The sequence below is a fragment of the Arachis stenosperma genome, chromosome 6 (assembly GCF_014773155.1).
Source record: "Arachis stenosperma cultivar V10309 chromosome 6, arast.V10309.gnm1.PFL2, whole genome shotgun sequence".
Classification (NCBI taxonomy): domain Eukaryota; kingdom Viridiplantae; phylum Streptophyta; class Magnoliopsida; order Fabales; family Fabaceae; genus Arachis; species Arachis stenosperma.
In genome coordinates this window covers 5,433,923-5,506,011 of record NC_080382.1, presented here as the reverse complement: position 1 = coordinate 5,506,011, position 72,089 = coordinate 5,433,923, and the positions used below count along the sequence as shown (strand labels likewise).

Here is a 72,089-nt window from a genome sequence, read left to right as displayed (position 1 = left end):
CAATCTTGTTTAAGATTTTTAATACCTCTTATCAAATTTTAATCTATCGTAACTTTTTATAAAGTATATACTTTATACATTCAAATTGCTTCATTTTTACGTATCATAATATTTCACATCTCATAATCGATTAATGAACCAATCCGAGAATAAACTCGACTTTCAATCAACCCGAAACGAACTCGGTTTTCAATCAATCCAAGCACAAATTCACTTATCAAATTTGCTTATTTTTTTTTTCAAAGTTCTCTATTTACACAAGTAAAATTATATATTTTATTCAACATACTTTTACATTTATATTTTGAGTAACTAATACTTACTGATTTATTAATTATATTCAAAACTCAATATATGTTTGATACAATAATGACATATAACAACTATGTCAATTGCATTTTTATTTCTTATGTATTATATTCTTACTGCTTAATGATTTCATTTATACAATTAAATGACAGTAATGATGAGTTTAAATATTAAAATTGGATTCCATCAAAAATTAATTATATATCAATTGTATATAATTGTTACACTATTCATTTTATACTATTAAATTTTATGTTACTATTTGTTTAATGTAGAAAATTAAACAGGCAATTTACTATTATTACACGAGGAATATCCCTCGTCATACTGTAACTGCTAGAAACATTATACTAAATGTATAATTCATCAATAACTGTTATCTTACTGCTTTATTATCAAATTAAAGCATGTCCTACAAAACAAAATTCAGATATTCACATTTGGCATGTATCACATTCATATATGTCGTCTTCTTCTCTATAATTATCAACTTTAAGGTATATTTTTTTTTACTTTGAACTATTTTACTTTTACAATATATATTACTCAATATATGTTACGACTTTATACCTATTCATTTTCTCAATTTATGTTATTCATGTCAGACCTTCACTGTAAATTATAAATATTCAATAACTAATTGCTTTGAGAGAGAAATTTATCAATAAGTTGTTGTGGGTCGGAAAAATTCCCAAGGCAATTAACCATTATATCCTCGGATCATACAATTGATTCCGTCAATGGATATCTATCTCTGAACTTTTCAGTTCATATACAATCAAATGCTAAAATTGTTCTTAAGCGGAAAAGTATCCCCCACACAACTATCTTGATTGAATGACTCTTATCACTCAATTATTTTTTGAATAAGTGCCGACATAATAACCCGACTAAGCTTGGGGGCTCACCATATCATTATTCACTCATCTTTTAATCGAGTTATAACTCATTTTATTTTCTAAGCTTAGCCTGGATCATATGATCGGCAGACAAAGCTTGGGGGCTGTGATCTGTCACCTTATAACTCAGTCTTTATTATGCATTATGAGTTATAACTCGGCGTTAACTATCATTCATTCTTTTGCTTGTAACTGATACCTTAATTACCGACTTAATGACCATCATTTCTATCTTAATGACCAAACGGTCATAACATCAATTCTATTCATCAATTTTATGCCTATAAAAAGAACCTTCTATATCTAATCTCAATAATACATTCTATATTCATAGAATTATTATAAACACAACATAACACATGATAACTTTCATTTCATGTCTTACATTCTATATTCATAGAATTATTATATACCTCTTAAACACTTACTGACTTGAGCGTCGGAGTGTCTTTTGCAGGTACCCACCCCCTTGTTCTCTCCTTGCCGACGCATAACTCATCCCGACGAGAAGCTTGAAGACATTCATCGACGGACGAGCTATACACCGGCCAAACTCAGCAAGAACAATATGTATTTTAAACCAAGAACACATAATGAATCTACATAATAAATAGAAATATGACTAACTAGTGTTTCGCGATCAAAATGAGAAAGAGAAAAGTGAAAAAACTGGACGATTAGTAAAACAGTATTTTGAATAATCTTTCGCCTTTTGTTTCTGTGTTTTTTGATGGAGATTTTGAACTTTTTTTGTAGATTTCCTTGAGCTTTTGCAACGATTTTGACTGTTTCTTTAGAGATTTCGAGCGTCGTTTGAATCTTCAGAGTTGGGGTTTTGATCGAAGAAGAAAAAGAAGCGTCTTTCATAATCTGAGCGCACTATTGAAACAATTGAGTAAGTAGGTGTTTACACGCACGTTAATGTGAGGGTTGTTTTTATTGTATTTGGACCAATTTATATAAACTTATAAGCCAAAAAAACCTTGTTCTGCAAAAAAAATTGAGACAGTTCAAGCATTCGCAGTTTTAACATACTATTAAATAAACTTGTATGATCTTTTACCAATCTAATTATTGAATTGAGATACTCCAAAATCCATCATATAAATAGATCAATTTATAAAATAAATCAGGGTGGGAATTATATATTAAAGCTTGAAAGTTGAATATAACAACTAGAAGAGGTTGTTAAGCAAATGATTGATAGATAGGATGGGTGTCTTATTTCTAATTGTTTATACAATTGACTGTATCTTACTTCACATAGGTATATACAGAAAGCTTTTATTTTATTTTGTTTCTTTACTTGAAACACACGAATCTCCAAACGATGGAAAGCTCATTTTAGGTTTTTTTTTTTTTTTAATTATTTAACGATTCCCACAAGTTATGTCTTCTTTGAGATCCGAATCTACAAGTTATCCCACGAATCATTTCCGCATATACTAAAGGTTGGTTCAGTCAAATGGGAAATCCAACAACATATGTAATTAATTATCTCATCATTATTATGTTTATTCTAATAATTACTACGATATAATATATCCCAGTAAAAAAATCTTACTAATATGTGTTTTTAAAATACTTTTTGAAGACATTACAAATAAATAAAATTGAATAAAAGATAATTTTTTTTAAGTTGTTAATGAATTCAAAATACATTACACAAGTCAACACTTTTTTATTTAATTAACCAGTGTTAAGACATTTTTGAGGTGCTAACAAACATATAAGACAAAATAACACAAATATATATAAATGACATGATCTTGTAGAATGTAAACAATGTCATCCTCCACTCCCACTCTTCCTTTTATCTCTCCCCCTCTATGACTTTCACCATTTAATTTGAATTCCATAAGAGACCAAATTAATACAATCTATTCTCAATTCGTTTGTTCTTATATCCCTCAAAATCAATCTAATTTAATTTGTTTTCTAATTCCTTATATATATATATATATATATATAAACATGATTCGATTTAAAAATTATCACATATTAGTGCATATAACTTAAATAAAATTCAAACACTAATTTTTCTAAATAAATATTTACTTCTGTCTAGATCGTTAATTTTGGTTGCAACTAATATAACTTTTTGTAGATTAAAAAAGATATATTATACATACTTCTAATTGCTTAATTAAAGTGAGGGATAATTGATAATTAAATACTTTTAGCTAAAGCTAGAAGAAGTGAGTCAAACTGAATCCAAATTAGATAACTCAAACTTGCTACTCTCATATCATTTAAATATAAGCTAAACATTTTATCTTCAATCTATAACAAATTTAACACCAAATATATTTGGAGAAGAAATATAGTGATAAAACTACACAAATTTGGACGTCCTACATCATTTATTCTTAATCAAACATCATTTACAAGCCTAATACTTATACCATGCCAATCCATATAAATCGCCAAAATAAACATTCAAGAATCCATTGAACATTGTAATGAGACAGGATCGTCTTAAAGCTTTGAAATAACATATGGAGGCAAATTGTTGAGCCTCTCGGGAAGCTCCAAATCCTTCCATCCTTCGTCGTCAAGCTTCGAGAAGTAACCGTCAACATCACTATCACTTACAAGCTCCAATCTTGAAGGCTCCCACTGAAAAGCATCATTGTCATCAACAAGAAGAACAAAGAATCACCATTTCAAAGGTCAATTACATTTGCCTCCTCTAAAGTTAGATGATGTTACTTCTGTATTCATAAATTATGTGATACTTGGTACCTATGTATTTCATAAAATAAAATCTGATACCGACTTTGGCTTTCCTTTTCTTGAAACTAAATAGTGTTTTAATATCTCTCTATGATAAATACAGAGACAGCAAGTACGATAACTTGTTTGGTAGGTGAGATAGATATAGTCATATATTCTGAATTTCACACTTCTGTCTCCATCTCTACTGTCTCACCATCTCCATATTTGTGTGCCAAAGATAATTTTCATAGACTAATGGAGGCCAATGGCCATTGTAGAGAAATTAGTGCAATTTTAATCATGCTATGTGAAGACAAAAGATCAGCTACCAAATCAGCTACTCGTATAGAATACATGTTAAATACAAAATGCACATTAAAAATGAGTTAAACAATACATATATTTATATACAAATAAATGGTGGCTGATTTGGTGACAGATTTTTTTGTGTGAACACATCATTTTTTGTGCAGCTTATCCAGACATGAAGAAAGTTATTATTTATTAATATATCAGAAAATGTGATAAGAAATCAACAAGGTTACTCACCTTTGGCTTTCTGTCTTTATCTATTAGTATAGCTCTGCAACCCTGCACCAAGGCATAACAACTATTGAGTAATGCATGGGAAAACAATAACTAAAGCTCAAAATAAAAAAAAAAATGTATAGGAATCAACACAAAACCTCAAAGAAATCTTTGCTGTAGCGTCCTTGCAGAACATGACATACAACTCTATAGTCGGTAACAAGGCATTGACCAACACCTTGGAGTCTGGCTTTTCTAATCTGAAAAGGCCAACAGAAATACAAAGAAGCAGCTGTAAAATAAAAATGAATATAACATGAGAAGATAACAATGGAAAGAGATATCTTGATATGTGTTGTTCTCTAATCAGGCAAATATTCTTTTTTTCGGTCCCCCTCGCAAAAAAAGGTTAGATGGAGCTCTTACTCTTGTGACTTTATGTAAGCATCTTATGTGACATATTGAGCTTCTTTAGATGACATAAAATAGAAGTATTTAATGCTTTCTGGAGATATACCAATTTAAGAAATACTTTCAGGCTTGTTGGAGAAGCTTTCTTCAAGGTTTGAATAGTGGCAGAAGCCCAATTATCAGCCTTATTATTCATAGCTTCCATCTCCTATAAAAAAAAAAGACAAAATTATTGTTGCTAATCAAGAAAGTTTGTTCTTGATAATGCTAAAAGTTATTTATCAAACAAGTATTTTTAACAGCAGAACTTAAAACATGACTTACAAGATAATATAATATTTCTTCAACTGTTTTTCTAGAGAAACACCTATTGATGGCATCCATCCTACCATAAAGTGACCATAATAAGCATTAAGCAAGGATAGATGAGAAACACTGAAATGCTTTATCATTAAATAACAATAAAGAAAATAAATAAGCACCGTACTAACAGATGTATTTTATAAGGCAAACCTTATTTAGCATATTCAGCAAATAGAGTGAGCTCTGTGTGTGTGTTTCTTGTGTTTTGGTTTTTTTTTTTTTGGGGGGGGGGGGGGGGGGGTATAAGTGGTTTTTATTATTGGATTAACAAAATTAAAGTTGGAAATATTTTTTGTTTTTCAATCCAACGGTTAAATCCTTCACATTACCTTCATTAATATATAGAAAATATTCCCATTTATATATTGGGAGGGTAGGTAGTAAGATGTTGAATGTTCAAATCTCTGCTGCTTGTAAGCAGAGAATAAATTACAAACGTCACGAAAAATAAAACAAAACATACCAAATATATCATCAAACATACTCACATTTTAACATATAATTATAGTAATGAGATATTTTTTATATTCCAACTGAACGGAATTCCCACAAATGCACTTCACCGCAAATTTGTTGCAATAGAATCAATTTCATGTTTTCTCTATGGAGTTCAGCAAACTCTAATATAGTGTCAGTATTTATCATTTCCTTTCTCGGTTATCTTTTCTCAAGGTTGTTTCCTCTTATGATACAAAAGGGCAATAAGGGAAACAACCAGCAAAATACTGAGGAACATGTGGCTGCGGATCCACAAGTAGTAGAAATGGGCAAGGGTCACAGAGCCAAAATAAACAACTCCAAGCTCAGAGACTATGTGGTGACCAAAACGGAAGAATAAGGCTATAGTGGCTTCAAGAAATTAGTATGCCTCTCGTTAGTCTTCCATCTCTGGAATTCTATTTCTCTTCCCCATTCCTGGCTTCATACATCGCATTTGTTCATTTTGCAGACAAATTGCTCATGACTCGAGTAGTAATGTAGTATAAATCAGTTTTGTTCCTGAAGATACCCTTCTTCAACTTCAATCCTATCACCTGTTAGTTCAAATCTTCTTCTCTACAGTTTCTTGAACTTCCTTATCAATCTTGTAATTACTAAATATTGGTATTGGATTTATACCTGACTTGATTTTTGGTTTGAGTGAAACTTTTGAGGAATATATTTTACTGAAATCACTGGGTGAATAGTTATCAACCGTGACATTTCCATTCTTCTATTTCTTTCACTTTCTATCTCAAATAAAATTAATTCATTCTTGAACGGATATTACATACAGACCTGTGGTAAACACTGTCCTCTTTCAGGGAAGGTTGCTCTGAGTACTTATCAATGATTGCAGACACTTCAGTTGCGTCATTGCTTTCTACCTTGTACAATGATTCTTCCAGTAACGGCAATTTCTGTTCATTGATTATAAAAAGCAACAAATCAGGAAAAGTCAGAAAACATAGGATTAAATCAGCAAAGAAAGAACTACTTATAGACATGACATCACAATAATGTAAGATTTGCTTTGTTTAAAATAAATCTTCCTGTAGCTAGCTTGGATAAGTTTTAGGAACAAATTTTTAACAAGGATTCTACCATGGATGAGTTATACAAAACCATAAAATGGCTTATCAAATTTAAAATCGAACACAAAGCAATGGATTGATAAGCAAACTCCTATGCATCAAAAGCATTTAAAAGGTGCCTTTAATAGCAAGAATAGGATTCGCAAATTACTCTGCTCTTATTGGTTACGATAGCTGATAGAAACTTAATTTAAACACTTCATCCTCCATGTATAAAGAAGGATTTCCTTGGTGTTGTATTGTAGCCATGTTGCTTAGCAGGAACACACACTGCTCAAGTATTTGTTTGAAGGTACATAATACTATACACAGGAATTATATCCCCAAGAATATTATACCCAGGAATAATAGTCCTGAATAGTGGGGGAAAAAAGCCCCTCTTTTATGAGTATTGCTTATATTATTCCCAAGTCACTATTCCCATTCCAATTTTACATACCTTGATAAATATACTATTAGGTAATAGAGAATGTCTTGACTCTAAGAAACAAATGACAAGCATCTCTGATTTCCTAAGGTTAACATCCCATGGGTGTGAAACCATTTTGTATAACCATTTTATTTCAAAGCTACAATAAATTTTCAGCAGATTAACATTCTTATAACTTAAGGTTAGATATCTAGTTAACAAATGCACAGATCATCAGAATAAGCACAAAATTACAGTGAAAAATAGCATACTGATGAAGGGACAAAATGTGTTGCAAGACCACAAGTAAGCATTTCTGCGCCATCCAACCTAGCTCCTACGAGACCAACATATTCTCCTGCAAATCGTTTTCAATAGAAAGGAAAAAAGGAAATGAAATGTTATTACAATTTCTCTGTTAGTCATAAAGAATGCTGAAAGCATTAACAATTCCAGCCTCCTCTCTCTCTCCCTGTACCACCAACAAAAGAAAGAGTAATGACACATGAACCTTATCTATGAGTTTGCCACCACCTCTTGATCTTTATAATGCAAAAACATAAAAGGAAATAAGAAGTGGAAAAGAAGAGAGAGAAAGTAAAAAAAAGGATGATGGTAGTTAAACCCATAAATATGGATTCATGCTCATTATCACAAAAGAGAAGGTAACTCTAAGCATTGATGACATTAACTGGACAATAAAAAAAATTTGATATTAATTGGCTGATAAAAAGTGTCACCGACGTATGCAGCAGAATTCATAAGTGTCAAACAATCAAAAGATTAAAAATAAGTAAATATAAATAAAATATAGTAAGAACCAATCGAATTGATAGAGGATATAAGGTGTAACATGCATACCGAAAAATCCAGGCAGTCTAGACAAGAAATATGAGGAACCTACATCAGGAAATAGACCCAACTCTGTTTCTGGCATTGCAAAAACCTGCAAATAGTCCACCAATATAAGTCTATCATGAAGTTAAAACAAAAATTCATATTAGAGAGAAGAGGAAATAGTAAAGAAATGATGAAACTAAAATATCCACAAATATTCCTAATGATACTGAGCAATGATATCAGACATTTCAACATAAATGATATCAAAATCTCATTAAAAAATCACTCGATTTGGGTGATAAAATCAGAGGCAATATAAGGTTTTGAGGAGTTTATTAAACCCTCGAATGTCTTCCTGACCTGAATATTGCAGAATACAAGTGGGGTATGGATGAGTCCCAATTTGAGCTTTGAAATTGAACAGTGAGGTAACACTAGATGCTGGAGAGACCCAGCCCTCCTAATTCTATTCCAAATTCTCTCTTTTTGGATGCCCCCACATCAACCACCCACCCATATTTTCCCTCATCCTAATAGAAATAATAAATCCTCACCTCTTCCCATTAACCTGCCAGCCAGCAGATTTAGTTATTAGTCCCTCATGGGTCACACGCCCCTCCTCTCACCCTCCCAGCCTTCCTACTTTTCCTATTATACACCACACTAATAGGCCTTCCCAATTTATCAGTAGCAAGATTACAAGGGATAGTTAACGTTATTACCCAAATCCCCATCACCGTATACATTACGATTGCTAACATAGTCCAAAGTTCAACCCTTTTTCCTCTCATCTTCCTTTTCAAATTTTAAATTCAACATATGGCTGAATGGATATGTGCATTGTCCACCATCCAGACTCAAGGACTATTGCATGAAGGGGAATTTTGGGATACAAACTAGTCATGAACTACCTCATAGCTTAAATTTGTGGAAAAGATGGTTGATCGCATTCAAAATATAAAATATTCCAAAGTTTTTAGTTTATCATAACATACTTGTCATTTAACATACCCTGCAAAGATAGGATAAGATTCATCATACCAATCAAATTAACAGCTCAACTAGAATTTGAAACCACATATAGAATTCAGTATTTAATAGCTTATTTGAAACTTACTGTTTTCTCAGTAGCTACACGAAATCTACCATGTATAGAAGCACCAGCACCACCTCCCATGACAATTCCATTAAGAATTGAAACCTTCAAAAGTTTTTTTTCCCAAAACAAAAATGTACTTTAATGGTACGTATGTTAGATTAATGAAAGTAAAATGTTGCTAAATAAGAAAAACTTACCTGTGGCTTACTATATGTTGCCATCAAGTAATTCAATTTAAATTCATTCTCAAAAAATTTTGCACCCAACCTCCAGTCACCTATTTCATAATTGCAATATGAATACTATTAGTTTTGCAATGAAATTGGACCCTATATTTTAAAACACATGCAAAACAAATTGATTGAATACTCTCTCTCTATTGAACAAATGCAAATATGCAATGATTCAATACAGTGAATAGTTTTCATATCTAATCAGCTTCCTATATCATACTTTCTCTAATAAAACTCCTCCTTTATCAGTAACAATTAGAAAATAAGAAGAGAACATACCTCCTTTCACATCACGAACAACAGCTGAAACATCACCACCAGCACAGAATGCTCTGCCATTTCCCTGATGCAAGTATCCACAAGACATGCCAAATTCTCTTAGACAATGAGAAGATCATGATACATATTCAACTATGACTATATTTTCATCCGTGACTCTTCTCTCTAATTGTAAATTTGGAACACACATTTACATATATTATTTGAAAAGTATAGGTAGCTTCTCTTATGAACAGATTCAGTAGTGTAATCATCATTATTCCATTCATATTTGTATTTTTAGATGAGCTCATTAAAAAAGAAATTCAAATTACCTTCATGATAACCAACTTAATATCAGGATTTCCCTCATCTTCTAAAAAAATTTCCAGTAGCCGAGATACCTGCATGAAGAAGACAGAAAAATAACACAGACAAAAATAAGAACAATGAAATGTAAGCAGAACTTCATAACTTTTAAACATACAAACAAAAGTTTTTCCAAAGAATTCAAATAGATGTTTATGGAAGAAGTCAGAAGTCGGAAACGATTTTCAGTTTCCTAATATCTTTCCTTGGGAAGTATACTTGTATTTCATGACAAGCCAACCTCATGAAGATAACAGAAAATGCAAGGAAACAATTAGAAAACATTATGACTTACAAGTCTATACAAAAATTTAACAATCAAAGAAGATAATTTTAAAAAGAAAGCTCAGCTCAAAAGTTCAAGTGTTTCTAGTAACATTCAAGCAAAAACAATTTATCAGAAAAAGCATTCAGCAAGTTAATTGCCCTATAAATAAGTGTTTAATTTCAGATGATAATGCATTGTGCAACATCATAGTGGATTACTGTACCATATAAAAAGAGAGGGCATTCAATTGTCTTGTCCTGTTCAGTATGATAATCATTGTAGACGACTTTTGCTCTACCAAAACCTGTCAAATTAAAATGAAGTATTAAGAGACAAACTAACATTTTGAAAAAGAAAAAAATAATGAAAGGAAAATATTAAGAACAATAGTTGAAACATCCCAAAAATGAGAATTAATCAGTAAAGTATCACACTTTGACACAAAATAACAGAAACATCAAAGCAATTAATAACTATGCAGAACAAGACCTATTCAAGTTAGCACCAGAACCTCTGTGAAGCTTCACACCTCAGATTGTGTAACTGTTGTCTTGAAACGGTGTGTGAGTGAGTTAAAAACTAATAAAACTAATTGAAAGCCCACATTTCAAGTGGCCGGTGTTGAGGCATGGAAGATAAGCAAAATTGAGAGTAGGTAAAGTGAAAAAAAGCTGAAAATGAGTGAAGAAAACAAAGAACTTTTAAGAGAAGATTATGAACCTGATCGTCGTCGGGTTTGGTGTAAGAAGCCATAATAACGATGTGTTTTTTTCTTTATTTCTGGAACCGTGGAATCGAATTGCAGAGGATATTGCACCTTGTAAAGTGAAGTGTCACGTGATTGTTCTTGTCATCAACAAGAAAGCAGTGAGAATCGCGGGTTAACTCGCGGAATCGGACGAGTTTGGGATTTAAGCTTCCCCTTGGGTCGCGATTCTGCTCTTGAGTTTGAGGGTGCCGGAGAGCCACGGAGAAGAAGATTGAGCCAGAAGCTTTGTTTGCTGGCCCGACTCCAAAATCCATGTTTATATTCGGTTTTACAGTTTTGAACTTTTGCTAATTACGATTTTGCACTAACTTTTCAATCAACTTAAAAATTACCAGTTTAACTTAATTGAAGAGCAAGTTGGTTAGTGTTCCTGCATAGGTCTGTAACTGTAAGCTAAGGCCCAAACTCATAAGGAGCCCAAAGCCGCACTATAAGAGGGAAAGACCAATCTGGGCCGTTACTCCCAACTGGCCCAAAACACAACAAGGGGGCAGATTTAGGACTGGCAACATATACTCTGCACACGGGTACCCAACCCAATTTAAGCTAAGGTAGAAACTCAAGTGCAGCCGACTTCACGTGAAATTGATAACAGAGAGCCGTTAGATGATTTGACTGATTTGACTAAATTTTCATCTAACAGCTCTCAACTATCAATTTCACGTGAAGTTGACTGCACCTGAGTTTCCACCTTAATCTAATCGAATAGGGTTGTCTATCGCATCACGAATAGAAGAGGATGCGGTACAAGTTTACTTGTGAATAGGGTCCGATGCGGGTTTATGTATACCTTATCCTATCCACATCCCTAATATATTATATAATATATATTTAAAATTTATGTGTAGTGAAGAAAATGAGCATTAAACCCACAATCTCCATGTAAAATTTTAAAGTAATCACTAAACTAATCATTTAAATTACTAATTTATTACGTTTGTTATTTAAAGAGTAATGTTGCAAGAATTTGAAGTTAAAAGAAAAGTGACAAGATATTTATTTTGTTTATATTATTTTAATTTGAGGGGTACTAGGGGCCAGCAGAAATTATGATATATAGCCACCAATTAGCCATCATAAGTGTATTTAATGGTGAAAGATTACATCCAAGGGTACCGAATTACTCATTTTATTTTTGATGGTTAAGTACTGGCCAAATTTTAACAAAATTGCTGGCCTTCTAAACTTTCTCTTTTAATTTTATTAAAAACTTGAAGATCATGCTATTTGTAATTTTATGTTATACTTTTTTAAAGATTTTTATTATTTTTAATTTTAATTTGAATTTATTTTTTTATTTTTTATTTTATTAATTTGTATGAAATGTGGAATGATTTAATTTTATATTTAGCTGAAAATTTTAATTTTTCTGCGAGTAAGATCAAGTAGAATAAAGTTGAGAATTTTACGGTGCGAATAATATTAGGGTTAAGAGATTATTAACAAATTATTAACTCACAGGTAGGAGAAGATTGAATTTTAAAAAAGTTTTTAACTCGCATATAGAATCTAAATCTTATCATATCCTATTCATTGTCGGTTATAAGCAAATTAGCTAGATTGCCGCATACGAAAAGATTCAAAATCGGGTTTCATGGCCCAAGTCCTAACCCGACTTGGGGAGTAGACAAGAAGTTCCTCTACTAGGGGTATTCACGGGTCAATTTGATTCAGATTTTGGGTGAAATTAGAAGTAAACCAATTAAATTGTAATTGGTTTGAATTTATGTTTTTTTTGTGTCTATCCAAAACAAACCAATTTAATTAAAAATGAATTAATTCGATTCGGGTAATTGGATATCCGATAAAATAGAAATTAATAAAAAAATTTTAAAAAACAAAAAAAGTATTTTAAAAATTATGAAAATATAATAATTAATAAACATGTAAAATTAATAAATAAATTAATAATATATTTACAATAATAAAATATCTATAATAATTCACAACTATAATTTAATTCATTGTCGTAAATAATATATATATATATATATATTTTAATTTAATTAATAAAATATTTAGGTCTATGAATTGGTTCTGCTATAGTAAAGTGAAATAATATTGAGAGAACCGAATGAAGAGGATAATTGACATTATTATGACTCTATTAAATAGAGAATTAAGAGTAGATTATGAACCTGATCATCATCGGCTTTGGAAGAAAGTTTTTGAAATGGAATTTCCTCAAAAAATGGGGATATTGGAAGGTGCAGTCTGAAACCAAAGGATGTATCTAATCAGAGATTCTTGATGTACACCTTTTTTTTTACTTTATTTATATTCCTCTTATTAGTAAAATATATTTTATATAAAAAATGTTGATTCGTTGGCTGTAATCGACTCGGAACTATAAATTGGAATATGTTTAAAAAACTAAATAACCACGTGTTACGTTAGGAGTACGTATTTCATTTTTTTAATTAAATAATTACATGTCAACCCAAATTGACGTAGGAACAAATTTCTCTGAACAAGATTACTAAACATAGTTACGAGATAATTAGCTAAAATTCCACAAAACAGTTTAAAAAATATTTATAATCGTCCCAAATACAAGAATTTTATAAATACAAGTGACTCACTAGGAAGTCACAGGAACGTTCTAAATAACTCATATTTATCTTCTACTCTTGCTAACTTGAACGTTGGAGTGTCTTTGCAGGTGTCCACCGCTACCGTTCTTGGAGGAAACCAATGTATCATCCTTCTTGTCTAAAGAAAAGCGGAGTCCGAACATCAGAAAAGTGATTTTTATCTTTTTACAGGATGTAATTAACGGCGGAAGAACAAAATCCTGTAACGCACTATAAATTTCAAATTTTCTGGTAACATTATTTAGCAATGCAATTTTAGTTACATACTACAAATTTACATAAAAAATATTGGTTTCGTAAGATTATAAAACTATTTGACCTAATAGCAAAATTAATTTCATTATCTTTGATCAAGAATAAAATTCCATAGGATCTAAACAATTTGAACATGAATAATTTCATACTTTTAATATGTTAGTTCAAAAAAAATTTATCATCTATTCTATTCCTTTAGTAATAGAAAATCTTTCAAACTCATTTGGAATTCATATATTATTTGTAAATACAAGTTCTGTCTTATTTTTTATTTCGCATTACTTTACAACCTTTACTCTATTCACAATATTTATTTTTATACTACTTATTATTTTCCTTCTTATAACAATTTTTAATTAGTTTTCAATAAAGTAGCATAAATACAAAATTACTAATTTTTATTGACAATTTTTATTGATACAATGAGATACATTTATTCTCAATTATTTTTTCTATCGCAAATTTCTATTGTTAGTAAGTACTATTCTATTTTTCAATTGCATTTTGATTGCTCGATACTATTATATGGTCCTATTTGTGTTGTTCCTTCGTTAATTTCAATTATTTGTTTCTTCGACTTTAGCCAATAAAATATGTATTTGCATTGTCACATTTAACTTCTTTTCTAAATTAAAACTATCTATATATTACCATATCATGAAATGCTGAGGTCAATATAAAAAGACAAATTTGAAGTCAACTCAAAGACTATAAACCGGAATATGTTTAAAAACTAAATAATTGGCGCAGGAATCTCTCCACAAATCTCTCTGAACAAGGTCACTAAACACAGTTACACTAAATCACAGGGACATTATTTATTCTGAATAACTCATATTTATCTTCTACTCTTACTAACTTGAACGTTGGAGCCCACCGTCGCTGTTTTCGGATAAAACCAATGTATCATCCTTCTTGTCCAAAAAAAAGCGAGTCGAACATAAAAAAAACGAATTATACCTTAGAATCGGTTATTCACGCAAAAACAAATGTAAATAGTATTATAAAGAGAAGTAAACATATTAGATTAATAAAAATAAATAAAATTTAAGTTTCATTAGAAAATAAAAAATAGATATTTATTACTATTTAGGAAATAAATATGTAAGACTATTATATAATTATAAAAAATATAAGGTATTATATATTTTCTATTTTCTATGAAATTAAATGTATTAAATATATTATGCATCAATCATTTATGTTCTACAAATTAGGGTATACATATTTATCTTGACGACGTGACACCACATTGGAAGGATTTTGTAGCCCTTACAAGTTTTTTTCCTTTAGCTTTTTATTGTACTGTGAAATACTAATTTATTGCGAATCAAAGATTTATTTAAATGTTTGTGATTGGTCAATAAATTATTATAAAATAACATTTAAACATCTAATATTTATTTAAACAGATTAATAAATTAATTACACTACAATAAATAAGTTTTTTACCATGTTTTAAAAGCGTGCTAAAAAGTGTAAAAAAGTGTGCTGATAGCTTTTTGGCATGCTTTTTGAGCTATCGGCACGTTTTTAAAAGGGTCACATCCGCAGCGTGCCGATTGCTCTATTGTCACGCTTTTGTGGATCTATCGGCATGCTTTTTTTGTTGGCATGCTTTCATCTCTTGCCACGCTTAAAAGGCGTGACCATAGGTCTTAACCTATAGGTACGCTTAAAAAGCGTACCGAAAAGTGTACATATCGCTACACTTTTAAAACGTCCCAGAATGTTTACTTTGGGTACTCTTTAAAAGCGTCCCGATAGGGAAAGATATGGCTACACTTTTTAAACATGCCAATAGAGTCTCCAAAAGCATGACTATTTATAAATACGAAAAGATATGGCTATGCTTAAAAAACGTGCCAATAGATGAGGATATGGGTACGCTTTTAAAGCGTGCCGTTGCCAAGTTATGGCCATGCTTATTGAGCATGCTTGTTGAGCCCAAAACTATATTGAAGAATATGATGTCGAAGAATAATCTTCTCATGATGTCCTAATGTCCAACAATCTATATTGCTTGTCGAAGAGTGGAGAAAGGTGTGCTCTTTGGGTAGTTGTGAAACTTGGTCTTGAGGATGTCGTAGACGTTATCGGGGTTGGAGATGATGTTATGAGGACGTGGAAGTGGATGCTTATGGTGGGTGAATAAGTGCAGACGAGGTGGATGTACCAGTCAAATAGATTTAGGAAGTGTGTGGTCCATGACATGTTGAGGTAGGTTCGACACATGTAGCCATTACACCATCGCTTAATCTTGGAGCTAAAGATGAGGAAGAAAAAGATGGAAAAGAAGACTGTGAAGGTAAAGAAGGATAGTATGAATGTTAGGGTTATGCGAGATATGACAAAAATTGGGGAAGAACAGTGTCGTTTTCGAATAAAGGGGTCAGGGATCATTTTGTCCCTTGTTAGAGTTGTCAGGGATCATTTTGTCTCCTATTAGAGTTGTTAGAGACCATTTTGTCTTCTGTTAAAGTTGGCAGAGCCAAGGACCTAAGTGATTGATGGAATTAATTGTTAAGGACCAATCGAGTAATTAATTTTAGTTAGGGACTAAAGTGTCTGGTCCGAAATTCTTTGAGGTCCAAAATGGATATATACTCTTAATAATATTTTAAAAATAAACATATTTAAAAGAGTAAAAAAATAGTATTTTATTAATATTTTTAAATAAAAATAAGCTTTTTAAAACATTTATATATTTTGAGGATATATCCAATATCCAATCCAATTTGCAAATGTGCGGATCGGATCCAAGCTAAAAAAATCGCGGATATTAATCGCATTCCCCCTAGTAAAAAGGACAATTTTAAAACTTGGTTTTAAACCTTAGGGACAATTTTGTATGCAAAAGCAGGTTGGGGATAAAAAAAATTTTCGACCTATACGGCTATACCTTAGGGACCAAAATCATACTTAACCCAAAATAAAAAAGGACCCTCTAAACTACATCCTCAATAATTACCTAATTCTAAAATTTTTTTCCGTATACTAAGAGTGACTCTATGCCATCAGAGAGAACACAACATATAGAAAAATTAACAAAAAGAAGAATACGCAGATTAATGCAGGAATATGCCCGCGGATACCATGATTGATTGAACCGGGTAAAGGATTTGCCATGACTTCAGAAGCGGATCCAAAATCTCAAGAATATCGACAGACATCCTCAACGATCTTAAAGATCGAGTTGAGGAACCAGAGACGGTCGTATCCAGAATTATATTCAGCAAAATTTAATATAGTATTCAAAATCTATAATCCTAAATTGTATCAATTTTTATATAGCATTCAAAATCTATAATCCAAAATTGTATCAATTTTATATAGGATCCAAAATTGAACTATAACAAAATTATATTCAGCAAAAATTAAGAATTACAACATGATTAAGTCATATCATTAATAAAAAAAAGACTGAAAAGTAGAAAAACTATGCATTAAGCCATCAATTCACATAATTAACAAAATAAAAAATTTAACTGAATTCAAATCAGTCTCATTGCAGCAACCAGCAATTCATATAGTTAATTAACAAAATAAAAAAATTAATTGAAAAACCCAAGAACTCACCACGGCAGAGAGCAGAGAAGGCCTCGAGTTCACGACGGCAGACTAGATGCCCGACGACAATGTTGCCAGAATCTTCAAACCGTGCTTCTGACGACCAGGACGACTAGACGACGCTGATGCCAGAAGCTTCAAGGTTCAGATGACCAGATGACGATGCCGATGACAACAGTTTCGATCCACAACGGTGAGTTTCTTCTATCTGTTGGAGTTCCTTCTGCCCGTTGACAGCAGTTTTGATCTGGTGTCGATTGTGGTAGGGACGGTGGAATTCGCTAGAGGAAGACTATAAGAGAAAATTAAGGTTGAGGAGGTGTGGTAAGTTGCTCTTAGAAAATGGGTTGGGTGGGTCAACTTTGTGGGTGCCTGGGTACTAATTAGTAAGGTTTTTTGTGTCAAAACGATGCTGTTTTAATGGATATTGAAAAATCGTAACTTTAAAAAACTCTGCCGGTTCATCGGATAATCAACAGTTTGACCAATTTTTTTTATTGGTTTTTTGTAGGATGATTCTGAAGAGTAACCGGACCTGTCAGATGACTAATTCTCTGTTAATTTAGTCGAACCAACCGGTCCGATCTGATTTTCAAAACCTTGGATTAATTAGTCCTACATACAATGATACTCCCAAGTTTTTGCATAAGTCTTTTTTCTTATTAAAACTACGTTTTGTTGAAAAATCAATATTTTTTTAACTAACAATTAATCAATACAATAGTGGATAAGGAAAAAAGGTTAAGAGACTGATAAAAAAGGATAAATATTGATTAATAATTAGAGTTTAATTTTGATGCACTAATAATGTAAAGTGTTTTACATAGTCGTGCAATTATATTCGTTCTTTTGGATGACCATTCACACAATTAATGTAAAAGGTAGTTATTTTTATTGCTGTTGCATCGCGTAATTAAATACACGTATAAAACTGCTTTACTGACTGCGCATCAAAATTAAATTCTAATTATTATTGATAAAAAAAGTTAATACCCACTTAGGTCTTAATCGGCCTCAGCTCCAACATCGATGCGTCAAGATCCAACAAGTTGTTTGCGAAGAATTCTTTACAAATGGTGGATCGGGTTCTCCGGGTTTAGACCGTAGATCTAGCGGGTGGGGGTTTTGGCAAAGTAGCCGGTGGCTACTTTGCACATGACTACACCAACCTGAGATACTGCCAAGAACTCCCCCCTCCATTTACTTTACGAGCACCTTTGCAAGAGACAAGTTGTTTTAGTGGACTGTCTCCGTGCACGCCATGAGTGTGTGAACGAATTGGATCTCATTCTCTTGCGAGTCAACTAAGACGAGTGGCTGAGTCAAGGATGACTTAGTAGGCGAGGGTTTCACATGCTTGGAGGAAGGAGATAGGGAATTGATGGTGGTGGCACCGACACTATATATTGCCTTGCTTACGATAGACTTGAGGTCGTAATCAAAGGAGGAGTTGTCATCAAAGTCCCTATCCACAAAAATTGTAACGGTAGAGGATTCAATTTGAGGGAGGAAGACGGCGGAAGAAGAGGAGTAAATGGAGTGTTGCTGCAACAATGGGGGAGAAGAAAGAGGTGGCACGTCGAGAAAAATACATTAATGAACACAATTTTGACAAAAAAAAAATATATCCATCCATACTAACAATCTAAATGTACTTTTTGATGGGTTCTTGTTGATCATCGTTTTAAGCCAGTTGGAGATATTTACAAGGTTAAAGTGAACCATATCGATCAAGAGTTGGTGATGATAATGGTGGTAAAGAAAAGGAGTGATAGTTAATTGGTGGTAGTAAAGTTTGAGATTGAAAAAAGAGTAGTGTGAAATAAAATAAAAAATTACAATTAGAATATATTAAAAAATTATTTAAAAATTTTAAATTTTTTAAAATTTGAATAATTTACGCGCAAAAATTTATCTTTCATAACTCATAAGTAAAAAATTAATTTTATTATTTTGTGGCTTGAGCTCACTTGTCTCATTGCCATTTTCTTTTTCATGTCCTATCATACATTAAGAATTGGATGTCTATTTATTAAATTTTTTTAAAAGTTAAGAATGAAATTCAAACCTGTAATTTTTAAGTGAATATGAAGAGATTATATCATTTGAGATATAACGCAATTTGTTCAAATATTTATTTAAATTTTTATTCATTATTAATTTAATGATTTTATAGGTTTATTTTAAAGTAAGTGTCCAATTGTTATTGGGAAGACACAAAAACCAAAATATAAAACCGTGTGACAGGTAGGTGATCTAAATCAACATTTACCCGCTCAATTATCTCTTTCTAAATCAAAGAATACACCAAACAGTCAAACCCGCAAACATGGCTTCAAGCAGCACAGGCAACAATGGAGGACTCTCCAAAATCAAAACCGTTGTCGTTTTGGTTCAAGAGAACCGCTCCTTCGACCACATCCTTGGTTGGATGAAGTCCCTCTATTCGGAAATCGATGGCGTGACCGGTTCCGAATCAAATCCGATTTCTACCTCCGACCCAAACTCAAACCGAATTCAATTTGGAGACCAGTCCGCCAACGCTGATCCAGACCCGGGACATGCCGTCCAAGATATCTACGAGCAAATCTTTGGAGAGCCATGGAGTGAGTCTTCGGCGGCAAATAAGTTGCCGCCGACAATGCAAGGCTTCGTTCAAAATGCGGCGAGGCAGCCGCCAAAGAACGGCGACGAGGAGCTGCCCCCGAGGACGGAGGCGGTTATGAATGGGTTCAGACCAGACCGGGTTCCGGTCTATGCAGAGTTGGTTAAGGAGTTTGCGGTTTGCGACAGTTGGTTTGCGTCGGTTCCCGCGGCGACGCAACCAAACAGGCTGTACGTGCACTCTGCGACGTCGTATGGAATGACAAACAACGACACTGGGAAGTTAGTTGGAGGGCTGCCGCAGAAAACGATATTTGATTCGTTGGATGAGAATGGATTCAGTTTTGGGATTTATTATCAGACACTACCCATCACGCTTTTCTACAGGTTTCGTCTTGTTCTTCTTCGTTAATAATTACTTCGTTGCTATGAGATTTTTTTTAATTATTATTATTATTATTGAAAAAAAAAATTAATTTTGATGTCTATAGAATAATTTCACAAGCATATCTAACTACTTTTTTTATATTAATCCCATGAATGCTCATTGCATCAAAATTAAATTCTATTAAGAGATACTAATTTTATAATTAGAATTTGAGTTTAACACTGGTAAATTAGGGGAGTTTGGAGTGAGGCTTAATCTTCTTTGAAGGGGAAACAAATCAATTTAGTTTAATTTTGAATTTTTTTTGAAAAAAATTGAATATTAAAATATAAATATAATTTAAGTTGACAACATAAATAAAATTAATTTTATGTTCATAAAATATTATTTAAATAAAACTATTGTATGAATAAAATAAATTATATAATATATTAATTATATAATAAGTAAGATGTACGTACAATATATATATTTAAAAAATGGCATAAATATTATTTTTCAACTAAATATATATATAACGGATGAAGAATATTATATACATTTTTGTGTATATCTCAGTGCGTAAAGTTTTCACAATGATATTAAATTAATTGATAAAAAATAATTAAAAATAAATAAATTATTTTTTGTTATACCCAAAAAAAAAAATATACACTTAATAATATACCAAAAAATAATACATATAAATACAATTTCTGAGGTCCACAACAACCCAAGAGTTACACACTTACACCAATCACGAGCAATTTGTTAACTAAAAATGATTATATTATTCTCCTCCTTTATTAATTAAAGGTTTTTTTAGTAATATTAACTTCCTCAAATTAGATAGTTCCTACAATAATTAGGAAAATTGTCAAATGTACTGTTATATTGGTGTTTAAGGTTTAATCATTGATCTTAATTATAAAAAATATATATAATATATATAATTAAGATTAACGGTTAAAAAATTACTGAAATACTTGTATACCGATATAATTAAAATCTTTTTCAATAATTATATTAATAGTGTATGCATCGTGCAATTTTTTTTTGTATTTATGTTTGAAATATATGTGTTTAAAAAATTATTATTAATATGTTATTGTCTATACAAATACCAAATAATAATAATAATAATAATAATAATAATAATAATACATTTAACTATGACTTATATGTCTCATAAAATTTTATTTTATTAGAATTATTTTTTAAATATGTGTCCTCAAAAAAATATATTACCTAATTATTCTCTTTAAAAATATATTACCTAATTATATTACCTAATTTAATTCTTTAATTTTTAAAAAATTATGTATAATTATGATATAATTTATATAAAATCACCTTAAATGTAATTAATAATAAATTAAAATATTATATTTTTTAAAGAGAGGTATGTGAGTGATATTGTTTATAGTTAGATAGTTCCTACAATAATTATATTATAAGTGTTAAACCGTATGGTAGTAAAACATTTTCAAACACACAACACACTAAGTTATAGTGAAAATTTTCCGGACAACTATATATTATTATCTTTATAATAATACTGTATAGATTAAAAGTAATTATTGTATGATATTGATTTTGATACATAAATTAACATTAAAGAATATTAACGCATCCGCAATCATATATATAGTATTGTTGTTGTACTGTTTAAATAACATTTATGGGCGACATGCGCTGTACCTTAAACTTTATTATATTCTTAGTAAATATAACCTTACTGGCTTACAGCTCAAAAGAAGAACAAATTTTGAAGTAAACGTGATACATATGCAATAATCTACCTTAAAAATTCATATGATTTTTTTTTCGAAATATATAAATATACTTTAGGCGCCAATGATTTGGTGGAATCTCTTGTTCCAAGTAAAATAATGGTGGAAGTGGGTTGTTCCGTTAGAGTTGACAACATACACTTTATTTATAGATATTCAATTCGATCTAATTTAGTTGGATAAAATTTTTATCTAGGTCAGATAAAATACAGATTAAACTTTAATTTTATTCGATTAATTCACATTATATATATATATATATTAAAAAAATTATTAATTAATAATTTAATATATTTTTTTATATAAAATCAGTTTTATTTTAAATTATTATCAATTTATTAATAAAATTGAATACTCACGAATTAAAAATAAATAAAATTAAAATTAAGGTATTTTCAATTCACAAATAAAATATAATTAAATTTATATAAAAATTTCAATCTATAAATAAAATTAGAATTAAATCCAATTTTACACTATTTTATCCGTTGTCAGTTGTCACTCTTAATTACAGATAGATATATATGTTGCCAGCGGCCAGCCTGGCAAACTTATATGAATGTGCTATGTGGGGGACATTAAATATGCAAGCCATACTCCATTAGGGCTGGCAATTCATACCCTACCCGCGGGTATCCAACCCGCTGCGGGTAGGGTAGACTACCCTACCCGCTGCGGGTAGGGTAGGGTATGGTCCGGGTATGCCTGCGGGTAGGGTAGGGTACGGGTTTAGGGTGTACCCTACCCTATCCTACCCGTACCTCAAATATATAACACATATTTTATAAAAATTAGGTATATAGTTAAAGAAGTGAGAGTTGAACCTACAACCTTTCTTATGTAATGACTTACAATAAGTAAACAACCACTAAACTAGTTAGTTAATTTAGTAATTTAGAGTACTAGTTTGTTATTTTTTATGTCATTAATATGTATAAAATTTGACATGATTGAATTTTATATTTACTTTAAAAAATTTTTATATATCTGCGGGTAGGGTAGGGTAGGGTAGGGTTTAGAACTTTAGGGTGCGGGTAGGGTTAGGGTTGAGAGATTCTCAACCCGCGGGTAGAGTATTAATAGAATTTTCAACCCGCGGGTAAGGTTAGGGTTTGGTCCAAACCCTACCCTACCCTACCCATTGCCAGCCCTATACTCCATTATATTCGGTATCATGTCATCTCTTTTTCCGTAGTAACACTAGCAGCAAAGATGCAATTCGACTCTTTTTTATAATATTAGTTTTGGACAATATAAATTTAATATTAAAAAATTTATTAAATAATAGTATAAATTAATTTTGTAAAAAATTTTATTTATAATTTATAGGAGATTTTGATCTTTCACAAAGTTTCGTTTTTAACGATATAAAACTCAAGATTTTGAAAGCTAAATTAATTATCGAATCATTCTAACATTAATTTATTAGTTTAGAAGTTCAATTAATTTAACTGTGGGTTTAATCAGAATAACTAAATTATAATAAAATAATATATTAAATTATAAATAAATACAAATAACATAAATCTATACCAAAATAAATTTTAAAAATTCTTAAATTTAAAGTATAAAATTGAATATAATTTTTTAATTTCATATACCTATAATATAAGAGTTAAATTAAAAAAATTAAATTTAAAGGTTTATATATATTCAGAGAAAAGAAGAAAAAAAGAGACACATAATGAAAAAAGACACTAATAATAGTAGGACGAAGAGAGGAACAAGAATGTAAATAAAATATAAATTATTATTTTTATTAAAAATAAATTCATCTAAAAATTAGTAAAGGATAATTTTAAATTTTATTACAGTGTTCATAGAAATATTTGTTAACATAAAATAATAGTTAGAAATAACTTATTTGTTATAAAAGTATTATAATTAAAATAATATTTTATTTTATATTTATATATGGATAATACAAAAAAGAGTTAATAACTTTTTTAGTCCTTATCATTTTTCTCCAAAATCGTCCTTAATATTATAAATATAATTTTTGGACAAATTTATAAAAATAATTATAACTCTTAAAAAAATTTATCTCTCTATTACTAATTCCAACTCTTTTACCAATAATCTTAATTAAAATTATATAAATTAGGGTTTAAGATTTAACTATTCTAATTTTTTTAGTAAATAAATTACTTGAGACAGTGGCAGCACAAAAAACTTTTTTGTCGTGGTAGAAGCAGCATGTATGGTGCAGTAGCAATGGTGTAACTAATTTGGAGGGTTAAATTTAGGATTTTAATTAAAAAATAATGTAAAGTAGGATACAATATAAAGAGAGAGAAGGACAACCTATCTAAAAGGAGGAAGGAGGCAACTCCGACGAGCAGCGACAAAATCGGCGATAGCACAACAGTGATCCACGCGATACAAGTTGATGGTGGTAGCGACCAGTCCATGCGGTCTTTGGAGGCTATTGGTGGTAGCTGGCACTGACGGAAAGACTATTGGAGATGGTTTGGAGAGAGAGAGAGAGAGAGAGAGAGAGAGAGAGAGAGAGAGAGAGAGAGAGAGAGAGAGAGAGAGAGAGAGAGTCTTCCAAAATGAGAGTGAGAGGATGCACAATTCTAATTTAGGGCCAATTTTACTGTCGGATTTAGAGGCGGATAAATCCGACAGTAATCCATTGTGCGTGGCAAAATACTATGTTTCATTAATCCGTCGATAAATTCGGCGACACAAAATGCGCTAAATTTTCTGTTCTTCCCTCTAAATATTTTCGGCATATTTACGGACAAAAAATCTAATCCAACGGTAATTTTTTTTATCGGACGAATTTGTTGCCTGATTCATTGCTGGTAGACCCGTCGCTAATAGCCAATCCTAAATTCGACAGTCAATCTGTCGATATTTAGCGTTTTTTTTGTAGTGAATGACAATGGCAGCAACAACACTCAATTTTAAATTTGGATTGTGAATTGATAAACAAAAAAAGTGGAGTATTAAAAAGAGATGGAAAAAGCTTTGCACAATTTAGAAATCACAATCAGTTCAGTGACGGTAAAATCCTTTATAGCAGCATCAAAATTGGTGAGAGACTTTGGTATCACCAGAACTAGTTCGACAAACCATAAAAGAGCTTGGTGGCAACAATGGCAGTAGCTATAATAACAATTAAAGCAACAACACCCACACTTGAGAAACTCCAATAGCACCAGCAGTGAACAAACGGCAACACCCACACTAGAAACCACCCCTTCTCCCTCTCCCTCTCCCGACCTCCAACAACCTTCCTCCTATTGCTTGATGGCAGTGACTTTCCAATCCTCCATTAGCGCCATTATCACTTTGTCTCACTTCCTCCCATCTATTTATTTTTCTTAATTTTTGTTGTTTGGTGGCAGTGACTTTCTCTTCCTCCATCGGCGCCATCATCACGCTGTCTCACTTCCTCCCATCTATTTCTTTCTCTCAATTTTTGTTATGAAATTTTAATTAAACTAAATTATTTGTTGTAGTTATTGTTGTTAATGGCGGAACCAGAAATTTTATAAGAAGGGACCAATTAAATATAAAATAAATTAAAGTATAATATAACAAAATATGATTTGTATATCAAAAGAATAATTATATTATATAAAAGTCAATATTCAACTACATACTTTAAGATTTTGGTATTTTCAAACTTGTTTGACGATGCTTCATGGAACTAAAATCATCAATTATCATCTTTAAAGTGAATTTTGAAGCAATCTCCTTCTCAATATATACAATCATATAATTTGCTAAAAATTTATCTTCTATCTTGTTTCAAAGCCTTGTTTTAATAATCTTTATCGCTGGAAAAGTCCGTTCAATTGTTGTTGTTATAACAGGAAAAGTTAAAATAAGACAAATTAATCTATCAATTAAAGAATTCTTTGATTTTTTTGTCTCTGTCAATTTTTGACACAATTCAACAATAGTAGACAAATTTTGAAAATCTGGGACTTTAACCACATCAAGTTCATAATGTTGTAACTCATAATCCAATTGAATCCTCTCTTGCTCAGAAAAATCTAAAGAATAGAAATTCTTTGCAAGATTGCATATGTTGCAAACAATGAATAACTTGAAAGCATTTTTAGGATCCAAAGATGTACTCAATATGAGGAGCTCAGTTTCTTACTCACTAAATCTACTATTTATCTATTTCAATTAAAAATCTATCATGCTAGTAAAAATGTCAACACGGTAGTGTTCAACAGTAACAACATCCTTTTTACGACGAGACCGAATTATGTCACTAAAAGAAACACTCATATCTGGTATCTGAATAGCATGATCATTGTAGAAAGAACTAACTTTCTCCAAAAGTGCTCCCCAACTACTATCTCTTAACTGTTGAATCAATGACTTTGTACTAGAAACCAGATGCATAGCATTCAAAATGTCTTGAGATTTTTGTTGCAATGCTTGACAAAGTTTATCAGTGATTTGTATGATTTCTTTCATCATATGCAAAATGAAAACAAAATCAAATGATAATAAAGATTTAAGAGCATAAGTAGCATCACCACGTTGAGAATATGTAGATCCATTAGTAGCCAAATCTTTCAGAACTAAAGTTGTTGCTCCAAACATATGTAAAAGGCTACAAATTGAGTTGAAGTGAGAGCTCCACCTGATATCATCTAATCTTTTTAATGTGCCAATTTGATTAGCTCCTCTTCCTGTTTCAATTTGATTAATTGCAACTAAATGAAAAATTTCAGTTGGATAAGATCATTGCGTTTGCAAGAAGAGCACACAACATTGATAATATTACTCAAACTTTGAAAAAAGCATCTACATCAACAACTTCTTTAGCCGTAGCAACATGAGCTAGCTGTAATTGATGAGCAAAGCAATGAACATAATATGCATAAAGACATTTTTGAATAATTAAAGCTTGTAATCATTTCCACTCTCCATGCACATTACTAGCCCCGTCATACCTTTGACCTCGAACATTTTGAATGTTGAGATTGTGATGATATAATGTAGAACAAATCTCTTATTTAAGAGTAACAGAAGTAGTATCTTTGACATGAACAACATCTATTAGCCTTTCTTTGACAAATCCATACTTATCAACGAATCTAACAACAAGTGTCATTTGTTCTCTTTTAGATTCATCTCTAGTTTCATCAACAATCAAACAAAACTTTACATTACTAATCTCATTGTGAATTTTATTTTGCACCTTTCTAGCAAAAATATGTAGAATTTTCTTTTGAATAGAAGGTGATGTGTGTATTGCATTTTAAGGAGCATTCTCCAAGACAACTCCATCCACTTCTTTATTGTAAGAAGATAATAATTTTAACATTTCAAGAAAATTTTCTCGATTCTGAGACCCATGACTCTCGTCATGTCCCCTAAAAGCACAAGCTTAAAACGTTAACCATCTGACAGTATCAATAGAAGCTTTAAGATGCAATATATTGCTAAAAACTTGTTGTGAGATTTGCTTAGCTAATACTTTGTCAATGTGACATAATTGGTTAAGCAAATCTTTACAAGACTTACCAGTAATATTATGAGGAGAATTAAGAGATTTACCCACATGAGATAAAAATGCACAATCCTTTTCATTATTCACTTTTTTCCAATTGCAAAATCCTCCAGATGTTAATGGACTTGATTTTCTAGAAAATAAATAACATAGAAAACAAAATGCAGCATCCACTTCTGACGAATATTATAGTCAAGAAAAACTCTTAAATCAATGAGCATTGAAACGATGAGCATGACTTTCAAGACCAGAAAGAAGGTACTCATCCATAATAAATTGATATGGTCCAAACTTTATATATGCTCTATGGGTTTCATCTATTGATTGATAGGATAATTTTAAATTTGGGAACGTTTTTCGGGATCACGCATCAATGTATCAATGTTAACTTGATCTATTTCAGTCCTTGTTATTTTGGAAGCAGGTGGTTGAATATCTTGCTCAACAAATTGTGTCACAGGTTGTATCTTAGGTTGTTCAATAATATTTTGAACATTACTCAAAGAATTTGAAGTTAAATTTTATTCATCATATATTCTCTCTTTTCTCTTAAAAAATGAGTGAATTATTTTCATCTTTGACATTTTTAACTTAACTTGAATTATCTAGCAAAAATAAAAAAATAAAAAAAATTGCATATATGTTATTTAAAAAAATATATAAAACCTACTGAGCAATAACAAATAATTTTAGAAACACAAATGTATAATAACCAAAAATAAAGTTATTGATTTACCTTATTTTTTGTTCCAAGTCTCACCCAAAAATAATTCTAGTGAGTTTTGTGTTACCTAGATTATTTTTTTTTTATCAATAATAGGCTTACCATTGTAATTATTTTTTAGTGAAAGTGCATAAAGAATACATAGTATATAAAGTGTAATAACTCAACAAATATTTTCTAAGGAGAATTTTTCATTCTCTTCAACAATGAGAAAAACTTATTTTTATCCCTCTTTTAATCCCTTCTGGTTCATCAAACCATCAACATCATAGCTTGAACAGTTTAGGGTATGAGATTTTCTCCATGGTGTAGTGAGCATGGAGAGCAACCAAGCTGTGAATCAAATTGAAAAAAAAAAGTTGTGAATTGAGATCCATTCCAATTTTACGATTTTCTTTCTATCCCTAATTTTTCTTTCGACATTTTCTTTTCCTCATTCTTACCTCTTCCTTCAAACTCATCCAATAGAGTTTGATGAGAGGCTATTTTACAAGATTCTTTTTTTGTGAACATAGTTGTTCCGATCAACGAGTTGGAAGGAAGAAGATCTGAATCTTTATTACTCTGTGATTCATTGATTTCTCAAAAATGGCAAACATGATAAACAGATCCTCCTATTGTAGAGGTCGTGCAGCTACATTGACATGCTCTCATTGTAACAAGTAAGGCCACACAAAAGATGTGTGCTAGAAGAAGCATGGGTACTCCTCCCATTTCTATCAATGGCAGCAGCAATATAACACCACCATCAATAACATGATCACTGAGAGGCATGATGATATACTCAGTGACAAATAATTTCAGCCTCAAAGAGAACACTGAAATATCAATATCTGGATTTACTCCAGAGCAAAGATTTGCCTTGTTAGAGTTGATCAAAGACAAAAGTGTGCAGCAACAACCTCATAATGCAAATCAAATTTTGACTAATTTTATTCAAACTTCCATTCTAAGTAAAACTATTGCGTTAGATTTTAATGCGATAATTATGAGTATTATCACTCTAAAATTTGCACTATGGTCATTGAGTCCGGTGCAACATATCATGTGACTTTTGACTAAAAATTTTGTAAGCTTTCAAAATATTGCTCGAATCAGTATGATATTGCCAAATGGGACCAAAACTGTTAGCACCATCATTGGCACAATCACATTCTCTAAAATTTTTTTCTCAAAAATATTTTATACATTTCTTCTTTTGATTTTAAACTGATTTCTGTGTCAAAGTTAACCTCAAACTTACATTGTCAAATGTTAATCAATGATAAGTGTTGTGATATACAAGATCGATCCACATCAAAGATGATTGTCATTGCTAAGTGTATAGAAGGGTTATATACAATGAGTAGAGAACCGGAATTCTCTCACTTTCTCTCTCTTCCAACAAAGCAAGCTTCATTGGCGACAACTACGACTACTACTCATCCCATCACACCTTCACACAGTGAGTACAACAACATTTGGCATCTTAGATTAGGACACATATCCACGCATAAATTGATTTTTCTGAAGAAGTATTATCCTTTTATAGATTGTATTGCTTCAAAAATTTCTTGTAATTCATGTCATTTTGCAAAACAAAAGAAATTATCTTTTAATTTTAGTACAACTGAAATAAAAGATTATTTTGACTTAATTCATATGGATATCTGGGGTCCTATTTCTGTCCCTTCCAATGAAGGACAGGTATTTTTTTACTGTGGTGGATGGCAAGAGCAGATTCACTTGGATTTTTTGTAAGAAAACCAAATCTGAAGCATCATAATTGGTTATTAATTTTATAAATTTTGTCAGAGTACAATTTGAAAAACAAGTTAAGTGTATAAGGACTGACAATGGGCCAGAGTTTACTCTAAAATTCTTTTTTGCATTAACTAGAATTTTACACCAAACTTCTTGTGTAGAAACACCATAGCAAAACGGAATTGTAGAGAGAAAATACTAGCACATTTTAGATTTTGCTAGAGCACTGCTATTTCAATCAGGAATTTCACATTATTTTTGGCAATACGTAGTTGCTCATGCCATTCACCTAATTAATAGCTGCCCAGTACTAACCTGGATAATGCTAGTCCTTACAAGCTTTTGTATGGTAACTTACCTGATCTTTCCTATTTAAGAATATTTGGTTCTCTTGCATATGCCTCCACATTAACAAATTCAAGAACAAAAGTAGACCCAAGAGTAAGAAAAATAGATTTTCTCGGTTTTAAATTAAGAACAAAGGGTTTTCAACTTATTGATTTAAAATTAAAGGAAATTTTCATATCCAAAAATATAACTTTTTATGAAACTCATTTTCCATTTTTACATTCCACTAGCACTGACATTCCTGTGGTACTCACTCGTACTCCACAATGCATTGATCTTTTTTAATATGATATACCATCCACACATCATTTGCAATCACCCACACATACCACACTCACATATTCAAATGAGCATTTTCCAAACTCAGTGCACTCACTAATTTTCTCACACACCATTGTACCCATTACCACACCACACACTAATAATGCACCTGCATCACAACACTCTGACATCACACATGACTGTATTACTAGAAAATCTGAAAGAGTCAAGAAGCTGTCTGCTTATTTGAAGGACTATCATTGTATGATAATCCACATAGTTCACTCTAGCAATTTTGTCAACTCTAACTCTTTATATCCTATCTCACAACACTTGTCATATGATAAACTAACCCCAAAATATAAGTCACTTTCTCTAGTCATCACCTCAAATCCAGAACCTAGCACTTATGAGGAAGCGGCTGCACATGAATGTTGGAGAAAGGCAATACAAGATGAATTGACAGCTCTAGATCAGAACAGAACTTGGTGTCTCATTGAACTCCCAAAAGATAAGAAGTCTGTGGGTTGCAAATGGATTTTTCGAGTAAAATTCAATCCCAATGGCACCATAGAGAGGTACAAAGCGAGGTTAGTTGCAAAAGAATTCACTCAAGTGCAAGGAGTAGATTATGGTGATACTTTTAGTCCAGTTGTCAAAATGACTACCCTACAAGTAATGTTAGCATTAGCAGCGGCAAAGAAATGACATTTGAAACAGCTAGACGTCAACACTGCCTTCCTTCATGGAGATTTGGACAAGGAAGTTTATATGAAGATACCACCCAGTTTGGTTGTTTCACAACCAGGTTTGGTTTGTAAATTGCAAAAGTCTCTATACGGGCTTAAGCAAGCAAGCAGAAAATGGAACATTAAGCTCACTCAGACTTTTGTGGATGTTGGTTATAAATAGTTTTTTTATGATCATTCACTCTTCATCAAGAAACAATTTGAAAGCTTCACTGCCATTCTAGTATATGTTGATGACTTGGTTTTAACCGAGAATGACATTGGTGAAATCAATTCCATCAAGCAAAATTTGGATGACAAATTCAAAATAAAGGATCTTGGTGATCTCAAATACTTCTTGGGAATGGAAGTAGCACGCTCTAACTTTGGAATTCACATTTATCAGCGGAAGTACACCATGGACCTTCTTAGAAATTTTGGTTATCTAGATTGCAAGCCTCTCTCTACCCCATTTGATTATAGTCAGAAACTCTCAAAGGAATCAGGTACCATTTTAACAGACAATACTGTTTACAGACAACTCATCGGCCGACTCCTTTACCTCGCAAACACTAGATCCGATATCTCTTATGCTGTGGGACGTTTGAGCCAATTTTTAGACTGTGCAACAACTTCTCACCTATAGGCTGCTTTTTGTGTACTCTGATAAAGGCCAACCTGCAATTGATCTCTTCTTTTCCTCTCACTTTAATATTTAAACACTGTATGTCCATTATAAAAAAGAAAATAAATAAATTATTTTAAATAAATAATGTAAATAATACTTGATATTGTTATTAACTTAAAAAATTGAGATATACCTTTTTGAGTCTTTGTTGTGTATCCAGTAATTAATATTTCATTGTCTACTTCAAATCTTCAATGGTAGATTTTTCTTCATATGTCTTGTTAGTTTTGGTATAGAAAAAAATTGGAATGAAAAGACCAAAAGTCTACACAAATCTATAATTAGAGCCACTAAAAAAAAGAAAAGTAATAAACAACAATCCAAATACCCAATACATATTGTAGGTTTTACCGTTTTAATTATTTTAATTTACAAAATTCTGCCACCTATATTTTTTTTCTAACATCATATATAAAAAAATATTTAGTATTAATTATTACTATTTATTTATTTTTTTTGAAAAATTTTGGAAGACCATGACCACCTTAGGTCCCATCAATCTGCCTCTGATTGTTGTTGAAAATAATGAAAACGAATTAGAAATTTTGATAATATTTAAAAAGACATGTAAAAGTAATAAAAAAGATTAAAATTGATGGAATAGTCTAATATTTTATGGTAGTAAGGGTTTTTTAATTTTATTTTTGCCAATAATAATTTTGTCCAAAAAATAATTTTGGAGTAGAAAAGAATGATTTAAAATGATTTCTAACCTTGAGAATACATTTGATTAAAAAAGAGTTTAGGAACAATTTCAATTTTTGCCTAATACTTTAGAAACAAAAAAAATACTGAATCATAAAACCACAATAAAAATCAACTGATAATCATTCATCATAAATTTTCTAACTTTTGGATATGGAAAATTTTTGTTCACCAACTTCTTCTGCTAATAGCCAAATCTTCTGGATGCAGCAGTGGCTAAACCTAGTTAACTAATTCTAATAGTTTTGTTAATAAATTCACCATTTCATTGCTTTCAGGAATCTTAGGAAACTAAAATACATAGACAACTTCCACCCATTTGATTCATTCAAGAAGCACTGCGAAGAAGGGAAGTTACAAAACTACGTTGTTATTGAACCAAGATATTTCGATGTTTTATCCAATCCAGCGAACGATGATCACCCACCCCATGATGTGGGAGAGGGACAGAAATTGGTGAAGGAGGTGTATGAAGCACTGAGGAGTAGCCCTCAGTGGAATGAGATTCTGTTTGTGATCACATACGATGAACATGGAGGTTTCTATGATCATGTTCCAACTCCTGTTGAAGGAGTTCCTAGCCCTGATGACATTGTTGGTCCTGATCCATTCAAGTTCAAGTTTGATAGGCTTGGTGTTAGGGTTCCTGCCATCATTATTTCTCCATGGATTGAGCCTGGCAAAGGTTAGTGCATTATTTATGTGGAGTTTTATATGTGAGCCATTTCTTAAGGTCAAATATGTTGTGATACGTTTGTTTTTGTAAGGGTTAAGTATGATTTTGGTCTTTTAATATATAGGTCGAAAATTTTTTTCCGTCTCTAACATTTTTTTTCCATACAAAATGATCCCTACGGTTTAACTTGGCTTTAAAATCATCTCTAAGATTTAACTTGGTTTTAAATTTTTGGCGGCGAAAGCGGAGGCATCGTAGACAGCTTCTTCTTCTTCTTTCCTTCCCCCTTGAGAAACACTCTTCTTCTTTATTTTTCTTCTTACCAAATTTTGGGACAAAAATTTTTTTTGCCTATACCTTAAAAACCAAAATCATACTTAATCCTTTTTGTAGCTTTGAAACCAAAAGTTCAATGATTTAAGAGGTTCAAGAGTTGAATACAATATAATAATATATTTTTTTATGAGAAATTTTTAAAATAAGTAATTTTTAGTATTTTTTGTTATTATTTAATTAATGTCAATATTAAATTGTTGTTAAAAAATAAATTTTATTAATTTACGTGCATAAATTTTAAAAAATATAGATGTAAATTACATTAATTTATGTATGTAAATTTTAATAAATATAAGTGCAAATTATATATTTCTTATATACAAAATTCTTGTAAATAAATATGAGTGTAAATTATTATTGACTAAAAATAATAATATTTACTGACTATATAGAATTATTATTTTTTTATATGTTATGAGTATGATGGCTACCATAACTTTTTCTTTATTATTTGAGAACTTTTTAATTAAAAAATAAAATTAAAGAATATTGTTTCAAGATAAAAAATGTTATCTTAATTTGAACGATACTTCTTAAATATTGTTAAAATTATTTAACTACTAGTCATAAACTCTATATATGTTATTTATATAAAACATATATATTATCTTGAAAAAAAATTTAAAAATTAATTTTTTTGAATTCATTTTTTAATAAAAGTCAGACCAAATTTTAGTATTTTATTGGTCTATTGTCGATAATTTTTTTTTTTCATAATCGAATAAGTTACTTGAACCAATTAATTAGTCCAGTTTGGTGCAAAACCATGATTTGAAGTTTGATATTATATTCATGAGGTGTAATTGGATTTAAACTCAACGATGAGTATTACTAATTTAATTCACATTTCTTGTGTTTGTGATGATGCCGTAAAGATTAATATTATTGTATTATGTATGTATGCAGTGTTACACAATCCTTTGGGACCATTCCCTACATCACAGTATGAACATTCTTCAATAGCAGCAACTGTTAAGAAGATATACAAGCTACCTCAATTCCTCACTAAACGTGATGCATGGGCTGCAACTTTTGATTCTCTTTTAACCTTATCTACACCCCGAGCAGATTGTCCAGGTAAAGGAAACAAATACATATATAACAACAGTAATACTACATGACTAATAAATACTGTCATTATTTTGGTCAATAATAATTTTTACTTATCTTTATTTACAAAATTTATACACATAAAAATTAACACATTTGCATTCATAGCACCAAAATTTATACATATAAAACAATGTTTTTTTTTGTTAAAGACAATTTATTGTTTCTCTCGGCTAATTACTAGCCAAAATTGTTAATATGTGCAGACTCCCAAAATTTTCCCATATAATAATGCTCAAATAGAATTACATACATCTAATAAAAAAAATACAAAAATACTATTCATACACCAAAATTAGTTACTAAAATCAATCATTAATATATTTATGTACAAATACATCTGTGGTTTAATTTATTTTCAATGTATATTTGTATTTCAACATATATTTTATACTGGTGTGATTAATATTAGTGACTGATTTTAACGTACACATACCATAATAAAAAAATATATTGTGTTATGAATTTTGTAGAATCGATATAAGTCTTATATCGAAGCGCCAACATATAAAAAAAAGTAAAGAATCTTATAAAATTTTATTTAAAAATGCTATTCGTATACCAAAATCAATTACTAATATATTTGGGTATAAATACATAAATAGTTTATTTTATTTTCAATATATATTTATATTCTAACATGTATTTTATACTGATAGCTAACTTTAGTGGCTGATAATATAGTCGTATATCGAAGAGCCAACATATAAAAAAAATTAAAGAATCTTATAAAATTTTAAGCGCTCTCATAAAATTAATTGACATAATAAATTATTTATAATTTAAATAAGAAGTTTTAGGTTCAAGACTTGAAAATAACAAAAGAAAAATTGTAGGCTATATATTTTAGAAGGAAAAAAATTGTATTTTAAGTTTTTGATTAATTTTGGCAGAGAAATTGCCTGAACCGGCGAAATTAAGAGAAGTTGGTGCTCAAGAACAGGCGAAGCTGAGCGAGTTTCAGGAAGAATTGGTACAAATGGCAGCAACTTTAAATGGAGATCACAAAAAAAGCATCTACCCTAACAAGTTAGTTGAGAACATGACTGTTTTGGACGCAATTAAATATATTGAAGATGCATTCAATACCTTCTTAGATGAGTGTAACAAAGCAAAGCAAAGTGGAGTTGATGGATCTCAAATTGTTGATTGTGCTGATAAGAATAAATCAACACCACCAAATTCCAAGAATTTCTTTCAGAAGTTGTTGTCTTGTATAGTTTGTGATCCATAGTTCAATATATTGCGCATTTTATTTAACCATGAATCATTTCTACTGGGATACCTCGTTATTCTTGCGGTCATTTATTTGTGTGTACAATTATATGGCTTTGAGAATCAAATTTGTCTCTATGTGCTGAATAATAATGTTTTGTGTATTCATTTCTATTTCATCATAATAGTCTGATGGCTGAGCATAACTAAATTATGTTTCTCACTTTTAGTAAGAATTATACTTAATTTTCTTTCTTTTTATTAATCTTTTCACATTTTTTGTGTGTGTTAATTGATTGCTTTTAGAGTTTTATATCGCTATATGTATAATTATTAATTAGTAAACATTTAAATTAGTCTTTAAAAACTTTTAAATTTGATATTCAATTTTAAAAACTAAAATAAATTACTTAATGTAAAGTCAATAACTAAAGTGTATTATTTATAATGATGATAGAGTAAATGATACATGGATGAATAATATTACGATACGTAGTTAAATAATATTATGACATATTGCACAATCATCTACGTTAATATGTCATGAGTCAGTAGATCACTAGTCAATCCGTCCTTATAATATTATACGTGGCCAAATTATAAAATAATATGTGTTACTAAGTCACTAATAATTCCCGTTATCAAACTACATTAGTACATTGTTAACATTGTTAACGACAAATAAGTCAAAAAATAACAGTATATTTTTGCCAACAAAATATAATTGATGCAATTGAAATTTTAAGATATTTTTTTAGTACACTGTACAAATTTCTCACACTATTTTTGTAATGTTCAAAATCTTAAAGTAATCTCTAAAATTAATGTCGTGCACTAAAATTGTTATTAAAATTAAAAAAATTATATTATATTAGTTCTTAACTCATTTTTTATTAACAATGTGCTGAAGTGACTTGATGACGTGGATTTTTAGTGACATATTTTATCTCATAGTTTGGTCAATAATTATACCATATGTAAAATTATGCTATGTGTCACAATATTATTTATTCTCGTATTATCTACTATATTATTATTCCATATGTACCAAATTAATATGTTACTTTGTATCAAATGACTAATGATGCAAATATATCAACGGCGTCAATCTCATGACCATTTTGGGAATTTAATCCTTTTGGAAAATGGCTTTAACGTGGCATAGTGCGGTGTTCCGAATAAGATCACTCGATTAGTGATTTTAACGATTGATTTTATTGTGTTTATTAGTGATATTCCCCCAACTGGCTCTCACTGTCTTGAGTCGCAGCAGATCCTCAAACAGAATCTCACAAAACCGAGTGAAGAAGAGAGATCGAATGGCGGTGCCGGCGAGTTTCAAAGAGAAGGATTTTCTATCATGCTGCGGAAGCACCACATTCGCCAAACACATGGTTACCGCCGCTCCCTTCTCATCACTGGGGCACGCAATTTCTGTTGCCAGAGACGTTTGGTTCAACACCGTTGATGTTAACGGTTGGCTTCAAGCTTTCTCTGCTCACCCTCAGATCGGTCAACAACACGCTCCCTCTCATGCCTCTCAAACCAGTGCTCAGTTCGCTTTCTTTCCTCTCTCACCACTTCACTCTTTTATTTTTCTTTCTTTTTATTGTGTTTTTTTTGGCGTTGACTCTTTTAAAATTGAACTCGAATGCACGAAGATTACGCATTTTTTACCGTGAATTACTTCAGAGTTTGAGTTTAATTTCTGCTACATGTTTAGACGGTCTAAGGAGAGATTGCGGAAAAGATAAGAAGAGACTAAAACTGTGTGTATGAATTCACTTGTTAAGTGTTTTTCATCATAATCGTTACAAATATATATAGGATGAGCACAAAGGAATGTAAATCTATCAAATGAAAGATGCCGAGTAATGCCTCAGCAAAAAAACTATTCTATAAGAAAATATATAGCATTTGCATTTTGATAAAACAGAGAAATGGAAAAAAGAGGAAGATATGTGTGATTATTTTAAGCACTTTTGCTCATATGACACTAGGACACTGTGATGCTGATTTCTCTAGAAAGGAATACTTGTAATTAAGATTTTTTTCCCCCCTTGATTGGTGATTGTTTGTCGTTGCTTATAATTTCATAAAACTATTGGAATTAGGCCAGTTGAGTGATTCTTCCGGTTTTTGTTTCATTGAGTTCAATAAGTGTTAATGGTAATGATTTTTGCACCAAACTATTGTGTAGGTGGAGTAAAGGAGAACAATCAACTGCGCTTGCAACTGCTACTGGTTCTAGCTTACAGGTTTGCTTGCTGTTGCTTCTTGTGAACAAAAGTCAATTTAGTTTCTGTATGCTCTACTATGAAATATAAGAGAACTTATAGATCTCTGCTGTCAGGTTACTTTAGATTATTTCGAATAAGAGTATTGAATCGTGTAAAAGAATCTGTCTCTGGGGAGGTGTATTCTCTTACTTGTTACAAAGTTATTATGTATGGCTTCTGATTTTGCATGTTTCATATTTTGGAGTTGCATCATCACTTGGCTTGGTATTGCTGTTATTATTGTGGAGGGAGCATATGTCGATTAAACAAATTGGGCTTTGGATGGGGTAGGCTAGAGGGGGATTTCAAATGTTTTTTTTAGAGTTTATAAATGAAGATTAGCCTTCTAAAATGTGTTTAATTTGAAATTTGTAGGAACTATCTGAATGGAATGTTCGGTACTGGGAAAAGTTTGGGTTTGTATTTCTCATATGTGCATCCGGGAGGAGCACTGATGAGATACTTGCTGAACTGAAGGTACATTGGAATTTGAAATCCTCTGTTTTTGTATATCCATGTTTTTATTTTTAATTAATTATTTAGTTCATCCAATGCCACTGTCCATGACTATGTGTTTAGTTATTTACTTATTTTTCTTGATGGAAGACAAAAAAGGAAATGATGAATTATTTTAGAAGGTTGAGCTTAAGATTCTTCTGAATTTATTTTTAAATCAACCGTTTCAAGAGATAGAATGGGTGCCTTTCTTGGATCTGAAATAACTTGTAGATAACTCGTTATTTTTGGTTGGACATGGTTCTCATATTACCAGGTTTTGAGAGACATTAGGACCTGGAATCTTCCTTTCTTGCAGGCTTTCACTCTCCTCTAGTGTCTATCATCACTTTGTCAGTGCAGAAGTCAATTACTAAAAATTCCTAATCTATTTTGGGGTCTGAATATTTTGTACCTTTCACTAATCAAGGAACTTGAGTGATTAAAAATGGAAAACACCAGGTTTTGAAAGACATTAGTACCCAGCATCTTCCTTTATTGGAGGCTTTCACTCATTGTCTATTATCTGTGCATAATTCATTAACTAAAAATGTGTAGTCTATATTGGGACCTGAAATATTTTTTTACCTTTCTCTAGTGAAAACTTGAGTGATAAAAAATGGAAAATGCTGATATATAACACTTCGCAATTAAATTTTAAATCAATATGTTGTCACGTTGTGCAGAGACGTTATACAAACAGGCCAATTGTTGAATTCGAGATTGCAGCTGAGGAGCAAATGAAAATTACAGAACTACGCCTTGCAAAGCTCTTTTCAAGTAAAGAAAGCATCTCGTCCACAACTGATAAAGATTCTACCATGTTTGCCAAAAAGGCAGAAGGTACTTCCTTATTGTCATGGTTTGGTTAAAATTTTATACATCCGGATTGTATAACTGACTACCCTGATCGACCTGACTGAGGATTAGTTGGGTATTTTTGTTTGCTGGATAGCTCATACTTTACTTTTCCTTGGGAAATTACAATTGTGTTAATGGTTGCCACAATGTGTAGTCTTTCCAAATGTTTTGCATCAAAAAATTCATAATTTGAGCATTCCTGAAATCCTGGATCTATTTTGATTCTTAAACTTTCCCAATGCTAGAAGATCGTATAAGCATTATTGGTGGGCATGTGACTGCAGCTTCAGAGAGTCCAGTAGGAAAATCAATCCAAGCTCCGGCTAGAACCCGCCCGCCCATTACCACTCACGTGTTGGACACTTCGCGAGGTGGTCCAGCTGCTGGTATTGATGTACTCTTAGAGGTGTGGAGAGGTGCTCAGTCTCGCCCAGAATTTGGCGCCTCAGACAATGGCGGTTGGGTGTTTCAAGGGTCATCGAAGACGGACTCAGATGGCCGCAGCGGTCAACTGATGAGCATAGTTGACAATGTTACTCCTGGGATATACAGGATAAGTTTCAACACAGGAAAGTATAATCCAAGAGGCTTCTTTCCATATGTATCCATTGTGTTTGAGATCCAAGAGTCACAGAAGAGGGAACATTTTCATGTTCCTTTATTGCTTTCCCCGTTTTCATTCAGCACTTACCGTGGAAGCTAGAAAAGTATAGGAAGGTTGACCAGTAATTGCTGCTTACATTTGTGGGTCAATGCGTGTTTTAGGAACATCTGTAATACTCAAAAGTCATGTAAAATACTAAAAATGTGTGTAAGTTCAAATTCACAATTAATTTGGCTCAAGAATCAATCATTCACATAAATAATTCACAACTCATTCACTTCTTATCATAAAGTGTAGCTGATGAAGCAGCATCTTGGAACATTTTGAATTTTCTAACTTTTCAGCTTACTCATAGTTTATTGATAAGCATAATTTAATTACCAACAATCTGAATCTCATGATTTTAAGTGTATTTCGGAAGAATACAAGTATTTCTATGTCTACCTGAAGTGTCTCAAGTATTAGCAAAGTTTTGTGTACCCAAAAAAAGCATCTGAAAAGTGCCAAATATAGAAATATAAATGAGTGCCTTATTGGTGTTTTCCTTTGCTTATTGAATCTTATTAATATAGATAGTACTTTCAAGCTAATAATTGAGTCACGAAATGTTCTCAGTATGACATTTTTACTTGGTTTTCTTATTTGAGTTCTCATTTACAGAGAAATTACTAAATGCCTCGTGGAGGATTCTGTGAATTGTGCTCGTCCAATTAAAATGACATCTTAAGATAAGATTAACTTATATTTAAAACCTCTCTTAAAATAAAATATTCACATTAAGAGGTAATGCTTAAAATTTTATGAATAGACAAAGCAATCTTTAATAATTTTTACTTAATGCTTAAAATATTCTGTAATATATGTTTACTTAATTATCACAATTAAGAGATAGATATTACTAAAAATATAATTACATGTCATTTTGATATTTAAAATTGACCGTTACTAGAAATGAATAGTAATTTGAAGATTAGTAATTTTTTTAATCCCTTTAATTTTTTTTGGGTCTTCACTTTTTAATCCATTTCAAACACTGCATTTGTGTTGATCTTAACAAAGCAACTGGAAACTCAATTAGACTTGTGTTCTTTGGGGACATTGGTATTGGCCTCAGGTGAAGATGCCCTTCTTTCATGCTCACCATGGCTTTCATCAGCTTTTGCTCCATTGTTCTTTGCCTTTTCTCCCCCATAATAAACAATAGGTCTTTCCAATTGTTCCTCAAATATGTTCTTCTTAAAATGAGTTCCCATCTACATTGTTACAAAAATTATATGGTGGATTTCATTGGCCAGGTGGAAATTCCTATGCAGTAGTATTCATGTGAAGATAGTTGAAAACTCTTAGATGACAAGTCAGCTAACCGTTTTCAACTATTAACTTTGTATAAAAATAATTGCAAGTGAGACTTACCTGTGTAACGATTGCATAGAGTGGTAGTGAGCTGTAAGTACAAAGTAACTGAATAAATAACCTACAATCCCAGCAACACAAAGAGATTTAAGAACATATTAAAGAGGAGGATTGAATTAACACTGCATACAAATTAATTAAAATATAATAAAGGAAATTGTAGTGTCATAGTTACCCAATAATGAGCCTTGGGATAATGTAACCAATTGGTCCCATTATACAGGAATGGATGCCATAAGTTACCTGAGAAAATGCAATCGCTAATAATGAAGAAAATGTTTGGTGTAACAATGAAAACATTATTTAATGTTTTATAAAACTTTAATTTGTTTTACTCTATAGTTTGTTTTATAGTAGAAGTTAATAAGCTTACCAAGATCCAGAAGAAATAAGAAATCTCAAAAGCATTTTGGAAAAGGGTAAAGTGGATCAAGAAGAGAACAATGCGAGGACGGTTGAACCAGAAATGATGATCTGATGGTTGAACAACTAATTCGCCTTCAATGGCTACATGCCTCTCAGCTACTTCATTTGCTAATTCCATTATCACATGCTCTAGCTTTGTCCCAACAGCAAGTAGAAGCTGAAATCAAGACACAAAAAGTGAAATCTAATAACACTTTTTTAATTTGTCGTGTCTACGTGTTGACCATATTTTGGATAAGACACTCATCATACTCGTCCGACACATGTGTCTTTCATGTCTAATTGTGTTTCACTAGAAAATAATTTTTTTTTTCGAACACTTAGATGTTAACATGTTTATCTTTATTCTTAATATGTATTGAAATTTAAAAATAATATATTATTAATTAAAAAAGTATTTTATAATTAAAAAATATTTTAAATACTTTATATTAGGGATGTGCGTGATTCGGTCCGGCCTAAAGATCCGGTTCGATTCCAAATATCTTAGGGGTTATTTAGTGTGATTTCATCGGGTCTAAAATCGGATAAGGGTATAAAAAATAGACCCGATCATTATTTCGGGTTGGGTCCGGGCCATAGTTTGGATCACCCGAACCCGGCCCAATGGTTCGGTCATCATAAAGAATTAATATTTTGTGTTATTAGTGATGAATGATGGCCATTCTTGCGTGAAATTTAAATATTGTAAATCTTAATATTTGTGTTATTAGTCGACTATAAGTTAATGTTTTATATTTAAAATGCATAAAACTTTAGAGTTTAGACTAATACATAATATTGTATTATTTGTATTGATTTAAATATTTGGTGTTATTAGACAATATTAGTATTGATTGTGATTATGCTTTAATTTTAGAGAATGATTGGTTCTTGTTATATTTTTTTAAGTAAATTCTACCATGTCAAATAATGGTTGGAGTATTGAAAATTTAAATATTTTCACATGCTAACTTACAAGAAAGTAAGGTAATATAATGTTAATGGCCCAGTTTTCATCCGGTTTTTATTCGGTATAATCATGGCTCGAAAGTGTGTAGATTTCACCGGATTTAGGACCGGGTTCAGGTCTAACAAATATGCTCGATATATATTTCGGGTCGGGTATATGTCACATCAAACCTAATTTTAACCGGCCAATGAACATCCCTATTTTATATAATTAAAAAATTATTAACATAATTAAAAAATTAATTTATATTTTAATATCAATAAAATACTAAAATATTATTATAATTTACCTAAAAAATATTTTATATTTTAGATATATGTTATGTTTTCGTATCTTATAAAAATTTTAAATTCGTATGTTCATATATCTCGTATCTTGTGCCCGTAGTGTCTGGGCATATCATAGAGTGAAATAAATTTGTAAAAAATTATGATAGTGAAATTAACTTGCTAAAGATAAATGTATGGCCATGCATGTAAATATCAAAGGGATACTTAAATAAAGACGCGTAAAACGTCTTTTTGTAAAGACGTTTACATGCTGCATTATTATTGGACCGGTTATTTTTAAATTTTTTAATATATTAGAATAAAATCGATTTTTTATAATAATAACAATAAATTCAATTTTTTTAAGGATCTAATTATATTTTTAAATTTTTAGGAATTTAAATGTCTGCAAAACAAAAAATTTAAAAATATATGTCTTTTTATCAAAAAATTTAAAAATATTCGATTTAGATTGTGTAATTTAATCGGATTAAACCGGATCTAATAATTATAATGCAGACAATTAAGTTTATTATTGTTGCTATAATAAACCGATTTTATTCTGATTTATTAAAAAATAAATTATTAACTAATTCAATAAATATGTCAAATAATAACATGATATATATAAACATCTTTAAAAAAAAAAAATTTTAGCGCCTTTATTAAGGTGATTTCTAATACCAAAAGGGAGTCAGAAATTTATGGAGATACTTACTATGACGGGAATGAAAGCAATCCAGAAATATGTATGCCAACCTGAAAGATTGCAAACCGGGTTTTTAATTTTTTTTACGGAAATTAAACAAAAACTTATGAGAGAAAGGATACATTATTATATACAGATAGACACTAACTAAATAAAAAGACGTAACTTATTTTTTATTTTATTATTATTATTTTTATTAATTTTTATAATTATATTTTTTATTATTATATATATATATTTTTAAATTTTTAAATAAGAAATAAATTAAATTAAATTTTTATAATTTATTCTTTTTTATTATCAAACAAAATATAAGAACATTTATTTTTGTATTTGTATCATTTGTGTTTTATTATCGTTGTCTTGTATTATTCGATTCTCAAAACTAAAGGTAACCTTCCTTATATAGTTTTTTTTTTATAAAAAAAACAACATCATTTCCTTGTAAATTTTTTGAAGAAAATTTATGACGTGTGCCCTTTTTCTTTTAATTTACTGAAAAAACCGAGTTTGACATATTTCGTATTATTGTAAATTTTATTAGCAAAAGGAGAGAAGCATAGACCATGCATAACTGAGTAACTAGCCGATGCATTTGATGATACATGTTTGAATAATAAGAAATACATAAATATATAATTTGGCCACATTGAACTAACTAAAATGCTTAGTGTGGCAAAAAAATATTATATGTATATAAAAATTAAGCCATTAAATTAAATATCATATATTTGTCATTCTACACGTTTTTAATATTTATTTTATATAAATAATTTTTTTTATATACGGATAACTCATAACTGGTGTTCTAACATACCGTTAATATTAATCAACAAGAAGATGACCACAAAGATCCAAAGATACCAACTGCAGCCATAAAGATATAATCTCAATTACGCAGAATTAACAAGTAATTAATGTCTTACGTAAATTAAAGAGCCAATGCAAATTAGAACCAAAAAGCCAGAAAATTTGAGCAACTGAGTTTTAATTAATAAAAAGTTATTTTGGAGAAGCACTTTACCTTATACCAACAACTTTCTTGAAATCATCTTCAACGGCACGAATCATGTACTTGTGAAAATTAAACTTTGGATTTCCCCTGCAGTGGGTCTTAAATAAAAAAGTGCAAAATATTATTATTATTATTATTATTATTATTATTATTATTATTATTATTATTATTATTATTATTATTATTATTATTATTATTATTATTATTATTATTATTCAGGCTTGGAGTTATTTATCATCAGTAAATAATAATTAAACATGGCACCTTAGAATCTTACCATAATAAAACCGAGCCTTAATGTCACATAATCTAATTTTGTCACAGATCCATAAAATTGCTTGAAGAAAGATTTCTGAAAGAAACATGCATCAATAATTAGAAGGAATAATGTCAATAACAAGACAAGATGTGAAATATAGGGCATAGATTATGATGTTGAGCAGATGATGTCATATACAAGATTAAAGATTAATTAAGTGAAGACAATCAGAATGATACTTTCTTATATATATAATTATTTATGTATTTCCTATCAATTTAATAAATTTTAAAAAAATAATTTTATGACATAATATCAAAATTTTTATGACCAAATATTCAGATTTTGAGTAATTCTAAAGATTTTTACTAACTCCAAAAAAAAGTTTCAGTATTAAGCAAATAAAAAAATAAAATTTATGCAAATTTTATGTAAATTTTAAAAAAATTCTTGCATGAGAGACTTGTTAAAAATATAATAATTCATGTTTTTTTTTTATCTACTTAAACTTTTAAAAAAATTAATTTTATAACAGCTAATAATAAAGATAATTAATAATCAATTTTGGTATACGGATCCAATCATGATCTAATAATAATAAGTTTTAAGTAATATTTTTATCTATGTTTCAAAATTCTTGGAGAGTTTAACATACCACCCAACCCAGTAGGGTCGAATTTTTGCCTATTCCTATAAAATGATCTCTGATAAACGCATGTTGGTGAACAAGAGTAACTGTTGACTCCAAATCTGCAACATAATTTGTTAGTTATTCTCAAACATAATTAAATTTCATTTAATTATTGTATACTACGATTTAATATATGTCCACTACCACAAAAACGGAATTTAGCCACCAAATTTTAACTATAAATGTTAAATCCTGATAAAAATAAATGAACGTATCTTGTATATTTATCACGAAAGATCGTCACAGTGGTTAAAATAAAGTGATCAAGTTTTACTTGACCTCGGTGTGTCTCATTGTTTTGAGTTGCAACAGAGTCTTCCCATTGCTTCCATTGACGTATCTATATATACAAACACAGGTATGCATTAATAATCAGTAAATATAATAAATCAAAGGAGGATTTATTTATTAATTAGATTATTAGATACTGACCCTTAATAATCCAATGGCAACTGTGAGAACACAAAACGTTACATGAGCGATAGCTAGGACAAATATGAAGATATGAAGATGATGCACTGCTTGGTTGGATAATAAAGGTACCTTGTTCTGGAAAATGAAACAATAAAATCTTAAATTGAATAGTTCTAGAATAAAATAATGACAAATTCTTAGCTAAAGAGTAGTATTTTCCATGGAAATTTAGTTTTCCTACTATTCTTGCAACTCAATTGACAATAAACTTGGTAGATTGAGCAATCATGTTACATAGAGAGAATGCTTATTTGGTGTTTATGAAAAAAAATATTATACTATATAGTACTATTCTAAATTAAACAAGTTTAATTATTCTGCTATGAAAATTTTGATTATTCTGCTATAAGATAATTGATCATTTTGGTGATGGCTGATTAGTTTATTAAAAAATGTATATTAAATTAGTTATCAAAATCAACTATGAATATAAAATATTTATTAAAAATAAGTTAAATAATATATATTTTATACATAAATATATAATGACTAATTTTGATATATAAACAAATATAAAGTAACGATCACGATACCTTAAGAATAAATATGAATTCAATCATCCAAACAATGTCGGATGTATATATAATAATGTTGTGAGTAGTACATAGTAATTATATGGTAATGTTAAGGAGACAAAAAAGACAATCAGAATTTACTTTATGAATGTTAAATAAGATAAATTATGACTATTTTTGGCTAATTTTTTTTAATTACCAAATATTTTTGCGGTAATATTAAGAAGACAAAAAAAAAAAAAAAAAACAGAATCTACTTTATTTAGCATTTATTAACTTGCCTTATTTACTCCATCATATTTGTCTCATTATATTAAATTATTATAAACAAATTTTGTAGATGATATAATTGGATGGAATATTGTATAGTTGTATGATAATGAATACCTTGCGAGCACAGTATTGAAGCTGAGCCTCTGCGGCTACTTGGGCATGAGGAAGAGCAAGAAGGTGTCTAAGATTGGAAGAGAAAGTAAGAGAATTCTGAAAATGTGATGAAGTAATATTTGTTTCAGCTTCTAACTCTTCTTTTTCTTTAAGACTACATGGAAGCATGTGGTGACTCCAACTTTTTGGGACACATATTTTTGTTATCCCACGTTGTGATACCGATAGAAACAGAGAAATAAACCCCAACACCATCAACTCTGAAAATTTCAAAATAATAAAAATAATAATAATAACAAAGAAAATGTAATACTATATTGATATCTTTTGAATTTTATAAGAATATCCACCTGATGATAATCATCATTTATATATTTGCCATGAAAATTAATATTATTAAATTATATTATATTTTTTTTTCTGAAATTAGGAATAAGACTCGAACGTACAACCTCTGGATGAATATGGAAAAATTATGCTATTTTAGTTATAACTTGTTGGCTTAAATTATATCATATTAAAATCAGTTTTGCCTATATCAATATATTTCATTGATATATATTTATTCATGACCAATTAAATATAAATAATTAATAAATAAACAAATTAAATGAAATCACATAAACTATCTGTGAAGTATTTACACGACAGCCCAAATTTTTTCTTTTTCTTTATTTTAGTTTATTTTAAAATTTACATTAAACTTAGAATGTAAAAAATGTTGAATAATAGACATGTCATCTAATAACAATAATAATAATAACCTTCTTTGATCTTGAGCAGAGCTTCATAGAGTGTGGTCTGATTCTTCTTCTTAAGACGCTTTCCGGCATAATGAAGGAAGCGCTCGACAGCGAAGGAGACGCCAACGATGACGGAGCAGACAACGGCAACCACCCACGTCGGAGTGAACTCTAATTCTATGTCTTGTTCCTCATCAACACCTCTAATACTCATTATTATTCTCTTCTTTTTTCCAACACCAATATACTACTATATGCATGCAACCTAGCTATGACAATTTGTGTGATTTTATTATTTGATCCCTGGAACATAGTGGTTTAATTTCCTCATTTTCATGTATGTTTTTATCATGATTATTAGATTCGTTCCAGCAGATTGTTGTTATTACCTACCAACTCTGTTGCAAATGAAGTAGTTGATGTTTTGATCATTTTGAATATTTTTCGATGCAACCAAGGGAATTTAAGGGATATTCAATGACACAAACAAGGACGGGTAGTTTCTATTTTGTGTATTATTTATTTTATTTTTTTATATTATTATTTTTGGGTGATTAATAAAAAGCTACACGTTCGTTATTACAATTATTTATTAATTTATTATCAAAGTATATATATGTATCAATGTGCATGCCCCATTTTTGTCCAAATTAAAGTGCATGCTTTTAAGAAGCAAAAATGATATTTTGAACTACATTTGAAATTACTATAGGAGTTATGTGTACCATGTTATATTTATGAGACGGAACATTATTTCAACTAATCATTAACAGGATGAGGTTTTGGTTTGTGTACACGAAATTAAAATAATAATTAAAGAAGTTAAATTCAAAAGTAATTAAAGAGTTTTGACTTAAGAATTATTTTCTAGAGTTATTTATTGTTATACAAATTATATGAATATAATTGAATTAATCCATCCTATGTAACATCCCAATAAATTTTAAAATATTATATTTTAAAATTCATTAATTTAATTAGCAAAGTCCAACAAGTCAACTAATTGGATCATATGGAAAATAAAATAGATGGAATTGAGCCAATTAAATATATTCAAATCATCCAACTATCATAAAAGATGAAGACCAATTAAGCTCTAAGACTCGTTTAGGTTTTTACCCTTAAGTCAAAAAAAGATTCTACTCTTTCATATCAAAATTAAGGTGCAGAAACTTAATATAATTTAATCCAAATTTTTAACTATAATCTAATTCAATTCTACTCTCAATTTCCAATCTTGCACCCGCTCCCGGTGGCAAAAGAATGCTCAGTAAAAGATTCATTCAGCGACACTATACACACCTCCTTCATTATGTCCAATCTGGCTTAACAAGTTGCAAAAGAATCATTTTCGGATCTCTTCATCCAGAACACTGAACACATGCGTTAGATACTTCGAAACTCCTTGGTCCTCTCTTAAGACAAGCTGCATTACCAACTATATCCAAGCCAGTAATTGGTAGAATCAGTGGAAAGATTGCACCCATGAAAGGTGACCACAATATTGAATACCGCCATCGATCACAAGATAATTTCCTTAAGGATTAAGAGAACCAACATAACAAGGCACATGATGAGCAGCACCGTCGCACACATTACCATGCCCCCCTTTTTCTGGTTTCTCTCTGCCTGCAAGTACCATAAACCAAATAGTTATTGTATGGAAACTGAGATGAAAATTGTGGAAAGCACTAAAGAGAGAACATGAAACACAGTCTAACTAAAACAGTAGGAAAGGAAGAGATGTAGGACCTTCTGAATCCTCAACTGTAGTGGCTACATTCTGAATGTTGTAGTCTATTGTATCAACAATTGTACCCTGTACGTACTGAATGTCAATTTCTCCAGGGTTTATGAGTAAGAAAGTTTTCAATTCCCAATGGAAGGATGGCATCTGCTGACCTGGTCAATGACTAGGACTGATAAATCCTTCATAATTTGAGCAAGCTCGTTTACAGATTCTACAACCTATCAACACAAGAATATATTAGCTCATGAAGAACCAATACAACATCAGTAAACACTAAACACCATTAATAGCAAGTTTTGCCTACCTGCTGAATTTCTTTTTCTCTTTCCACTGTGAATGCTTCAGTTTTTTTCAGCTTGGCCATCTGATGTTCATTAAATATCTAAACACACAGAACTTGATTGTATCAACCAAAAAATTGTTAAAATTTATTAAAGCACAGCCAGTACTGGCTATATGGATAACAATTGAGGATCCCCCCCCCCCCCCCCCCTTTTTTTCTCTTTCTTCTTCCACAAAAAAAAAAAAAAAGAATTTCCACAAGAATTACCATATTATCCAGGTCATCATCTTCATATATGGATTTACTTCCATTCATGTTGATCTCTAAATCAACCCCGTCTTGACCCTGCAACATCATACAATGACAATACCAAACTTCAAGACAGAATTTCCACAAGTTATTTACTACTATTTATGGCATTAGTAATTGAGATATTCTCCAGATATTTACTGCTCATTCCAATATAATATTCCTCCAAAACAAAGGACAATCAAATTGTTGGCTGGCATACAGGAAGATAAGAAATCACTTGCCAATAGACAAAAAAAAAAAGGGATCAACATAGATCTGGTTCTTCGGTTGCCAGTTGTCACTAGTTTGAATTTGATCATTATTGATTTTCAGGATATAAGCCCTCATTCGTTCCTGTTGCTGGCCGACATAGAGGATGATTGAGAAACCACTTGGTAATAGCAAAATAAGAAGGGATCAAGGTAGATTTTGGTTCTACAGCTGTCAATATTTGACTTTGATCCACATTATTTTATTTTATATTTTTTCCAGGACATAAGTATATTAATAGAATTGAAGTATCAAACTCTAGGAGTTAATCCTTCTTGAAAAATAGAGAATAAAGTGAAACATCTGATCCATTAATGAAATAATCAATGGTTTCAAATTATATGATAGTTATGCATGTGCTTATATCTTAATTGTTTAGATGTTCTACAGTGCAAGTGTGCAACCAGCACTTTAGAGGAGCCAAATCCTTCCTTTTGATGAATATTGAGTAAGAACTAAAACCTAACAAATGAAAAATAAATAAATATAGGTACCAGTACTTAATAGTAAGGATAAAAATTCAAATTAGTCACAGCAGCAGGGATTAAGGCACAAAAATGATAGGGACTAAACCTATTCAATGAAGAACAATTGAAATGGTAAGACACTAAGACATGAGAGTTGCAGTTTAAAATAACAAAAAAAATATATATATTGTTTATGAACAGAATACAATAAAATACAATTTTGTGGCTATATTAGCTTTCCATTTACTAAATTGATGCTAAATTGTTCAGGCATAAACTCTACTATATTATCTTGCACTTCTTTGTTACCGAAAAGAAAAATATTTAAATAAATAAATTCTCTGACCTCCTTTTGTTGCCTTAGGCGCCTCAAATATGTCGATTGTTTCTTGCGGAGTTCCACAGAGAGGTTCTGAAGGTCGGTAGCAAGAGAATGCTGCAATCCATGAACAGAGTATTAAAAAAAAAATCAATACACAACTACCAATAAGGTTATGGAATAACAGACAGAAGCACATGTAAAACGTGTTGACACATAAAGATTAAACAGTACAATGTCAAGGCACCGATCTTAGACTCAATTTCATGGACAAATGACCAGCTAGCTTTTGGGCTAAAAAAAATAGAAAATGGATAAGTATGAATAATGAACACCTGTCTCTTCCTCCTCATACCAGTACAGAAAATCAAGAAATGTTCGAAAATATTTCACCATCAATAGCAAAAGGGTAAAATAAACATGGATGCTAAAGAATTGGAAACTATTTTCTGTTTAACAGGAAAATCTTCTAATCTGCAAAGAGAAATAAAATGATGATTAGTGTGTGCTTTCCCCAACAGTATAACTCAAAGGCAAACCCAGAATCATTTTATGAAGCAGAGAAAATCAATGTGTGAAATTTGGTGACATGCACAAAATATTAAGGAGAAGGGGAGAATTAGTAGTTAGTTATCATATGCCTTGTCCAGAAACGCTCATTGGCAAGTGCTCTTAATAAGACCTCCTGATTCTAAAACATAGTATGCAAGCTGTTGAGTTAAGAAATTAACTAAATTAATTAGTGATAACAAACATTATTTTTGGGCAAAATAAATAATTAGTGTTGATTAATTGTATTTATTTTTTACTAATTGTTTATTGTTGCAGGCCAAAATTTCAATAGCCCAAATGGAATAAAAAGCAATTAGCAAGAATATTGGGCTGAAAGCAAAATAAAGAGCCCAAGCAAAAGCAAAGAAAGAAGCCATAGAAATTAAATCAGGCCAAGCACACCAACACCCGATCCAAACCCGATCTGGTTTCAGAAATGCAAATTCCTCTCTTTTGCTTAACCAAAAGTAACGTTCCTCTCCTTTCTAATCAAGTCACATCAAGGCTTCAGAAAAGTAAGAAAGAGAACGAGAGTGAAAGAGCTTCTTCACCAAGCAAATCACCAAAGAAGCAAGAAAGAGAAACTAAGCTTGAAAGGCAGAAGTCATCTCAACAAATCTAAACCAAATCAAGCTTAGGTTATAGGTAAATCTTTTCCTCATACATGCAACTCGGTCTCATCTCTTCTTCCCAACTCTCTGCTCTATCCGAAAATGGCATTCAAGGGAAAGTTGTTCTCTATCCTATTCTACTTCACATCTACGGTCACAAGTGATACTTGGGGACCAAGTAGTTTTTCAATGGCTAAGATCAAAATTGACCATGAGAAGATTTCTATGGTTACTGCTTTGTGGCTTTCGGTCAAGATGAGGAAGTCAGAGGAAAAGCTACTCTGGGGATTAAGGTGAAAAAAGTGAACATGTGGGTTGGTGAAGCTCAAGGTTCAAGGTGTTGACCTTGGAAGAAGAACCCAGCAACATGCAAGGAGATAAAAGAAGATTTTCTGTTCATTCAAAAGTAAGGAGAGAAAACCAGAGTTTGTGAGTTGTATTCTGTAAAGTTCCTCTACTTGGATAATACTCTCTTTCAAAGAAGCATTCGGCTAACACTGAAGAACTATATCTGAGGTTTGCAAATCTGGTTCTGCACATAGCAAAGAGGCTGCTGATGAAGTCAATCTCCTTCATGTTTTACTGATTATAATGTACTTTTCCAAGTTTATCTTTCTGTAATTTCTTGTGAGAAAAAGCATTGTGAGAAAGCTCTAGTAAAAGCCATGAGTGGAAAAAGGCTGAGTGATACACTTGAGAGAAAAGCCTAGAGTTAATTTTCTGATTTCTTTAGGTTGGCTAAGTGTCCTGTATCTTGTACCTGTTTGGTATCCCTTTCTGATATTCATGAGACAAAAATAAATTGTCTCATAAATTTCCACTGTTGAGTTCAAACAGAATCAGAATTGTAATTTTGTTTAAAAAGGTCATAACAACAACTTAAAAGGAAGACATAGATTCAACCCCCATTCTCTAAGCCTACCACAACCTTCAATTGGTATCAAGAGCTGAGGTCTCAAGAATCAAGCTTAACCGCTTGGAGCAAAGATCCAATGGCAAACAACTTGGGCACAACCACAGTTTCTTACACCCTCACTGAAGGCCAGTCAAACAACCGGCCACCTTTCTTCAACGGGAAGAACTATTCCTACTGGAAAGAAAGGATAAGGATCTTCATCCAATCCATTGACTACAACATATGGAAGATCGTTGTAAGTGGTCCAAAGATCCCAACAAAAACAAGTGCTGATGGAGTGGTGACTCCAAAAGAAGAAGCTGAATGAAATAAAGATGATAAGAAGAAGATAGAGCTGAATGCTAAAGCAATCAACCTTCTTCACTGTGTTATCAGCTTTGAAGAGTACCGGAAGGTGTCTAGATGCAAGACAACCAAAGAAATCTGGGAAAAACTCCAGGTTACACACGAAGGCACCAAACAAGTAAAAGAAACGAGGATTGATATGCTGCGAAAAGAGTACGAGATGTTTAGCATGAAGGATGGAGAAAGCATTGATGAAGCGTTTGAGAGATTCTCAATCATAATCAACAACCTTGATGCTATGGGTACAAACTATGCAGAACAAACATTGGTGAGAAAACTCCTTAGAAGCCTCACAAAAGAGTGGGAAAATACTGCAACTGTCCTAACCGAGAGTAACAACATAAGTCCCATAACCTATAATGAGCTGAGAGGAAAACTCCTTGCCTATGAAGCCACACACACAAACACCGACTCAAAAAAAAAAGGAATAGCCCTCAAGTAACAAATAGAACCAAAAGAGAGTGAGTATAGTGATGGTATTTCAGATGACGAGCTTTTATTTTTTGCTAGGAGATTTAAAAGAATGATGAAGAGCAAGGGCAAATACAATGGTTCAAGCTCAAAGGAGCACAAGATAGACTTGAGCAAGGTGACGTGTCATCATTGCAAGGAGGCTGGACACTTCAAGTCAAACTGTCCAAAGCTCAAAAAGGAAGACAAAGGAAAGAAGGAAAGGAAGAGAGTACTCATGGCAGCTTAGGAGGATCTTGAGAATGACTCAAATGAAGAAGAAGAATCTGAAGGAGATGACAAAGACTGCTTCATGGCTGGAAACAACAATCTTGATGAGGTAAACTATTATGATTTGACCATTGAGGACTTGCATGCTATTATTGATGATCTCACTTTAAACACATCAAAACTGCTTGATAAATATAATGAATGCAGATCTGAAAGAGATGTGTTAAGAGTTAAAAATGAGTTTTTAAAAGAAAAAGTGAAGGAAACTGAATGTGCTTTGGACATCATTGAAGAAAACAGATTTCTAAAATCTGAACTTGAAAAATTAAAAGGAAAGCACATTGTGGATCCTTCACATGAGTTAATTGCTGAAAATGAAAGATTAAATGACATGATTAAAAGGCTGAATGGTGACTTAGCAAAATTTGCTCAATGTTCTAGTAACTTGGACAAATTACTCGCAAGTCAAAGACCAGTGTTTGAAAAATCTGGTTTAGGCTACATAGCCAAGGAAGATGCAGTTTCTAATATTTTCTCTATAAAATTTGTGGCTTCTTCATCAAATACCAAAACCATACCAAACAAATCTGGTATCGAAAATACTCCAACACTTGAAGAAAAATTTGATGGTATCGAAAATACTCCAACACTTGAAGAAAAATTTGATGAAGTATACACAAGTGAAGCTGAGCCTTCACCAAGAACTGAACCGAGTTCAAACCGGCCAGGTTTGGGTTACATTTCGAAAAATGAGGCTGTTTTCAAGAAACCACCATTTTACAACAAAACCTCATGTTCGAAAGGTAAAAATGTTCAAAAAAATTCTGGTGAAAATGCTTTTGTAAAGAGGAATAACTTTAATAAAAATCAATTTGTCAAAAGAAATGCATCTCCTCCAAAAATCAGAAAATTCCAACCATTTAATCATTTCAAACAATATAACTCACCTAAATTTCAGCGGCACACATCAAAAAATCATTGTGTTAATTGCAAGAAATTTGGTCACTCATATGCACAATGCTTTATTAAAAAAAGAGTTGTTGAAAACAAAGTTTACAATATTGTTTGTGATTTCAATGCACTTGGTCAACCAAGATGGATTAACTTCAAAGGATCCAAATTAATTTGGATACCTAAGGCCACTTGAAACTCTTCATGCAGATTTGTCTAGCATCCAAGAACAAAAAAGACATGTAGTACATGGATAGTGGATGTTCAAGGCACATGACTGGAAGGTCAACCTACTTCATCAAACTAAATAAGTATGATAGAGGTTTTGTGACCTTTGGAGATGATGGTAAAGGTAAAATCATTGCTGTTGGAAAAGTAGGTAATGAGGAATCTACTTTCATTGATGATGTGTTTTTAGTATGTGGTTTAAAGCACAATCTTTTGAGTATAAGTCAGCTGTGTGATTTAGGATATTTAGTTGTTTTCAAAAGGCTTGAATGCTGTGTTGTTAATGAAAAGACAAATGAAGTGATGTTTGTTGCCAAGCGTTTCAATAATATGTATGGACTTACTCTTGATGAACTAAAGGATCAAAATGTAGCTTGTCTTCACTCTAAAGAATCTGAAAAGTGGTTATGGCACAAGAGATTGGGTCATGCAAGTATGTTTCAAATAAACAAACTTGTAAAGAAAGAATTAGTAAGAGGTCTCCCTTTGATAAAGTTTGACAAAGACATCACTTGTGATGCTTGCCAAATGGGAAAACAAACAAAAAGTTCTTTTAAACCAAAGGAAGACAGCTCTACTAAAAGACCACTTGAATTGCTACACATTGATTTATTTGGTCCAACAAGAACTCAAAGCCTAGGTGGTAAACATTATGGTTTAGTGATTGTGGATAACTATACTAGGTTTTGTTGGGTTTTATTTCTTGCACACAAAAATGAAGCCTTTTTGGCATTTGAACCTTTTTGCAAGAAAATTCAAAATGAAAAGGATTTAAAAATCCCTTCTATAAGAAGTGATCATAGAACTGAATTTGAAAATAATTTGTTTGAATCCTTTTGTGAGGAATTTGGAATATCTCACAACTTCTCTTGTCCAAGAACACCACAACAAAATGGTGTTGTGGAAAGAAGAAATAAAAGCATACAAGAGATGACAAGGGCTATGCTTTGTGAGAGTAATGTTCTAAAATTCCTTTGGGCTGAAGCGGTAAATACGGCTTGCCACATTTTGAATAGAACTATCATAAGGAAATTCTTGAAGAAAATCCCTTATGAACTTTGGAAAGGCTACCCACTAAACTTAGATTACTTGCACATCTTTGGATGCAAATGTTTTGTTTTAAATAACAAAGAAAATTTGGGTAAATTTGATCCAATGGCTTATGAGTGTTTGTTTGTAGAATATTCCACAACTAGTAAAGCATATAGGGTTTATCATCAAGATGCTAGAATTATTGAGGAGTCCATACATGTTACATTTTGTGATACTAACTTGGTGCAAAGCATTTTGGAAGATTGTGATGTAGGAAATCAAGCTCAAAAGGAGGATGAAACTGCTCAAAATCATGGAAAAGAAAATTCTGGACAAGCTGAACCAGAAATTGCAGATGCTGAAACTTCAAGAGACAATTCCATTTTGTCTCATGAATCTGAAGGAAATCCTGCAGCCAGTAGCGCCCAGAATCCCTTGGTGACTGAATCTGCCTCCAAGTCCACCAGACCTCGTGAGTGGAGATTCTTGAAGAATTATCTTGAGGAATTTGTTATTGGGGACGTCTCTCATGGAGTGCAAACAAGGTCTTCCACTAGAAAGGCAAATGAAGGATCTAACATTGCCCTTCTATCACAAATAGAGCCTCAAAACGTCAAGGAAGCACTTAGTGACCCTTCTTGGGTTAAAGCTATGGAGGATGAGCTTCTTGAGTTTGAAAAGAACAAAGTATGGACTTTGGTTCCAAGGCCAAGTGGAAAGAAAGTGACCAAGCACCAAGTGGATATTTCGGAACAAGTTGGGAGAAGATGGTAGTATTGCAAGAAACAAGGCAAGGCTAGTGACTCAAGGATATGACCAAGAAGAAGGAATAGACTTTGATGAATCCTTCACCCCTGTTGCCCGAATGGAAGCCATAAGACTTCTCTTAGCTTATGTTGCATTTTGTAGTTTTAAATTATATCAAATAGATGTGAAATGTGCATTTTTGAATGGTGTGATAGATAGAGAAGTGTATGTGGAGCAGCCTCCTGATTTTGAAAATAAAGAACATTCTAATCATGTTTTCAAATTGTCTAAAGCTCTCTATGGTTTAAGACAAGCTCCTAGAGCTTGGTATGAGAGACTTAGCTCTTTTCTTTTGAAAAATAGTTTTCAAAGAGGCACCACTGACACAACTCTATTCATTAAGAACTCTAATGATTCTTTTATTCTAGTCCAAATATATGTTGATGACATTATTTTTAGATCAGCAAATGAATCCCTTTGTTCTGAATTTGGAAAACTCATGACAAGTGAATTTGACATGAGTATGATGGGTGAACTTAATTTCTTCCTTGGGCTGCAAATTAAACAAACTGAAAAAGGTATTTTCATTCATCAAGAAAAGTATGCCAAGGAATTAGTTAAGAAATTTGGTTTGGAAAATGCCAAACCCATGGGAACACCCATGCATCCTAGTTCTAAGTTAGATAAGGGAGAAACTGAGAAAGATGTTGATGAGACTAGGTATAGAGGAATGATTGGTTCTCTTATGTACTTAACTTCCTCTAGACCCGATATTGTGCAAAGTGTTGGATTGTGTTCTAGGTTCCAATCCAAACCTAAAGAGTCACATCTTTAGGCAGTTAAAAGGATCATTAGATATGTTCATGGAACATCTAATTTTGGTCTTTGGTATCCTAAGATTGATAATTTTTCTGCAGTTGGTTATTGTGATGCAGATTTTGCTGGTGATAGAGCTGATAGAAGGAGCACTTCTGGTTTATGTTGTTTCCTTGGAAAGTCCTTAAATGTTTGGTCAAGTAAGAAGCAACCAACAGTGGCCTTATCCACTGCAGAAGCTGAGTATATAGCTGTTTCTTCTTGTTGCTCTCAGCTTTTATGGTTAAAAACACAACTTGCTGATTACAAATTAAATGCTTAAAATATTTTCTTATTTTGTGACAACATGAGTGCCATTAACATCTCTAAAAACCCAGTTCTGCACTTAAGAACTAAGCATATTGAAGTGAAATTTCACTCAATAAGAGAACATGTCCAAAAAGGGGATATTAGTATTCAATTTGTTAAATCTGAAGAGCAATTAGCAGACATTTTTACAAAATCATTAGCTGAGGATAGATTCTGTATGCTTAGGACTTGTCTAGGAATTTTGAGTTATGATTCTTTATTAGAAAATTACTGATGTATTTGCTGGAGATTTTTTTGTCTCATAAACAGGTATGAGACAATTCTAGGCAGGTGATGAACGTCTCCATCAAGCCAGCGTGTTCTGGGTTTATTTCAAATGAAAGACAATCTGGGCCAACCTCAAAAATCAGATCTAGAGTGGTCCATTGTGTTTTCTTAAATCCAACTATCTCTGGGCCCATATGTGAATGTTACATTTTTTGAGTGATAGGCTGTGTGTTTTTTTTAATAATTTTTCATTTAATGTTTATAATCCAAAAAGATTTTCAGTTTATTTTTAGGTTTTTCAAAATTTAAATTTCATTTCCTGTTTTTATTTTCAAATCAAATCAAATCTTAAATTTATAAGCTCAAGTCTTTTCATGTCATTTCAAAAGGTGATGCAGTTGCATGGTTTTGGAAAACTACTCTTGGATACGGTTACCAACACTCCCTCTCTTCCCTCCATAACTTCTCCTCAAACCCTTCGGTTTCTTCCCTCTCACTCCACTATCTCTCTTCCATCAAAAGCATCAATTTAACCAAAATGGGGAAGAAAGTCATTGCTAAAAGAGCACCTCGTGAGAAAATCCATAAACTTCCAGGATTTCCTAGACCATCAACCCATTCTCAAGACACCACTTTCACTCCCTCACCTTCTCCTCTTACCTCTCCTCCTCGAACTGATCCCATGGCGCGTACCAAGACCACTCCAAGGTATCTTGCTCCTGCCAAACCGACGCCACCATCGAAGGCAACGCCATCCAAACCAAGTTCCACAAAACCTAGTTCATCCAAGGGTAAGTGTCCTGCTGTTGAAGAGCCTGTTCCTGAGCCTACAAAACCTAAGTCAAGGTCTGTTCCTGTGCGTTCACAAAGAGGTAACCCTCATCACCTTCTCAAATCTGTTAGCGAACCAGACATTGATCCCTTTGCTCACAAATCACACTTCATGACATCTCACTCAGACTTTAACCCCATCGTTTCAAATCTGCCATGAACCATAATTTCTATGAGGGAGTTATTAAGTATCACACTCTTTGTCCATCTTTTCTTGCTGATTTACCTGATTTGAAAAAGAAAGGTTTTTCTTTTGTTGAAAATCTGGAATTTTTAGACTGGAATCACCTTTTCAAAATCAAAAAACCAGTATATCCTAAGTTAGTCAAATAATTTTATGCAAACATGACTTATCATGAAGGAAGCGTGCATTCTTATGTTAAGGGCAGAGACATTATCTTGAATAATGAGACAATCAGTGACTCCTTGAAGTACATTGATGTAGGGTCGTGTGCTTATACATCTGTGAAGTGGGACGAAGGTGTTGGTATCTCTTACCATGATGCTTTGGCTCACATTTGTGAACATGTTTCATTAATCGATGGCATCACACCCACTCACAAAGCCCTCGGATATGAACGTGCTCAGTTGCACCGTATTGTCAACCACATTTTAATTCCTCAAAGTGGTTCATATCAAAGGGTTTCTTACACGGACACACTTGTTTTGTATGCCCTAATCACTAAAACAGAAATCTCTTTTGCCTATTTGATGGCTAGATACATGTTTGATTCTGTTAGAAGTGTGAAAGATAAAGCACTACCTTATGGCATGTTTTTGACTTGCATATTTGAGACTTTTGGTGTTGACCTGTCAAATGAGGCTTATGAAAATAAACATTCATACCTAAAAAGGGGTGGTTCAGTGAAACAGCAAAAAGGACCAACTCGATCTGAGAGAGTGGTTCTAGATGATGATGATGAAGAATACATCCCAGATGACTCTCCTCCTTCTTCCATTGAGGGTACTTCCATTTCCATTGAGAAGAAATCTGCTCTGCTGAATGTGGTCAAGGATGTTGTTCAAGAGTTTGTTTCACAATCAAATTACTTAATTGCCATGAGCAAGGAATAAAGGAAGCTAGCTAGCAAGCATGAGAACTTCCTGAAGAAATCAAGAGATAGGGTGGCTGTGCTCATGACCTTCATTAATAACCTTAATAATGATGAAGACATTGCCATTGATGTTGAAGAGGAAGCTGTTTCGGAGGGGGATGGTTCTGATGCCTAGGATTTGTCTCATAAAAACTGCTGTTGCTGCTCTCTTTTTGTCTCATGAATTCTGTTTATTTTGCTACTTTTGATACTTGGATGACTGTAATAACCTTAGATTCTAATGCACTTATGGTAATTTAGTTAGTTATTTGTTAATTAGTTATTTGGACTATGCACTAACCTTTCTTGCAGGGTTTCTTGTGATGCTTTTGTTGATCCGCCCTTGATGACAAAAGGGGGAGTAATATTTATGATTTTTCTAATTAGAACTGAACTTTATTTTGCAAATTGCTTTTGTTTTACAATATGCTGTTGCTGCTGTCATGATAGGAAATACTGGGCTGAATATGTGTTGCTGGTTATTCAGAATCCCTTAGTCAAGTTTCATCTTGAATAGCTCTTTTAAGCTTAAATGTAAACATGAACAAAAAGGAAAGAGCATAGATTCAGGGGAAGCTACTCTTGAAAAGGAAAGGGAGAGCAACGCAAGAGCAAATGAAAATCAAAGGGAGTTTCTAAACCTTACTCAAATACAATCCCTTTTGATTATTGCTCAAACCATGTTTGTCATCAAGGGGGAGATTGTTGAGTTAAGAAATTAACTAAATTAATTAGTGATGACAAACATTATTTTTGGGCAAAATAAATAATTAGTGTTGATTAATTGTATTTACTTTTTACTAATTGTTTATTGTTGCAGGCCAAAATTTCAATAGCCCAAATGGAATAAAAAGCAATTAGCAAGAATATTGAGCTGAAAGCAAAATAAAGAGCCCAAGCAAAAGCAAAGAAAGAAGCCATAGAAATTAAATCGGGCCAAGCACACCAACACCCGATCCAAGCCCGATCTGGTTTCAGAAATGCAAATCCCTCTCTTTTGCTTAACCAAAAGCAACGTTCCTCTCCTCTCTAATCAAGTCATATCAAGGCTTCAGAAAAGTAAGAAAGGGAATGAGAGTGAAAGAGCTTCTTCACCAAGCAAATCACCAAAGAAGCAAGAAAGAGAAACTAAGCTTGAAAGGCAGAAGTCATCTCAACAAATCCAAACCAAATCAAACTTAGGTTATAGGTAAATCTTTTCCTCATATATGCAACTCAGTCTCATCTCTTCTTCCCAACTCTCTGATCTATCCGAAAATGGAATTCAAGGGAAAGTTGTTCTCTACCCTATTCTGCTTCACATCTACGGTCACAAGTGATACTTGGGGACCAAGTAGTTTTTCAATGGCTAAGATCAAGATTGGCCATGAGAAGATTTCTATGGTTACTGCTTTGTGGCTTTCGGTCAAGATGAGGAAGTCAGAGGGAAAGCTTCTACTCTGGGGATTAAGGTGAAAAAAGTGAACATGTGGGTTGGTGAAGCTCAAAGTTCAAGGTGTTGACCTTGGAAGAAGAACCCAGCAACATGCAAGGAGATAAAAGAAGATTTTCTGTTCATTCAAAAGTAAGGAGAGAAAACCAGAGTTTGTGAGTTGTGTTCTGTAAAGTTCCTCTACTTGGATAATGCTCTCTTTCAAAGAAACATTCAGCCAACACTGAAGAACTGTATCTGAGGTTTGCAAATCTGGTTCTGCACATAGCAAAGAGGCTGCTGATGAAGTCAATCTCCTTCATATTTTACTGATTGTAATGTACTTTTCCAAGTTTATCTTTCTGTAATTTCTTGTGAGAAAAGGCATTGTGAGAAAGCTCTAGTAAAAGCCATGAGTGGAAAAAGGCTGAGTGATACACTTGAGAGAAAAGCCTAGAGTTAATTTTCTGATTTCTTTAGGTTGGCTAAATGTTCTGTATCTTGTACCTGTTTGGTATCCCTTTCTTAGTTGGGTTAGCACTAAGAGTGAATAGTTAGGAGTTAGCATAGCCAATGTCAAGTTAGGATAGAACTTGAGGTGAAATTGATGTATGTAATTCTGTTAACTATAGTGAAATTCTTCCATAATTGTGGAGGAGACTGGATGTAGGTTACATAGCACAAAGCAACCGAACCAGGATACATGCTTGTGTTCGCTTTTCTCTTCTCTGCTGAGTTCTATTTTCTGATATTCATGAGACAAAAATAAATTGTCTCATAAATTTTCACTGCCGAGTTCAAACAAAATCAGAATTGTAATTTTGTTTAAAAAGGTCATAACAGTAACTTAAAAGGAAGGCATAGATTCAACCCCCTTCTCTAAACCTACCACAACCTTCACAGACTCTTAACTTGATTGTAAGAATAATGCCAGCTAAACTGAAATGACTATCTGCTAGCTGATAGTTAACATATAAGATTTATTTGTTTAATAAATGTCTTTACCTAAACTCAATTTAGAACCAAAATACCATACCAGTCAATCATGCCAGAGAAGAAATCGTTTAATGTTTCATTTATTGAGAAGCCCAGAGATTTTGAGTTGAATAATACACATTTATTCTTATATACCAATAAAGAACGTCCATCTTTCGAAATGGATATTATATGATAATTATTGAATGGTGGTACCTGCACATTCTTTCTCACATTGGAATCCTCAGATGGCCCACCAGCAGGAAGTCTTTGCAGTCTCTTCTCTGATCTCTTTATCAAGTCAGTTATCTCATATGTTTAGGGACTCGATAGCACGTTGTTCTTCCTTACCGTCACCAAATGATGGCATTAAAGCCTTTGCATGCGCCTTGGCCAACTCTGCCATTTTTGTTCTGGCGCGCTGCACATTTGCTGATATTTCTTCAGACACATCCACCCATGCTGGCGGTAACCCAACTGTAACCAGATTTAGATCCTTACTGCATTTCACAAGAACAATGAACAACCCACCATTTCAAAGTCTTTTTAATAGCTTCAAGCAATACATGCATTTGAAAAACAAAAGGCAGAGAGTTGAACTATGCATAATGTCGTAAACAAGTGACAAATATATAAGAAAAACACCCCCTATTTCCACCATGGTTCGAATTCCCTACCAAAAACAACTTCAACAAAGCCTTCATCCACTAAGTGAGGTTAACTAGATAGATCCATTGATGCCATTACATCCAATAATAAGCCAGGTACAATATATAGATATAGACAAGCATTTAAACTCTAAACAAAGAAGAAAATGAGTATATTAACTAATATTCAAGAAAGTGTACTACAGACAATTCGTCTGTTAAAAATATAGACACACTCATATTCACTGAAATTTGAGTTTTCATCAATTTAAAGCTATTCTTAAAACTCCGGTGTAGAGTGTAAACAGATACACAACTTTTATCATAATCCCGAGGTCGAAAATAAAAAGAAAAAGAAAAAATACAATAATTCAAATGTTTCCGCTTTCGTTCAATCCAAATCAAAAAAGCACCAACATAGAAAGATCTGCGCGAAATCACCTTGAGCTACCGGGGTCGTCGGTGCTTAGAGGTGTGTAAGAGCGATTAGGGTTGAGGAGCGAGGTGCTGACCAATTCGATGACGGGTCCGGCGGCACGGCCTCTGCCACCGGCGGAGGAGGAGGTGGAGGGAAGGGAAGAGGAGGAAGGAGCACAAACGCTCTTTAATGCGTCGCGGTGCTTTCTGAAGAGGAGAGTACGATTCCTCGTCGCCATTTTTTGGGAAGAAACAACGAAGGATCTGAAAAATGAACATCAATGGAAATTTAATTTGGGGATTTTGGGAAACTAAATCGAATGTAATGCTCGTCGTCGTAACTCGTCCCTCGTGAGGGGGGAGGGATCGCCGATCAAGTGATTTAGCTTAAAACCGAACTGGTCAGGTTACTGGATCACTTGATCGAAAAATGGATCTTCTCCAGTTATTTTAGTACTTGACGAATACAATATCTTTTATTTTTAATTCTATAGGTAGAATTAGAAATAAATAAAAGAGAGAATGATAAATGTTTAGATTAAAAACTGCACACCATTCATATCTACTCCCATTATTAGTTTAACTGGTAAATCGGTTGAATCCATTAACTCGAACTCACTTAAATAAAAATTATAAAATAATTAAAATTTTAAAACTAAAATTTAAAATACATATTATCACTAATATTTTAACTACAATAGTCTTAATTTTTAAAAATAACTAATTTAAGACTTATTTTTAACACTTTTCATAAAAGACAATTGTGACAAACTTTTAAAAACATATAATCATAAACCCTTCGTGTATAGAATATGAACTAATTCCGTCAAATTATTATTTGTCAAAGTCGTATATTACAAATAAAAAGGATAAAAGAATGCAATAAAATTTCAAAAATTTAGATTTAATTAATGTTTTGATTTAAATTTTAAGAATTTATTTTTGTTCTTCATCTTAAGAATTTGTGTAGATCGGAAGAATAATTTTTATTCTATTTGAGTTCTTATAAATTTTGGAAAAATAATTTAATTGAACAACAACTTGAAAATAATATTTCTTAAATCACTAATTATCTGGAGTTAACGGGATACGTGATATATAATCCTCTTATATTTGGATAATTAGGGTTTCTGTGACATATAAACTAGAATTGGACTTAAACATCTAATTAAAATTAAGTGACCAAGGAATCGGCGGTTAATTAGGTTAGAGGAGACTAAATTACTAAGGAAGTAGAGTTTAATCATATATAGTTTGCCATGAACTGAATCTTGCATGATTAAAATAGTTGATAAGAAAAGTTAATCTGGAAGATAAACAACTCCGAAACATTAACTGTTTTCTCATATATATTTCACAACCCGTTTACTGCTTACTTTCTAATTCTCTAAATTTACTGTTTAATACTAGAGAACTCTCAAACATCATTTTCTGTTTGTTTGACTAAGTAAATCACTCAATCATTTCCTGAGGTATTACTTGATACGACCCGATGCACTTGCCGGTAAATTTGTGGACTTTAAATTCCGCACCAAATTTTTGGCGCCGTTGCCAGGGATTGTTTATGATTGACAACTACCAGTTGTTTGATTGCTTAGATTAGGCGATTTTAGCTTTAATTTTATTTAAATTTTAGCTTTTCGAATTTTTTTTTCAATTATTTTTCCTTAATTTCTGAAATTAAGTTTAGTGTCGCCTAGTTATTTTTATTTTAATTTTTCTGATTATTTTTCTTATAAATTTTGAAATTTTTTTGCTCCAAGTTTTGATTATAATTTTTGAATTTTATTGCCTTCTTTATTTAGTTGCTTTCTATAATTTCTCTTACTCATGTTACCTCATTGGAAATTCTCCCCACTCTAACGTAGAGATTCCCACTTTTTCTTGTTTTCTGTTTGTTTATGAGTAGGAACAGGAACAAAGAACCTCTTGTAGATTTTGATCCTGAACCTGAGAGGACATTGAGATGACATTTGCAACAAGCTAGACTCTACAAATCTGGTGAAAATCTCAGTGATACTCTTTCAAAAGAAGCTAAGAGTTCACCATGGATGCCAATAATGCTGTCAACGCTAATGTGGTTAATCAGAATGAGAATGAACAACCTAGAAGGATGCTTGGCTCATACACTATTTTCACTCCTAATTTCTATGGGTACAGTATTGTGGTGCCTCCTATAGGTGCAAACAACTTTGAGTTGAAGCCTCAGTTAATCACCCTGGTGTAGCAAAACTGTCAGTATCATGGACTCTCGCAGAAAGATCCAAATTAATTCATTTCTAACTTCCTGTAGATCTATGACATTGTGAAGTCAAATTAAGTGAGTTTTGAGATTTACAAGCGTATGCTCTTTCCATTTGATGTGAGGGATAGAGCAAAGCAGTAACTTGATTCTTAGTCCAAGGAGAGCCTGGACACTTGGGATAAGGTGGTCAATAAATTTCTGACCAAATTTTTTCCACCACAGAAGCTGACTAAGCTAAGGGTGAATATTCAAACCTTTAAATAGAGAGATGATGACTCCTCGATGAAGCCTGGAAGATGTACAAGCTGATGATCAAGAGATGCCCTCCTAACATGTTTTCTGAATGGACCAAGTTGGAGATCTTTTATGATGGCCTTTTTGAAATGGCCAAAATGTGCTTGGACAACTCTGCAGGTGATTCATTGCACATAAAGAAGACGCCTAAAGAGGCTACTAAACTTATATAGATGGTTGATAACAACCAATATCTTTACTCTTCTGAAAGAAATCTTGTGAATTCTGGGGCTCCTCAGAAGAAAGGAGTTTTGGAAGTGAATACCTTTGATGCTATTCTTGCTCAGAACAAAGTCATGTCTCAACAGATCAATATGCTTACTCAGCACTTGAGTGTGTGCAGGTTTCAGCTGTTAGTGCTCAGAATGCTCCCTCAAGAGGCTCCATATGACATGAATGGTGGCTTCATTCAAGGTGAGAATTATGAATATGCTCAATTTTCTCCTGAATATATCAATTTTATGGGGAATGCTCCTAGAAATCCTAACAATGATCCATATGCCAAGACCTTTAATCAAGGATGGAAAAATCACCTAAACTTTGGGTGGAGAGAGCAACTTCAGAGGCTACAAAATTGCAATAATTCTTAGGGCGATTTTCATCAGAATAATTTCAATAACCACCAGTTTCAGTCATCTCAACCACAACAACCTTAGCAAGAAACTTCTCAACCTCAGAAGACCACTAATTTGGAATCATTAGTTGCAAGTTTTATGCAGGAGACTAGAGCTTCACTCAGAAACTTGGAAATGCAAGTAAGTCAATTGAGCAAACAACTACCTGAGAGACCTCCTAATACTCTTCCTAGTGATACAGTGGTGAATCCTAGAGAAGACTGCAAGTCTATTCAATTGAGAAGTGGTAAAGTGACTCGTTTTGAGACTAAGGTCAATGAGGAGCTGGTTGAAAAAGAAGCTCCGGAGGAGAAGAAAGAGGAGGTGGAACACACCCCTTCCAGGCGTGCAGACAACCCTTTTTCAGTCTCTCTTGACACACATTCGACATTGCCTAAGGCTCCCAAATACAAGCCCAAAATACCATACCCTCAGAGGCTCCAGAAGGCTTCCAAAGACAAGTAATTTTTCAGATTTTTAAAGGTCTTTAAGAAGCTTCAAATCAACATTCCTTTTGCTAATGCCCTTGAGCAAATACCTTTCTATGCCAAATTTATGAAAGAATTATTGAGTAACAAGAGGAATTGGAAGGAAAATGAGATAGTGGTGTTGACAAAGGAATGCAGTGCCATCATTCAACATAACCTTCCTGAGAAGATGTAGGATCCAGGAAGCTTTGTAATTCCTTGCACCATTGGAGATGTCACTATTCAGAGAGTTTTGTGTGATCTTGAAGTTAGCATCAACCTCATGCCACTTTTATTGATGAGAAAGTTCCAAATTGATAAGGTAAAACCTACTCGTATTTTTCTTCAACTTGCTGACCTTTCTTTTAAGATACCTGTGGGGGTTGTAGAGGATTTACTTGTGAAAGTGGGTCCATTTATTTTTCTTGCTGATTTTGTCATATTGAATATGGAAGAGGATAAAAAGTCATCTATTATTCTTGGAAGACCCTTTTTAGCTACAGGTAGAGCTCTGATTGACGTGCAAAAAGGTGAACTAACCATGAGGGTCAATGAAGTACAAGTAGTCCTTAATGTGTTTGAAGCTATTAAATACCCTAATGATTCTGAGGGGTGTATGAGAGTTGATGTTGTTGAACCACTTGGTCAAGAGGTGTTTGAAGCTAAGGCACTTGATGATGTTCTGGATTCTCTCTCTGAGAATAATTTGCTTGAGATTGATGATTCACCACCTCAGAAAGACATATCATACATGCCTAAAGCTGAGGAAGGAGTTCCTAAGCTTGAGTTGAAACCCTTGCTTCCTTCTTTGAAATATGCATTCCTAGGTGAGAATGATTCATATCCAGTGATTATTAGCTCTTCCTTGGTTGCTAATGTTCCTTTCAACTTTGATATTGACTTTTTGCATGCCTATGAAATTCTGAAACCAAACCTTACCTCTGCTCCCATCATAGCTCCTCCTGACTGGGATTTACCATTTAAATTAATGTATGATGCTAGTAATTATGCTATAGGGGCTGTTTTAGGACAGAGACAAAGCAAGCTTATGCACGTCATTTATTATGCTAGTCGCGTATTAAATGATGCTTAAAAGAATTACATAACCACAGAAAAAGAATTACTAGCTGTTGTGTATGCTGTTGATAAGTTTAGGTCCTATTTGATTAGTTCTAAGGTTATTGTCTATACTGATCATGCTGCTTTGAAGTACCTTATAACCAAGCAGGATTCTAAACCAAGATTAATCAAATGGGTGCTGCTCCTTCAGAAGTTTGACATTGAGATTAAGGACAGAAAGGGGTCAGAAAATCAAGTGGCTAACCACCTTTCCCGGATTGAGCCTGGAGAAGTGATGAGCGGATAATTTGTATGCTTTTTGGCATTGTTTTTAGTATGTTTTTAGTATGATTTAGTTAGTTTTTAGTATATTTTTATTAGTTTTTAATTAAAATTCACTTTTCTGGACTTTACTATGAGTTTGTGTGTTTTTCTGTAATTTCAGGTACTTTCTGGCTGAAATTGAGGGTCCTGAGCAAAAATCTGATCCAGAGACTAAAAAGGACTGCAGATGCTGTTGGATTCTGACCTCCCTGCACTCGAAGTGGATTTTCTGGAGCTACAGAAGCCCAATTGGCGCGCTCTCAACGGCATTGGAAAGTAGACATCCTGGGCTTTCCAGCAATATATAATAGTCCATACTTTGCCCAAGATTTGATGGCCCAAACCGGCGCTCAAAGTCACCTACAGAAATTCCAGCGTTAAACGCCGGAACTGGCATAAAACTTGGAGTTAAACGCCCAAACTGGCATGAAAGTTGGCGTTTAACTCCAGAAAAGGTCTCTACACGAAAATGCTTCATTGCTCAGCCCAAGCACACACCAAGTGGGCCCGGAAGTGGATTTTTCTGTCATTTACTCATTTCTGTAAACCTTAGGACACTAGTTTACTATTAATAGGATCTTTTGACATTGTATCCGGACCTTATGACCTCATGACATTTTTTACACGTTTCTTGTGTACCTTCCACAGCATGAGTCTCTAAACCCCATGGTTGGGGGTGAGGAGCTCTGCTGTGTCTTGATGGATTAATGCAATTACTACTGTTTCTTATTCAATCATGCTTGCTTCCATTCTAAGATATCACTTGCTCTTAACCCGGATGAATGTGATGATCTGTGACACTCATCATATTCTCAACTATGAACGTGTGACTGACAACCACCTCCGTTCTATCTTAGATTAAGTAGATATCTCTTGGGTTCTTTAATCGGAATCTTCGTGGTATAAGCTAGAACTGATGGTGGCGTTCAAGAGAATCCGGAAGGTCTAAACCTTGTCTGTGGTATTCTGAGTAGGATTCAATGACTGGATGACTGTGACGTGCTTCAAACTCCTGAAGGCGGGGCGTTAGTGACAGACGCAAAAGAATCACTGGATTCTATTCCGGCCTGATTGAGAACCGACAGATGATTAGCCTATGCTGTGACAGAGCATCAGGGACGTATTTTCACTGAGAGGATGGGAGGTAGCCACTGACAATGGTGAAACCCTACATACAGCTTGCCATGGAAGGAGCCTTGCGTGTTTGATGAAGAAGACAGTAGGAAAGCAGAGATTCAGGAGATGGAGCATCTCCAAAACCCCAGCCTATTCTCCATTACTGCAAAACAAGTACCTTTTTCATGTTCTTTTGCTTTTTACAATCAATCCTGATAATTTCTGGTATCCTGACTAAGATCTACAAGATAACCATAGCTTGCTTCAAGCCGACAATCTCCGTGGGATCGACCCTTGCTCACGCAAGGTATTACTTGGACGACCCAGTGCACTTGCTGGTTAGTTGTGCGGAGTTGCAAAAGTGTTATTGCAATTTCGTGCACCAAGTTTTTGGCGCCGTTGCCGGGGATTGTTCGAGTTTGGACAACTGACGGCTTATCTTGTTGCTTAGATTAGGACTGTTTATTTTTGTTGGTTTAGAGTCTTTTAGTTGAGTCTAGTTTCATATTCTAAGTTTGGTGTCAATTGCATGCTTTTATTTTTCTTTTAAAATTTTCGTTTTTGCATGTTCTTAGTCCCTTTTTGATTCATAAAAATTCTAAGTTTGGTGTCCTCTTTGTGTTTTTCCTTTAAAATTTTCGAAAAAGTAGTATTAGATTTTCTAGAATTTTAAGTTTGGTGTCTTTTTGTGTTTTTCTCTTTCCTCTTTTCTAAAATCAAATCTTTTTCATAAAAATTTTTTTCAATCATATCTTTTTAATTGCTGTTTTCAAAATCTTTTTTTTACTAATTGATTCAGTTCACAATTTACTTTGATCTTATTCTCTTTTGATTTTCGAATTTTCATTTTAATTTTCCTTTATTTTATTTTAATTTTTTTTTCGGTTATTCAAAAAAAAAAAATAAAAATAAAAATAAACAAAATTCATCTCTTTGCAATCATTATCATTTCCCTTTTGTCCATTATGGACTCAAGTGGAATTAATCAGTCCAAGAGGACTCTGGGGTCTTATGCTAACCCCATTACAGCTGCATATGGGAGTAGCATCTGTATACCTCCCATCAAAGCAAGCAGCTTTGAGCTAAATCCTCAACTCATTATCATAGTGCAGCAAAATTGCCAGTATTCCGGTCTTCCACAGGAAGAACCTACTGAGTTTCTGGCACAGTTCTTACAAATTGCTGACACAGTACATGATAAAGAGGTAGATCAGGATGTCTACAGACTATTACTGTTTCCATTTGCTGTAAAAGATCAAGCAAAAAGGTGGTTAAATAACCAACCTACAGCAAGCATAAAGACATGGAAACAGTTGTCAGACAAATTCCTGAATCATTTTTACCCTCCAAAGAGGATGACACAGCTAAGGCTGGACATCCAAGACTTTAAACAAGAGGATAATGAATCCCTTTATA

At 32.3% G+C, this 72,089-nt stretch overlaps 4 protein-coding genes and 1 pseudogene across 6 annotated transcripts; 2 read left to right on the top strand and 3 right to left on the bottom strand.

The window, feature by feature from the left end:
- Nucleotides 1–3,459: 3,459 nt before the first annotated feature.
- On the bottom strand, nucleotides 3,460–11,296 carry LOC130935789 (3-hydroxyisobutyryl-CoA hydrolase 1-like). The gene is made up of 14 exons (XM_057865684.1): nucleotides 10,999–11,296; nucleotides 10,502–10,582; nucleotides 9,977–10,045; nucleotides 9,663–9,726; nucleotides 9,348–9,427; nucleotides 9,169–9,252; nucleotides 8,073–8,157; nucleotides 7,484–7,569; nucleotides 6,507–6,628; nucleotides 5,190–5,250; nucleotides 4,972–5,073; nucleotides 4,613–4,714; nucleotides 4,476–4,517; nucleotides 3,460–3,827 (listed from the first exon to the last, which is right to left on the bottom strand). Exons 1-14 carry the CDS (start codon nucleotides 11,029–11,031, stop codon nucleotides 3,687–3,689), a joined length of 1,152 nt encoding a protein of 383 aa, XP_057721667.1. The 5' UTR covers nucleotides 11,032–11,296; the 3' UTR covers nucleotides 3,460–3,686.
- An 8,449-nt stretch (nucleotides 11,297–19,745) lies between these two features.
- On the top strand, nucleotides 19,746–36,405 carry LOC130933018 (non-specific phospholipase C3-like). Its single transcript, XM_057862505.1, has 4 exons — nucleotides 19,746–20,457; nucleotides 33,194–33,600; nucleotides 34,834–35,004; nucleotides 35,931–36,405. Exons 1-4 carry the CDS (start codon nucleotides 19,796–19,798, stop codon nucleotides 36,269–36,271), a joined length of 1,581 nt encoding a protein of 526 aa, XP_057718488.1. The 5' UTR covers nucleotides 19,746–19,795; the 3' UTR covers nucleotides 36,272–36,405.
- Nucleotides 36,406–37,435: 1,030 nt separating this feature from the next.
- On the top strand, nucleotides 37,436–40,773 carry LOC130936801 (uric acid degradation bifunctional protein TTL). Of its 3 annotated transcripts, none has more exons than XM_057866950.1 (5): nucleotides 37,436–37,807; nucleotides 38,453–38,510; nucleotides 38,907–39,008; nucleotides 39,713–39,869; nucleotides 40,133–40,773. In XM_057866950.1, the coding sequence occupies exons 1-5, from the start codon at nucleotides 37,572–37,574 to the stop codon at nucleotides 40,588–40,590; spliced, it is 1,011 nt and encodes a 336-aa protein (XP_057722933.1). In that variant the 5' UTR covers nucleotides 37,436–37,571; the 3' UTR covers nucleotides 40,591–40,773. The 3 variants fall into 3 exon arrangements, with proteins under 3 accessions (XP_057722933.1, XP_057722935.1, XP_057722934.1); XM_057866952.1 differs by having other exon boundaries at nucleotides 37,437–37,807; nucleotides 40,172–40,773; XM_057866951.1 differs by having other exon boundaries at nucleotides 37,437–37,807; nucleotides 40,136–40,773.
- A 661-nt stretch (nucleotides 40,774–41,434) lies between these two features.
- LOC130936214 (MLO-like protein 1) lies at nucleotides 41,435–48,706 on the bottom strand. Its single transcript, XM_057866251.1, has 13 exons — nucleotides 48,366–48,706; nucleotides 47,602–47,861; nucleotides 46,658–46,774; nucleotides 46,505–46,565; nucleotides 46,190–46,284; nucleotides 45,553–45,627; nucleotides 45,285–45,373; nucleotides 45,078–45,127; nucleotides 44,270–44,310; nucleotides 42,278–42,487; nucleotides 42,080–42,147; nucleotides 41,905–41,965; nucleotides 41,435–41,744 (listed from the first exon to the last, which is right to left on the bottom strand). Exons 1-13 carry the CDS (start codon nucleotides 48,556–48,558, stop codon nucleotides 41,562–41,564), a joined length of 1,503 nt encoding a protein of 500 aa, XP_057722234.1. The 5' UTR covers nucleotides 48,559–48,706; the 3' UTR covers nucleotides 41,435–41,561.
- Nucleotides 48,707–49,413: 707 nt separating this feature from the next.
- LOC130936701 (tlg2p-like protein a) lies at nucleotides 49,414–64,980 on the bottom strand (annotated as a pseudogene).
- Between the last annotated feature and the right edge of the window lie 7,109 nt (nucleotides 64,981–72,089).

Excerpts from the sequence above, each read along its gene's own strand:
- LOC130935789 (XM_057865684.1), bottom strand. The coding sequence starts at position 11,031 with ATGGCTTCTTACACCAAACCCGACGACGATCAG. Across the intron at positions 9,428-9,662 it reads TGTTCGTGATGTGAAAGGAG|GTGACTGGAGGTTGGGTGCA; the intron begins GTATGTTCTCTT and ends ATTATGAAATAG. Across the intron at positions 5,074-5,189 it reads AAGAAATATTATATTATCTT|GAGATGGAAGCTATGAATAA; the intron begins GTAAGTCATGTT and ends TTTTTTTTATAG.
- LOC130933018 (XM_057862505.1), top strand. The coding sequence starts at position 19,796 with ATGGCTTCAAGCAGCACAGGCAACAATGGAGGACTCTCCAAAATCAAA. Across the intron at positions 20,458-33,193 it reads CCCATCACGCTTTTCTACAG|GAATCTTAGGAAACTAAAAT; the intron begins GTTTCGTCTTGT and ends CATTGCTTTCAG. Across the intron at positions 33,601-34,833 it reads ATGGATTGAGCCTGGCAAAG|TGTTACACAATCCTTTGGGA; the intron begins GTTAGTGCATTA and ends GTATGTATGCAG.
- LOC130936801 (XM_057866950.1), top strand. The coding sequence starts at position 37,572 with ATGGCGGTGCCGGCGAGTTTCAAAGAGAAGGATTTTCTATCATGCTGC. Across the intron at positions 38,511-38,906 it reads CTACTGGTTCTAGCTTACAG|GAACTATCTGAATGGAATGT; the intron begins GTTTGCTTGCTG and ends TGAAATTTGTAG. Across the intron at positions 39,870-40,132 it reads GTTTGCCAAAAAGGCAGAAG|AAGATCGTATAAGCATTATT; the intron begins GTACTTCCTTAT and ends TCCCAATGCTAG.
- LOC130936214 (XM_057866251.1), bottom strand. The coding sequence starts at position 48,558 with ATGAGTATTAGAGGTGTTGATGAGGAACAAGACATAGAATTAGAGTTC. Across the intron at positions 46,566-46,657 it reads TTGCCATTGGATTATTAAGG|ATACGTCAATGGAAGCAATG; the intron begins GTCAGTATCTAA and ends TTGTATATATAG. Across the intron at positions 45,628-46,189 it reads CGACCCTACTGGGTTGGGTG|AAATCTTTCTTCAAGCAATT; the intron begins GTATGTTAAACT and ends TGTTTCTTTCAG.